This window comes from Populus nigra, chromosome 1 (assembly GCF_951802175.1).
Source record: "Populus nigra chromosome 1, ddPopNigr1.1, whole genome shotgun sequence".
Classification (NCBI taxonomy): Eukaryota; Viridiplantae; Streptophyta; class Magnoliopsida; order Malpighiales; family Salicaceae; genus Populus; species Populus nigra.
Window position 1 is genome coordinate 49,556,309 of NC_084852.1, and position 71,609 is coordinate 49,627,917.

Sequence of the window (71,609 nt, forward strand, 5' to 3'; positions counted from 1 at the left end):
TAAAGGAATTCAATATATATAAACATCTACTACTTTTTTAAACTACTCGACACATTATACTAGTATCCATATTAATATGTAAATTCAAATAACAACTTAACTAACAATTCTTTTAATTATTATAATTTACCAAAATAATTGTATTTAATTTACATGTTTTAAACACTATTCTGAATACATGCCTATTAATATATATTTACAAATTTACAATATTATAATGATTCACCATATCAAACTAGATGATCCAAATCCCACTCCTTATAACTTGTGATAACTTTGTATTTATATAATTACAATATAAAATTTAATTATTATCTCACCCATGAACTTATTATTTAATATTATTCTTAAGACTACTTTTAACACATACAATACAAATCAATTCTTTAATCAATTGCATTCCTTTATATACGTCATAACTTTAACAATTCATTTAATCACCATATTTTAGTTATCTTCTTCCGAAAACCAATTAATATGACAATCCTACTTATTGTTTATAATTTGGCAATCCCCTCACAAATACCAATAAATCCAACAATATTTCATATTATTCATAATCCAACAATCCTCTCACGGATACCAATTAATTTGATAGTTCTTCTGATTATCTACAATCTAGCAATTTCCTTACATATACCATTCAATCTGACAATCCTTTCTATTGTCCACAATCTAACAATCCCCTCACAGATGTCATTTAATACAACAATCCTTTCGATTGTTTATAATCTGACAATCTCCTGAAAGATACCAAATAATTTGGCAATCCTTCTGATTGTCTATAATTCGACAATCCCCTTATGAATGTTAATTAATCTGACAATCTTTTCAATTGTCCACAACCTGGTTATCCCTTCATGGATATGAATTAATTCGACAATCCTTATGATTGTCACCAATTTGATAATTCATCTAATTGCCAATAATTCAGTAACCATTTTTTGTTACCAATAATTCATAACATCATTTTTCCATTGATTTTAATTTCCACTACTAAATACACAACTATTAATCAAGAAATTGAAACAAAGCAATGTAATAAATTCCCAAACTTTCAAGTGAAGTGAGAGTCACTTACCTGATAAATATGCTCATGCGATTGTCCTCAACTGCTGGACAGATCCTGCAGTCTCTCCTATATCAACATATATAAAGCATCACATATTATTGCAACACCATACACCATTGAAATTCAAATTCCAACCTTCTTTACAAAATTCATCATACTTAACAACCAAATATTTCAACACATTTAATGGCTAATGTATCAATTTCTTTTTCATTAACACCAACTATACTTTTACCCTAATCATGATCATTAACATTAACAATAACAATAACTACTTCCATCACTACTAACATTAATCTTAACTCATTATCAACACTAACCTTAATAATTTTCATTTCATATTTACAACAACCCTATAATTTCAGATCCTCAATAAAATCAAATCACAATATTTCAATTATCTCGTTTCAATAAGGCATGAGGAACTCCTCCATTCCCTAATGTAAGAGTTTACTAACTTATAACATAATACAACTAATTTTCCAAATTTCTTTCAAGTATGGCCAACACTAATTCTATCAAAATAAACAATTTTGTTTTCCTCTAGTTTTCAGTCAAATTCATAACCTATATTCCATCTATACTTATCCCAAAACATAATAACTTATAACTTCCATGATATAATTTATTATACTTATAACAAGTTTACTAACAATTCCATGACAATTAAGTTTATTAAACTTGTATCTTTCCATTTATCATCAATATATCAATATCTTCCACACACACACAATTCAATCAAATATAAATACAACTTCATCATCCCTCCATTTCTTCCTAACATAGCCGACCACACATATCACAAATACATCCTAATTTGTTTTTTTATTTCTTTATAATTTTAAGTTGTTTCTACACACCTCTACACCAATTTCTTCAAATACATTCAATTTCACAAAACCCTTATTTTTTTCACAATAAACCCTTACTAAAAATACATAAACTCAATTATAACTTGTGTCACATCCGAACATCGCAGTGACTGATTAAAAAATAATTCTAAATTGAAAAAAGAACATATATTTAGCATCATGTTCTTTGGGGCAAAAGATTTAGTTCGAGGAGTCACCACCTAGTATTATGGTCACTAGGAACCCCAACTGGTCAACAGAGATTCTTATGATACGAGATTGGTTACACAAAAGAAAAATTACTATTACCCCTTGAGCATCCTACATGAAGCAGATTGCATTGCTAGTTTTGTTTAAAATTGCTAAAGGTTTGTTTCTGTTTTGTTCTTATGGTCTTCCAATAATATTCCTAACTCTGGTGTCAGTGAATATTCACCTACGAATATTTCTAACTCTAGCATTGGTAAATATTGTATAACCCAAAAGGTACGGTATTCCTCACTCTAACGCTAGTGAATAAATCTTCAAATTTTAGATTAAAAGAAAGGAAAACTATATTTTTTTTTTGGTTGGATCTAGCCCAGCCAATACAGGCTGGGCTGGACCCAGCCTAGTCACTGGCCTAAGCCAATGAATAAGAGTGTGCTTGTGATTATGGTAGTGGTAGCAGTTCAAAGTGTTTTCACTTAGAAATGCATCAAAATGAAGTTTTTTTATTTTTTAAAAATTATTTTTTATATCAGCACATCAAAACGACCTAAAATCATAATTTTTTTTCATTTTAAACAAAACAAATTTAAAATTTAAGGAAACGCGGTGTAAACCGCGTTACCAAACAGACCTTAAATCTGTTACTGCTACTGTAACGAGTGAATTATAATGCAAAGAAAATGAAGGAAATGAAGAGCTTACATATGGAGACGAAGCCGACTACGCTGGTGCACTATCTGATTGGACACTCTCTCTTCTGTGTCTTGATTTCCTCTTTGCCTTCTCTTGTTCATTGTCTCTTTGTCCTCCCTCTCTCTACTGGTTTCGGTTGGGCTTTGCTAACGCAGAAGGGGATGCTACTTTGGACGGTGGATGACTGCTGAAGGCTACTACTAATGAGAGAGTTGTTGCTCCAGCTGTGTTTGCTCATGGTGCAGTATAGAGAAGGTCGATCGCTCGTTGGAGGTACAACTTGTTGATGTTCCATGGCAGGTGCAGAACGAGTAGCTGGCGCAAGAGAAGAAGTCCCTGCTGTTTTCAACATGAACTAGCTTTGCTACCGTATTTCTCATAAAATGGAGCCAACCGTGAGGGATATGGATGTTGTTGCTGCTATGGCACAGAGAAGAAGTCCCTGCTAGACTGGAGGGAAAGAGGAGATGAAAGACTCTCCTGTAACACCAGACGAAAGCCTATATGGTGGCTTTTGAAGGTTGAAGGGGGTGGGCGGCAGAAAGTAGAAAGTGGAATACCACCCCTCTTTTCGTGTTCTTCTTCTTCTTCTTCTTCTTCTTTTCTAGGTTTTTCTTGTAATGGCCTCCTCTGGTTTCTTCCTTTGCTTTTTGGGTTTTTCTCTGTTTTTGAGTTTTTGGTTTTTCTTCCCTATTCTCTCCTGTTTGTTCTCCCCTTCCTGTTTTCTATTTTTTTTATTCTGGATTTTCCTCCCTTTGGTCTAGCCTATTGTTGGCCTTTTTATAGGGCCAGAACAAATGGTTGTTCCTCAATACGTCTCTTCTTTCCTGAGAGGAGGATAAGTCTGGAGGTGTTAGTCTTTTGCTAGGACATGGACGCGAGATTCGATCCTTATCTCCTCGGGATTGTGTTCTTGAAGATAGGGATTGATCTTTGTGTTTTGGTAGGACTAGTATGCTGGCATTTCAATTTCTCTCCATTCTTTGAGGTGGATTTGTAGCGTCAAATGAGGGAGAAGAAGAAGAACAGTGCATGTTTGAAACGACGACGTTTTGGTCCTGGAAATGCCCATTTTCAATTTGGTCCTTGAAGTTTTGAAAATTTAAATTCTAGCCCCTGATCTTTTAATTTTAAGATTTACCCTCCTTAAAATTAAATTAAAAACAAGTGGGTCAAAATTGGGTTATAACAACTTGTATAACTTCATATATAATCTTGTTGAAATGACTAGAAAACGCCTTATCAGATAATTTTGTAAGCCTTAAATGCTTTTCAAATGAATTTCCAATGGTCCCTCTTCTTCTTTCCCATTTGGCTGAACCTCCTCCTTCCTTTTCTTACTTCCTCTCACTTATTTTCCTCTTTAATTTGGTATTTAAAACACTTAATCCTCAGATACTCTCAAGATTTTCCCTTAGTTTTCTTGTTTTCCTAAGGATTCTAAGACTTTTTCTAGAATTTTCTCCAAGCTTCTCTCTTTTTTTTTTTGCTTAACGTGGGTGTTCGGGCCAGCTTGCACGCATCTCGATTAATCTCATGGTCCCTGAAGTTAACGACCATGTAAACCTTCAGATACTCTGAAATTTGTAGGACTTGAACTGGTGACCTCTAGGGAACAAACCTATAACCTTCAATTTCTCTCTTTCTTTCCTTTTCTTATTATGGCTGGCCATACCATAAATATATTCCAAGCAATTTTGTTAATTCCTTTTATGTCCCACCTTTAAACCTTTCGTATTCGTAGGTAAATGTTTGAGACTTGTTTCCGTTGAATTGAAACTAAGGCATATCTAATATAATTATAATAAATTTCACCATAATTCTTTCATTATTTATTTATTCCATCTAGTTTTAATTTGTATTTCTGTGTTTTTTATTTTTCAATTATTTTTCACAATTTATTTTTTAAAAACCTATAAATAAACATTTTATTTTAATCCCTCATTTATCATCATCCCTATGAGTTAATATTCCTTTTACATGCTTAGCATAACACTCTCTTCATTATTTTTAAGTTTTTTTCTCAAGGGGTTTACAATATTCATACACCCTTACCATCATGGTTGCAATCACCATAAATATAAAAGGTAATCTAAAAGGAAATATCAAATATTAATTCTTTAGTTTTAAGCTTTTTTAGTAGCTCTTGTGCACTTTCTATACACCACAACCTTTATTTGTTTCAACTCAGCATTCATTGGTCTCAACCTCAACAAAACAACATTAAAAGAACAAAATCAAAACTTAATACACACAAAATCAAAACCAAAAGCGAAACATTAACAACTGTTCATTCATAATGTATCCCACTTGCATGCATCATGAACAATCAAGATTTATAATAGCGACGCATAAACATTGGAAAAGGTTATGTGACAAAAACTTACATTGTACTAATTATATTGCATCGTGTTCCTAAAAATTTTAAATTTTTTTGTTTAAAATAAAAATATTTTATTTTGATATATTTTTAAGCGAAAAACACTTTAAACCGTCACTGCTATCATAATCTCAAACAGGCCTTAAGCCCAATGCACCTCCTAAAAACAAGAGAAGCATCAAGACCTAGATCTCTCCACTTGATTGAAATTGGAATCTTTACTGAAATCCCAGTTTATAAAAACCATATTTTATTTAAATTTCAGAAAATTCATTCCTGAGTTAACCTTGTCGTAAGGTATCTTTGAAGCAACCTGTAGATATATATCCAGGGGAAGTAAGTCTCTCAAATTGCTTCATAATTGGTTACAAATATAGGCTATCATCAACATGATAACCACCATCAAATTTGCAAAGCAGTAAACCATCGCATGAATGTTCTTTTTCGATCATAATCATATTGAGATAATTCAATACAAGGATTTCAATTAGAATATATTGGTTACTGTCAATTATTTCAGTTGATGAAAGTAAAGATTTAACTTTTATGGCTTTGTTGCCCATATCTAAATCAATACCAAAAATTAACTCCTCCAACACATAAAGTAATCAACTTTTCAGTGAGATTTTACCTATTTATGCTTGAAAGAGTGACAAAAACGATGCCTTTCTTTTCTTCTTCTCAAACCCATAACAAATTTATCAACTAGTTCTCATTTTTCTTGGCTATTGTTCTTTGCAGAGCCAACTTAAGGTCAATATAGGACCTAGGCAAAATTATAAATAAGATCTATTAAAATATTTAATAAATATTTTTTTATTTTTTTATTATGTATGTTTGACAAGTAAAGTCTTGACCAATCTTCATTTCATACTTGGAACCTTTTATTACTTTGATTCCTTGAAAAAGTAGTTTAGGGTTTCATTGATGTGTTTTTAAAGGTTTCTTGGAAGATGGTGTTTTTTTTTTTAGAGAAGTGAGCTCTGTATAGTTCATTGTTTTAAAAAACAAAACAAAATAAAAAAGAACTCAGACATGCGAGCTTAGTGGCCCAGTGTGTTTGAGCCTTTAAAAAAGCCTATAAGTGCAAGCCTGATGACCTAAGCTTGTTCACCTAAGTCTATTTTTTTAAAAAATAATAATTAGACAACACGCTTGTTTGCTCATATTTCAACCACCATTATGATGACTAGAAAATTAATGCAGACCTATTTTTCTCATAAAACCCATTTGTAATCCATTTTAACCAAACAACACCTCACAAACACCCTTAAAAACATCTATAAACTAATTTCTTAACCCAAGAAACCTAAAAAGTAGTCTAAAAATAAAAATTGAATTGAATTAGAGTTTTCTTCCTCAACTTTGATCTATTTTTTTGGCAATATTGAGATTTTAAACAATTAACATCGAGTGCTACTCTCTTCAAATAAAACCTATGGACACCAAGATAAACTAATTAGTATCTAGAATATCTAAAAACAATGAATTTCTCTTTCTACGTTAAAATCCAGTGAAACTTTCTCTCTTTTTCACAAATCAGAGACTTGAAAATAATAATAATAAAAAGATTTGTACCAAAATTAAACTTAGAAAAACACAAGGAACCAAAAAGTTCAAATTTTAAAATTTAGGGTACTAAGGTGTACTTTTCAAGCCAATTTTAAACACACCATTTATTTTCAGACATTTTCTATGTTGGTTCTCTTTCTTTTAATTTTATCTTTAACCAACAAATACAAATTAATTGGCTATTAACTTTGCAATTAGAAGACTTAATTGACAAAAACAAAAATTAAAAGATCAAAATGAATAATATAAAAAAGCTTCAATCCATAATGCATCGTGAGTATATGAATAGCTTTTAACATTATTCACCAAAACCATTCTGTTTTAGTACATTTGTTATATTTTTATCTCTTGAGAATGATAAGTTATTTCTTTTTTTCTTTTTTTTTTATCACGAGTTAGGTAAATTACATCTTTTTTTTTATCACAAGTTAGATAAATTAATTGTTTGACTCGAGTCAACCTCGCTTTTAGACTTGGAAAGAGCTTAAGCCATTCCATTCATCTTATTCTGTTTAATCAGTCTATGAAGGGATGGTGCCATTCTAGTCTACTAATGTAGTCCATTCAATTGGTGAAACCTGGTCCGGGTCAAGTTCTAGATCACGGGGCAGGTTTCAGGTCGGTGGGTGCCAGGTCTAGGTTTAAATATCAATGTTAGCTAGCAGCATCAGCTTGAGAGGATTGCTTGCATGGAGATTGCCAAAATAGAAGAAGAAAAGGAACAAAAAGAAAAGAAATTTGCTATCAAAAAAGATTTTCCAGTCTCCACACGGACAGCCTAAAAGAAGCTGTTACAACCTGTGCAAGCAGCAATCACTACACGAAATAAAAGTTGAACATTGCAAACATTATCTGAAACTGTTACCCCCCCTCCTAAAAACAAGGTCTCATGGAAAAATTGGGGCCGATGGCCAAGCCGTCAGAGGGCAATGCCACTAAGAAGGCAGCACTATCAGTAATCAAAGTTTCACTTGATGGATCAACCTGCACTTATCCCTGGTGCTTGTCTGTTGGAATGTTAAGGTCTTTGAATATTGGGCTGTCAACACCAACACCCATGACGTTGAGGCCATTGTCAACGTACATAACAGTACCAGTGACGGCAGAAGCTAAAGGTGATGCTAAGAAGGCAGCAGCATTACCCACCTCATCTGTTCCATCAGTTTTTTGAACTCAGTAATGACCATCATTTGAAGAAAATGAAGGAATCATAAAAATTAGAAATTGGGAACTGTTCAAATTTACCCGCAGATAGTTCTTTTTGCAAGGGTGCATTGGCTAATGAGTATTCAATCATGGTGTCAATAAATCCAATTGCTTTGGCTGCTCGGCTTCTTAGTGGACCTGTGCGGTAAAGAAAGAAAGTTGAGGCAATGACAACAAAAGGAGATACTTATAAAAGATACTAAAATCTGTTGATATCAAGGCAACCCTGACCCCAAGTGACTTAGCGACAACTTAAAATGCACTCATCCGAAAATGGGCACAGAGAAAAAAGGACAGTGCTAAAGCAAAAATGAAGTATTTGTTCTTCCAGCTATAACCATCACCCAAGCTGCTTACCCTAAAAGTGGATCTAATTCATGCAGACTTACATGCAACTTGGAAGTCGAAACCATGACCAGATGGAAACACTGATTGGATGGTTCTACCATGTCACAGTGCATTGGAGGGTACCCATCTATAATGGGGCAGAACAGATGGGTACTTTAACTTGCCAATCAATGTATCTAAAGAGATGTATACTGGTCAAAGTTCTTAAGCATCTAGTAATAGCTTTTGTGGATGGTTTCATCTCTTTAGATACATCTAGTAATAGCTTTTGTGCACTGGAGGGTACCCATCTATAATGGGGCAGAACAGATGGGTACTTTAACTTGCCAATCAATGTATCTAAAGAGATGTATACCGGTAAAAGTTCTAAAGCAGCTAGTAATAGCTTTTGTGCATGGATTAAGAGCTACCTATCTCAAGCACCAAGGGGGTGTTTAGCACAACTTTTGCTTCAGCGTTTAGGTGCTTTTTAAAAGTGCTTTTGGCTTGAAAAAACATTAAATTGACGCTTCTTCTTTTTTGTGCTTTCTGATGGTTTTGATGTGCTTATGTTAAAAATAAGATAAAAAATTATTTTGATGCATTTTCAAGCAGAAAGCTATTTTGAACAGCACCCTACACCACAATCCAAAACACCCCCTAAGTTGAGAATTAAAATAACCAATACATCAGAGAATTCATACAGTTGCATATTTAGGGGTTTTAGAGAAGAAAACCCTTAACAGAACTTTATATTCCAATCAAGTTGTGTTACTTAACAAGATGAACCCAATTATATTCTTTGGATGCTCTTACTTAGGGTCGAATGGGATTTTTATATTTCCTTGAAAAAGATAAGAAACTAATAGAAAATTGTGGGGCAAAGTTACCAGCAGATATTGTGTTGACCCTGATTCTGTTTTTCCTTCCTGCTTCAAATGCAAGCACCTGTACAAGAATAAAAAAGTCAAGACAGTCACAATTGTTTTGTATATTCATAAATCATGCACACATGTCAGAAAGGAAATGAACACTTGCACGTGTGTCGCTCTCGAGTGCAGCTTTGGCAGAACTCATGCCTCCACCGTATCTGCATACGAGAAAAAAACTATCAACTATGAGAAATGGTAATTCTGCGACTCCAGATGATGCAAAAATGTCAAGACAAACATACCCTGGTATGATCCTCTCAGAGGCAATGTATGTGAGAGAAATTGATGAACCACCTGTATCAGCAGAAATCTGTTTAAATCATGTTTGCATGTGTAAGGAAATTAGAGATATAACTGAAAATGCTGAAACATTACAGAAGAAAGAAGGCCTGCCTGGATTCATTAAAGGAAGGAAATGCTTGAGTAAAGAAACATATGAGTAACTGGATGCAGATATGGCTGCAAGATATCCTTTCCTTGATGTTTCCAAAAGCGGTTTAGTAACCTATTAAGAAGATGATTTCATTGTTATGTAGAAAAGATAACAATGCACACAAATTTCAATATGAGAATTTATTTTACCTCAGGCCCATTGGCAAGTGAGTGCACCAGAATGTCAATGCTGCCATAATCCTGTTTGACAGATTCGGCAACTTCCTGCAAAAAAATAACACATAGAAATTCAGTGGATAAGTAAATCTGCAGCCCATTATACAAGTTAAAATGTTTTTAAGGATGGCTAAACCACAAACAGAGCATGTCAATTGCTGAAATTTAAAAACAATTATGGCTTGTCTGGAAATTTTTATAAGACATCGAAACATCTGGACACCGTATATATTCTAGGGTACAAAACTAAACAACAAACTATCAAATCTTTCAGTCAGAGAACAACTGAAATCTGATCTACGAGTAAGGTTTCGGAATTTTGGGCAAAGCAATACGACATAAACAATTTATATCAAGGAATGCAAATACAATGTCAATGGGTGGCTTTTGAAAGCATTCACCATAATAACAACGGAAAAAGAAGTTTAGGAGTCCATACCTGAACGGTCCACTTGCTGGATCCAGCATAACGCTTATTTGCTTTCACCTGCAAGAACATACATAAAAGCATGTTATATCAAAAGATGTTAGACCAATATTGTGTACAGTAAATAGACTATATTCTTCTTGTCCATTACATCTTCAGGTACATCCTCAAGGTTATCAAACACCGCATCAAGGGGATATACTTTGGTGATCTCCATCAAAGAACCATCTGGCAACCTGAAGAATCAAATAATTTGTCAGTAGATTCAATCTATAACATACACATCAGAGCATAATTTTAAAGTTGCTAGCATCTTACAGGCGAGATTCATCAAACTTTCCCCTTCGCAGGCTTGTTTCAAAAATGTTCAAAGCCTGCAAAAGAAGCTTCCTAGTCACTAACAGAATACTTTTACATGGCACAGAAAATCTAAGCAAACAAAGAAAGAAATTTTGTAACGAAGAATTGATTTACTCACAGGCACCCATGTTCCAACCAGAATTTCAGCACCAGCAGCAGCAAGAGATTTTGCTATTGCCCAACCATATCCATTGTCGTCAGCCACACCAGCAATAAATGCCCGTTTACCTAAATATTACTTGTAGTTTAGTTGATCACAGATATGCAGAAGTATTAAACGTATTCAAAAGATGGCAGAATGTGGCCTTTGTAGTAGTATTCAAAATTCAGTGTCTGTAGAAATTTGGCCAAATGTTGATTGATTTAAAATAAATGCTGGTTCCGTCATTTACTGAGGCAAAAAATTGATTTATAGATGCTGCTTACATAATGCTAAGAGCATATATAGGCAAGGAGTTGAGCATTCTAGCCAACAAAAGAGAAACAAGAAAAAAACAACAGTACCTCTCAAATCAATTGGCAATCCGGACACTGGCTTGCTTTCATTAGCTTCGGACGTTGCCTTTGTCACAACCTTATTCAATTTAACTGAAGACGACATGAGTGTCCTTTTAAAAGGCTGGGTATATGATATATGAGAACCACTCGCAAGCTTAGCCCATGAAGCCCCTTTAGAATTGGCGCCAAGAATAGCAGCACCTGCCTTAACCATTCTGCGAGAAGAGGAAATGCAGGGCCTTGCAGTTGCCATTTGAAGGCCAGAAGCCGCAGTCGCCGCCATTCTCAATAAATTAAACTTCTTAGAAGAAAATAGAGACCTGCAGAATATATAAAGATCATTCTCCATGCTGCATCACATACAATCCATCTCTACAATATCATCTCAAAATCCTGCCTGGACCAAGCACGCCAAAGGTAGAAATCCATTTACGGATCACGAGTCATGAATCATAGCATATTAATTCCTAATGTTAAACATTCTGTGTTACATGCATGTGCTTGCTACGTTTCCAGGAAAATCACTATTTTCTTTTAATGCAATTTTTTTCTCTTTTTTAAAACTTCCTTTGTACTCTCCATTCTTGTGACTTCTGGTCATCAATTTAAAAAACTCTTTATTCCTATGATGAACAAGAAAAAAAAATCTATGAATCCCAAAAACAAAAATAAAATTGAATAGCAAATCAAAATACTTCACTGGAACCCTGAGCTAATGGAGCAACAAGACAAGATTGTACCAAGATAATTAACAATATGAGCTAAACAGCAGCACTACAAGCTAAACTGTGTGCTTAAAATCTAAAAAGATCCCATCTTTCATTTCTCAAGTCATGCACAAACATCAAATAACATAGAAACAAGCACTTCGACATCAGTATCCACCAAACCATTCACCCCAATCAGTTCAAATCTCACATTCTAATCACAAATCCAACCCCATTAGAGAAAAACCAAGAGGTGCGCATACAAGCAAGAAATAAAACAATAAAAGCATACACAAAGAGAGAAAGCAAGCGAGGGCCAATGCATATGCTACCTTCGGAAAATGTTGAGAGCCGATGTGAAAGATGAGCTAATAAAAAAGGGTTTTGTTCTAAAAAGCTAAAAAAGAAGAGATTTTTGCTTTTGGTCAGAGTTACAAAGGAAAGTTAAGAGTCTTTTTGAGAATGAAGAAATGGGTTTTTGTGGGGTTTTCGATGAGATCGAGGTAAGTGAACTTCGTCAGTAGCAGCAGCTAAAATTGTAATTGTCGAAAACTGACTGTTTGTTTAGTTGCTGTTTCTTTCTAGTTAGATAGCCTGGACCCTGGAGGCTGGTGCGATTAAGAGGCTAAAATAAAGCCTGGTCCCTCTATTTCTCAAATTTGATCAAATAAAACTCTATTTTGGATTAGGTTAAAATAACCCTTTAACATTTAATTTAATGTGATTTTAGTCCCTTTATCCTAATTTAATATCTGTGTACCAGTCAGGTAAATTCTATGTGGTATAGTGCAGTTGGAAAGAGGGTTTAAGATTGCATTTATATGAAACTATAGGGGTTAATTTGAGATGATTTAAAGTTTAGATCTTGATTTGATCAAGTACATGAAAAAGAGGGGTCATATGATGATTTTAGCAGTGATTCAGATGTCATAAAACGCTGTGTTGGTTTGGTGGGATTCTGGTAATCTGTAATTTGGCAGATGAGAAAGTTAGAGTGATGTGTTGGGCTTGTAAGCTTCGCCCTACATTGATAACTCTGAACTTGTGGATGCCCACAGGTTTGTCAAGCATGTCCGAAGAAAAAATATTTGAGCTGTACTAGATTGTTTTTGGTTGTTTGGGCATGACGAATTCAATGTTGAGTTAAGCCCAAACCCAATAAAAAATTTAAAAGATTAACTAAGGGGAAAGGGTTTTTTTTTTTTTAAGCTACTCATTTATTTGATTATTTCTTGTTTATTTTGTATCTTTTTTTATTAATTTTTTATTAATTTTTATATCAAATTTAATTATTATTCTTTGAATTTCTATTTATTTTTTAATCATTTTCTTATGATTTTTTTTAGTTTTATTTTTCAATATTTGATTTCAAATTATTTTTTTTATCAAATCTAGTCCCATCTTTTTATTATTATTTGTTTTATTTTTTCATCCCTCAAAGGTTGACTTTGGTGTTTTTCAAAGGTTTTTTATTAAATTTGATTTTTTTTTTATTATTCAACGTTTAATTTATTATAAATTTATTTTTATTTTTTTTTCATGCCGTTATTCCAATAATATTTTTATGATCCCGAGGTCAATAAGTTAATTTATGTCAAGTTGATTTTTTTTAAAATTAATTTTTTTAATTTTATATTATAAGATTTACTCACGCTGATGTACATGTCAATCCCACTCAAATATCAATCTAGGCCCTCAAACCAAACGGGCTGGCTATCGAGTTCAGTTTCTTCTTTGAGATTGGGAGAATGATTACAGGAAAGGAATCATAAAGCTTGTTGAGTGTCCGAGGACCACGAGAGCAAAAGCCTGCTTTCTTGCTGGAAACAAAGGATGGTGGGAGAGGGGGGTCACTTACCTAATTGAGCTGTTAGGAAAGGACAGCTTGAGCAGTGGCTTCCACCCTTGACACCGCCATTTTACCTGGATTATGATCACATGATGAACTGTTTAGCAGTCTACCTTCTGGGTTTTGAGGGTCATATCTCGTAGAGGCTAGGCTGCCTGCAAGAATCATTTTGTTTTGTTTTCTTCCATGTGTTTGTTTCCAAAATGGGAAGAGTGACCCGTAAATCATAAAGAGAAACATGGGGATGACACATGCAATATGAACAGTGCAGATTTTAGTATTAAATAATATTATATCATTCAAAAAAAACTTTTCTTAGAAATGTATTGTTTATGTTGTGATGATTTGTATTTGTATTTGTATTGAACAAGTAAAAAATAAAAAAATTAACCTCTGTGTGTGCGGACATTGATCCAAGTACATATTAATCTTTTTTTAAAAAATAATCTTGAAAAAATTAATAGAATGATTTGGAACACCTAATCTTTAGCTCGATGAGGGCTAACTTAATTGATTTATTAGTAAATTTTGAATTTTAGGGCCAACATTTAATAAAAATTATTAATTTTTTTTTAATGCCGGTTTAGGAGTATGGTTGCGGTTGCTTTTCAAACTATTTTTTATACCGAAATACATCAAAATGATTTTTTTTATTTTTAAAAATTATTTTTAAGATTAGCATATCAAAACGATGCAAAACATACTAAAAAAATTAAATTTTAGAAAAAAAATTAAATTTTAAAAGAACACGGTTTACACCACGTTTTTATACGCTCTATAAATTAATGTAAAAATATATCTTTAAAATCATTTAAAAAATATTTAATCTCGATTAATTAATAATCTCTAAAATATTTTCAACGTGTAACCAGAACAAAATCTCGCATACAAGAACCTAGTAGTGTTTAGGCAATTCAATTTTGAGAGTTAAAACAAAATCATAATTATAACTAAAATTCAGCTTGAAATTAACTTGATTAACACAAATCAGCTACCCATTATTATCAAATCCATTAATTTCAAGTCTAACATTATTATTGTATAAAATTTTCATAGTGGAAATTTCCATTCCTGATCAAGATCCACATCCACCCATGACTTTATCATATTCATTTCCAATCATCAATATGATTATTATTGTTTGTGATATCATCCCCACTACATTCAATATAAAAATATTATAAAGTATCAATTAAAATTACAAATCATGACACTCGTGATTGTGTCAACACTAACTATCTCATCCTCGTTTTTTCGCTCATAAAATATACAGTAAATTTTAAAAAAACAAATCATGAACATCACTAAAAATTTTAGATTAGTTTTCATATTGACTCTTAAAAAAAATTATAAAGATATATATAATAGTCTTATTAAATTCTATTTGGCCTCAGAGGTCAAACATGTAATCAACAATCCAAGATATAGTCTGAGTTGAGTTTTAAATAAATCAAGTGAAAATTAATATCGTCAAATTAGATTAACAAGATGAAAGTGACATAATCAAAACTCAGCTTAATTACCCGGATTAATCTATTTGACCCTGAATTTAGCTGTGATTAATGAGTTTGTAAAACACAAATCAGCTGATCTCGTTGATTTTTCAAATGCACCACTTTGTAGTTTCTTAGGTCACCAAATCTTTCTCACTGTTGTTATATGATTGTTTCGAACAAAAATCTTATGATCTGTACATAGCACAAGTTCCACTTGGTTCTGTAGCCAACAAAATCTAGAGGTCAGAAATGGACATTAGAAAATGATTATGACCTTTATGACAATATTTCAATAAAGGTAGAAAAAATGATACCAGCAAAATGCATGGATTACACGCATAAAAAAAGAGGCTATGAAATTTAATTCTTGCCTTTTTAATGTAGTTGTTTATCTCTTACCCACGCACATATTATTTTTTTTTCCAATTTCATGTCATGTGATATTTTTGGATCAACTTTTCCATATCAAAATTAAACTTTAGATTAGTGTCTAATCAAATTTAATTTATACATAGAGATAATGTTTATGTATTATTTTTTAGAAAACGGGGAGGGAGTAAGAGAACAATACAAGAAAGTGACTTAGTAAATGCCATTAAACTTAGCCTGAGAGATTAATTTATTTCCTTGCTAATTTCACTCGAGTTTTAAATTAAATTAAATAAAAATTAATTTGATAATGACATTTTACAAGATAATTCAATCAAAATTTAATTTGATTTTTTAAACAGTATCATTTTATTTTTTATTTTAAAAAAATATTTTTGAAACGATATTATTTTAATCGACCTGATTCAACTCAGATTAACTTGTCTGATTTTCCAGATTTAATATATTTAGCCTAAATCTGCTCACTATTAGGGAAGAAAAACTCGAAAAATAGGTTTCGAATTCTAATTTACAAATCATAAAAAATGGGCAATATAGGTTTTTTCTTCTTCTTAAATTAGTCTATGGTATATCCTGCTTCAATACAGTCATCATCATGTGAAGACTTGGAGCTCAAATATGCCATTGGCCACCATCGAATAACAGCAACCGCATAATAAAATTATAATTTTTTTATATATGACTTAAAGTCAAGATGATCTTGGTAAATATTAATTTAATTTCTATAACGAGTTACATAACAAAAAAGTTTTACATAATTTCTTCAAGGAGTCACCAAGCAAATCTTTTGTAAGATTAACACTAATCTCATTGTAAAACTCTGTCAAATTATGTGTAATTGTGGTTAAGAGCTTCGTTAAGCCAATATAATAATATGTCGGCCTTCTTGCACTATATATCGATAATATTTCAGCTAAACATGGTTTCAACCGCTTAATCAAACACTAATCCTGGTTTACTCTTACTAAATTTTTTTGTTTAAGAAAGATCCCACAATTCTCAAGATTCCAACCTCAAATTTTGCGAAAGATATTCCAAGTTTAATCACAAGATTACTATCCTCTGCGTCTGATAGAAACAAGGTTGACGAAGATACGAGCTACACATTGCCAGAAAAAGACTAGCCAAATTGCTAAGATTTTGAAGAGGAAATGAGTCATAATTAACAAGTGAGAGACAGTTTTTTATACTGCAACAAACAGTGAGAAAATTAAGAGACGCATGAGAATCAAGATCGGGTCTGAGTGGGAGACAGCTTGTCTAATGATAAGACGAATTGAAATGAACACTCCCCTAGAAATTGTTTGATTTGATAAGTCATGGCTGCACAGTGTAATGTATATATGGCCCGGTCCTTATCACCTTTTCATCTTTGATTCAAGTTCCTCCTCCTTCCATAAATTCTTTTTCATATTTTTCTTTGAAAATTCATCTCGAGTAGCATTATCAAGTAAATCGGAGCCCATTTTGTTAAATATGGGCTTAATACTGCCTAATATCTCTTTCATTACCAGCTTATCTACATGGCTTGGCGAGTCCCTGTTGAAAATTGTTCATCGAGCACCCTCCTAGTCGAATAACAAATCACTTGCTGCAAGGAACAGGACACAGCAGCAACGTGATGAATTTTGTTCTTCTTAAAATTATATATAGCACACTCCCATCCTATTTGAATACATGGTTTAATAGTGAGTTTTTCCCATTATTGAATTAAATCAAAAGTTAATTTAGTCAAATTTAATCAAAATCCTCTTAAATTTTGGTTTAACTTTTTTATTTTTACAAAATGACATCATTTAAATTTTTTAAAAAAACTATTGAAGGGACGCTTTTTGGGACCAACCTATTTAATTTATGACATTGAATGAGTTTATTAACTTTGGTTTTCTTCTTCTTGTGTGTTGAGTAATGTGGTGTTATTTTTTAAAAGTATTTTTTTAATTAAAAACACATCAAAATATTATTTTATTTATTGATTGATTTTTAATATTAACACATTAAAATTATTAAAAAATATTTTAAAAAAATCAATTTAATATTTTTTTAAATTAAAAAATATTTTAAAAATAAAAAAATATCGCAATATCAAAAGGGGGATTAAAACCAAACCGACTCCGCTAATGAGTTTATAACTTAATCCACGTTTACATCTTTTTTCTTAAGAAACTTCGAATTCCAACCTTTTCTATTAATTTTTTTTTTGATATGGGTCCACCACTTTCCTAATTCCAAAAGGTTTGATTTTAATTAATAATAATCTCTTGACCGTTCATGATGATAAAGAAAATGACCGTTGGAGTTTTTTAAACAATTCTCTAACAAACAAAGAATAATTAATTTGCCTTCTTCCTTATCAATGTATATCTCTTGGATTATCATAATACTAGCTAATTTAATTTTAATTTTAGGTTATTGCTAGTTTGAGTATCATAAATTTTAAGATTATTAAAACTTATTTGATCATTAATTTTAGGATTCTAAAAAATTAATTAAAATACATGTAAATTAACTTGAACATCCATGGTTATTAAAAAAAAAATATAACTAATTTTTCTTTTCTTATCAAAACACATCTCTCCACTTACTAAAAAATTATCAACCATTATAAGATCTGTATTTAATGTATTTAATGGACGGAAAAAAACTTGTATCTTAAGGCATGTATCGATCACCCAAGACAAATCCTAAATCCAAAATAAAATAAAATGTAAAAGAGAGTAATTATTTATGTTTTTATTATTTTTCGTGGATTCCAGATTTGATTTTCTCTTTTATTATTTATCTATCTCTTTTTTTAAATGGATATATAAATAAGACAGCTAGAATTAATGTTATGGTCACATCTAAACGAAAAGATCCGTTATTTTTGTGTGATCAAAGAAGTTGAAAAAGAGTACGTAGGAGGAGGAGTTTTATTAGGAATTAGTTATCAATATAGAAGACTAATTATCCTTGACTTGATGAAACAAACTTAGCATTATTTAAGGATTAATTACTCGTTAAGATAATCCCATTACTATATAAACACTCCTTGTCTCTCCCATACTCTCTACCGTTAATGAGTACAGCAATAGTTTTATTGGCTATCAACACTTGCTAGCTAGGGTTTGGTTTGTGCGTCTGTGTGTGTGATATGAAAGAAAATAGTTTATCAAAGCTAACATTGCATTGACACATTGAATATTGAGAGTGTTTGAGGCCATTGGCCAGCTTTGCTCATCTTTTAAACATAAATGACAATAGGGTTTCTCGGATTTTCTAGCTTACCGGCAGCAAGTCTTATCGACACACGTTCTTCACCGTCGCCGGAGTCCGGCATAATCATTGGTACCGCACGCTCTTCACCATCCCAAGAACCAGTCACAGTCCCGGAAAAATTTAAGTTGTCTGTGATCAAGTTTCGTAAAAGGTTTGTTCTTGCATTATTACGTGATAATACATTAATATTCTCCTTAGACTCAAATTTTAGCTTGGTCCCATGTTGCCTATCAAATACTTCAAGCTGATCTATTTACTCAGAGAGTTGTCAAAGATCCTGCCCTAGCTGCTAGGTTATAGAATGCAATAGAGTCTTTAAATAGATAGATAGATGTGACTATATATATCCACTTGGAATATGTTACTTTTGTTATTAATTAGGCGTTTTCTTTCCTAGATAAATCATAGAATATTATGGTGATCAGTCAAATTATATATGTAGGTGTTAATTACATATCTAATCAAAGAAAAATAGATAATCTAATTGCATCAAGAATCATGGACGTGGATAAGTAAAATTGACGTGAAAATCTAAAATCACAAGAAAGGTAATTAAGAAACTAGTAGAACCTTTCATGGACATTATATTAAAAATCTGATGAGATATTCAAAACGAATTATATGGCATCAAAATAGTAGACTTGCAGATGATTTACGCGTCAATATTACTTCAATTGCATATGTTTTGTGTTTATAATTTATATTGATAAGAACAGTACTTAGCAACAAGGCTAAAAAATAGAATTGCTTATAAAGCTTATTTCTTCGAATCCTTGATTATACGCTATACCTTTGCTGGATAACTGTTCTACTTTTACTGCACAGTCCTATTTTCTCAAAATGTGGCAGAAAAGAAATTTTGTCTTCTTTCTAGACCATACACAACTATACATGTACAGGTTGACTTTTGGATTATTTTTTTTGACAAGAAGAGAATATTTTAAGGAAACTCGTGTATCCCACTTCAAACAAATGTAAATGAATTGAATGTTATAACTATATTGTATGAATCTATTTTAATTAATAATTGTTTGGCAGATGATAACTTTGATCTATTTTTAAATGTGGGTGTATTTATTTCATAATTATTAAATCTAATTTGAAAATAAACCAAATACATGGTTGGATCATATATAGATCTAGATGAGTGTGATATTGTTTAAATTGTTTTTTAGAAAACTCAATTTGATGAGAGTATGATCTGATCAAGTCAATTTATTTTTTTACATCTAACCCAGGTTAGACAATGTTATTCTAAATAAATGATTTAACTAGCTAGACCGAGTTTAATATGAATGGTTTCATTTCCGTGTTCTTGTAATTCAATAAAAGTAACATATGAAAAATATTTTTTGTGTTTTACTTGATGTTTACAATTGACACGAGAAAGTTTTGAAAAATTCTTAGATATGATTTTTTCTTCGTATAAATAACGAAGTTGAGAAAGTTTTGCACCATATGGCCTCACTGGAAGTGGTTTTTCAATCTAAGGCAGAAAGTATAGTGTTCATGACTGTTAATCATGCATGGTGATGAATTATTTGGAATTTATAAATGGATAACATTGAGAAGAAATTAAGTGAAATTAAGGAAAGACTATCAAATTTCAGAGAAAAGTAAAGATTTTCTAAGGAAGGAGAAGGCATCTTTAATTTTCCCATGAAAGTAATATCCCACTGGCTATGATCTGATCATGGAAGAAATGACCAAATTTGTGGCACACACTCTTTCTAAGTTGACCTCTCTTCCCTATTCCATTTTCCACCCATATATTTTCTTCTTCAATAGCAATAATAAAGGATTCTGAAAATGACTTGCAACCTCCACTCTATTCCTCTCCTCTCATTTTTTTTCCCTATAAATCGAACTCTCTTGCACCACACTCTTATCCATCTTCCTCATCTGCATTAAACTTCTTCTAGTACTTCTCCTTTTGTTTTTGAATGTTTGTGAGTTTCTTTTGAGGAGTTTAAAACCCTGTGTTCAGCCTCTGGGCCAAGATCAACAGTCCTAACAAGTTATCGTGCACTGGTAATGTATTCTTGCACAGTCTCGAGTCTTACCTTTTCTATTTTAAGGATTGAGTTTTTTTCTTTCCCCCTTTCCTTTTAGTTTATTTCTTATTTTCTCTTTTTGTTAAACGTGGCCATGCATGTATAGTCTTGACGTCCTACGTTGCTTGCCATTACATTATTATTATCTATGTCTCTTTTCTATCTCCTTCAAATTTTGATGATCATCAATTCTCATATCTTCGTTCCATATCTGATCGATTTCTGATCTTATTTTGCAGAACAAACATTCAGTTGCTGCTATGGATTCGTTCTCTTCCACCAACGTTGTGCTAAAGGTTCGTAAATACTAAAATTATGTTAATAAAAATATTTTCAAGAATTTGTAATTAAATACCCTGATCCTACCGTGTTTCATTTAGTACAGGAATTTAATTTCATGTTTTTGAATTTTAATTTCCGCTTTTCGGTATTGGCCAGTTATGTGCAACTGAGTTATAATTAATAACAATATTATTTGTTTTTTTTTTAATAAATAAATAGAAGCAGGTGACAGGAGAAAGTAGTGTCATCTCTAGGGAAAATGTAGCTGTGAAGAGAATCAGAACTGAGGAAGAACAGGAGATTGCTAACAGAAAGCCTTCCCTTATTTGGAAGAGAACTGGAGGATGGACAGCTGCAAGCATCTTGCTAGGTATTCATAACCAAAAGAGAAAAAAAAAAAACTTTCAACTTCTTATTACGTAACTAATTATGGCTTGTAAGAGAATGTAAGCGATCGACTAATCTTGTTGTTTTGTTTCCACTCCATTCCGCTGCAGCAAATCAATGCCTGGCTACACTAGCTTTCTTTGGAGTTGGTGTGAATTTGGTTCTATTCTTAACAAGAGTTCTTGGTCAAAGTAATGCTGATGCTGCCAATAATGTCAGCAAGTGGACTGGCACAGTTTATCTGTGCTCACTCGTAGGAGCTTTCCTCAGTGATTCATACTGGGGTAGATACTTGACCTGTGCAATCTTTCAGCTAATATTCGTCTCGGTGCGTAATATATGTAATCCGTTTTAGAAGTTGAAATCTGCATTTGTTTTGTAACTTTGATGTGATATGCTAACCATTGTGTGTGTTTATTAGGGGTTGGTGCTCGTATCGGTATCATCTTGGTTTTTCTTGATCAAACCAGATGGATGTGGTGATGGAAAATTAACCTGTGTGCCGGCAACATCGATGGGACAAGTTGTTTTCTACTTGGCTATATACTTAGTAGCCTTTGGATATGGTGGACATCAACCTTCCATAGCGACATTTGGAGCAGATCAATTTGACGAGTCGAAACCGAAAGAAAGAAATTCCAAGGCAGCTTTCTTTTGCTATTTCTATTTTGCACTCAACTTTGGATCTTTATTCTCAAACACCCTTTTGGTGTACTTTGAGGATCATGGCAGATGGACACTAGGCTTCCTGCTATCATTAGGTTCTGCAGTCATAGCCTTGGTATCATTCTTGTTTGGGGCACCTGGTTACAAGTACGTAAAACCTTGCGGCAACCCTTTGCCTCGAGTTGCTCAGGTGTTTGTGGCTGCAGCTAGGAAATGGGATGTTATCCCGGTGAAAGCTGATGAACTGTATGAACTAGAAGGACCAGAATCTGCTATCAAAGGGAGCAGGAAGATTTTTCACAGTGAAGAATTTGAGTAAGTACTGAAATCCTTCTTATAACTTAATGATTCTTTAAAGTGTGTTAGTAGCTCAATAAAGCCTCAATCATCCATATTTTCCTCCTATGAGACTAACCCATATAGATCAACTACTGAAGTGGTCGTTTTGTCAAAGGCAAAACCACATGGAAATAAGGTTTGTTCCAAGGTCGATAGCCATAAATTTTAGTTTTGAGCATGCCATGAAAGGGACTGGTAAGTGATTTATGATTACTGATTTTGTTTCTTTTTTAATGTTGTTAGGTTTTTGGACAAGGCAGCAACAATGACAGAGGATGATTTGAGTCACCAAAAGAATCCATGGAGGCTTTGCACAATAACTCAAGTAGAGGAAGCCAAATGTGTTCTTAAAATGTTACCTATTTGGTTATGCACTATAATTTACTCTGTTGTCTTCACTCAGATGGCATCCCTCTTTGTTGAGCAAGGAGATGTCATGAATTCCTATATTGGAAAGTTTCACCTCCCAGCTGCTAGCATGTCTGCCTTCGATATCTGCAGTGTCCTTGTTTGCACTGGAATTTATCGTCAAATCCTCGTGCCATTAGCTGGAAGGTTAAGTGGTAATCCTAAGGGGTTAACAGAGCTTCAGAGGATGGGAATTGGACTCGTCATTGGAATGCTAGCAATGCTTGCAGCGGGTGCTACTGAGATTGAAAGGCTCAAGAATGTTATTGAAGGGCACAAAGTCAGCTCTTTAAGCATATTTTGGCAAATTCCACAATATGTTCTTGTTGGTGCATCTGAGGTTTTCATGTATATAGGTCAATTGGAGTTCTTTAATGGCCAAGCACCAGATGGGATCAAGAGTTTTGGAAGCTCACTTTGCATGGCTTCAATCTCTCTTGGCAACTATGCCAGTAGCATGCTAGTTAATATGGTGATGAAGATTACAACTAAAGGTGACAAGCCTGGATGGATCCCAGATGACTTGAACACAGGACATATGGACAGGTTTTACTTCCTGATTGCAGTGTTAACAGCCTTTGATTTCGTGATTTACTTGTTCTGTGCCAAGTGGTACAAGCCTATCAACATTGATGACAGTCAGGGAATTGAGATGGAAAAGCAAGAAGATGATGTGCTTGCAAAAGTTTAATTAGCTCCACTTTAATTTGAACCAAATTTGGAGGCCAAGATCTCTTTCCCCGTGTTCTCAAACCATCATATGCTTGTTGGTTATTCCTAGTTCTCATTATCCTTTCTAACATTTGAATGAGTACTTTCGGAAGGCTCGTTTCGACAAGAACAAAGCTTGACCTTTGCTTGTTGAAGGAATGATTGCTTTTTTCTCCTGGTTGTAAGATTTGGTTATATTTATTATAAATAAGTTTTGCAGATCTTGATCAGATCTTGTCATGTTTGGTTATGTTTATCAAAGTTTGATTGGAATGTAATATTTCTATGTTCCTTGTGGGGCATGCTTGCTCATCAGATTCTCTTCACTTCACACTGCTTTTGGCTGTCTGCCCTTTTCTTTAAAATTGGTCATATTCCATATTTAGAACCGGTTTGGTTACACGGCGCACCTTTAGTGCAGCCTGCGTTTCGCCACCAGGTGCACTGCGTAGCCTAACGGAGCCTTTGTAGGCTTAATCCAAACAAGTTTAAAGAACAAGTGCACTATAATATATATGACCCGCCCTTAATTAGATCACCAACATCTTGACATAAGATGAGGTGGTGTTTTTCGGCCAGTCTGCACCTACCCCAGATGCAATATGTTGAATTCTAGGAAGCAGATCAGCATCAAGAAACAATCCACTCTAAGCCTTAGGATCAGGACTCACTCAGCCTGCAACAAGTGGAACTAAATTGACACAGAACACAGGATTTGAGCGTCATGCTCCATTCTGCAATAGCTTCCATGTCTTTTTAGTGGATTTCACATCATGTTTTGTAAGGAGACATAAGTTGTGGAGAGGAAATTGACAAGTTTCTCATAGAACTACAAGAGATTGATCCAGATGGCCTATGCTGCTATGCAGTAGTGCTGCCTTGCCCTTATCTTTACATCAAATTATTTCTATCCATGTTGCTTTATCTTTGGTATCAGCTCACCAGAATAATTGCAATCAACAGTTATGAAACTCCACATAAGTCTAATACTTGTCGAATTATGACAGCATTTTACCAACAGATTGATCAGGGCAGATCGATGAATTTAGTGTTCTAGATCAACCACACATTGCGCGCTCTCCCCGTTCCACTAGGCTAAACCCGTGAAACTGACAAGCACGCACGCGTGCGCGAACATACAAACACACAAGAAACTGTCATAAATTCAACATATTTTGTGTCTGCCTCTGATGTGAACTAACAAGTTTGTTTCTTGTGGCAGCAGAAAGATATGACATGGAGCATTAGGGCTAGTTCCTACCTTCCCTGAAGCCAATTATGCAGATTCCTGAAAGCATACAGCCTTTAAGGAACAACAGAGAAATTCAAAGCAGAAGATAAGAGGGACTTCCTTTCTAGAATGACTTGTACATAACCTAAAAGAATAACATTTTCTTTGACAACCCCATGTTGTGATTTGTGAACAGATCAGAAACGTATCTCTTTAAGGAATGGACAGCAACTGGTCATGGAAGTGCTAGAAAAATAACCTAACCTAGGGACTAGGGCAAGTTCACCTTGCTCACTGATAACTGATGGATCCAAGAACCTACTAAGATCCACATGCATGCATGTACTTATTTCATGATTGACTATTCTCTTACTTGGTCTGATGGGCTCTTGTTGACACCATGAGTGAAAGGGCCTCTTTATGGCTGTACCATTCTGCAATTTGGTGCACTCAATTTCTCTCTAAGCTAAAAGAATTTCAGTGGGAATTTTCTCAATGGAAGAATTTTCAAAATCTCACTCATTGTTCTGAGAAATTCTCCATAAAACTAGAAATATATTCATGAATGAGTTATCCATATCGAAGCTATTGCAGTCTTGGACAAAAAAAATTTTAAAAAAAAATTGATAACCAAAAAGCAAAATCTGTTATAGCATTTCCCATTTCATAATCATAGCAGTAGCATTTATCATTAATAATAGCAGTAGCATTGATCATGATTGCTACATCCTCATCCCATTATTCATAAAAGACAAAAAAAAAATTTAAAAATTCACTTAAGACGTAGAAAAAACATTGTGTATTTACTATTGCCTTGTATTTATTATACTATGGATTACATAGTAGATATAAAGTGTTTAACTGTAGCATCATGAAAGCATTATTTTTGTTGTATTTTTAGTAAAAAATAATTATTAGGAGCATTGTCTTTGTTGTTTTTTGTGCCAAAAACAATTGGATTTGACTTGACACTTAGACCCAATACTATTAGGTCTGCCTATCAAGCGAGACCCAAATCCCTTCCAACAGGTGTTGGGTTTGGTTTGACAACCACACCCAATGTTATTGGTTCTTGCTCGTAGCCAGATCCGGGATTATTGATTTCAGCTTTTAACCAGATCTAGATAAGTTTAATTTTTTTTCCTCTCTATATTTATTTTTTTTTCTCTTATGTAATTTTTGTTTCATAAAAAGAAAATAAATTGATGAAACTTTTTTTATACTATACTTTAAAAGGCATGAGAAAAGCATTGTACATTTACTATAGACATAGATTCATTATACTGTGGACCACAATATATACATAGGGTGTTTCCATTGTGGACAACACTGTAACGCCATAAAGGCGCTGTCTTTGTCGTTCTTTAGTCAAAAAGTGCAGTTGGAAGGCATTGCCTTTTCTGTTTTTTGTGTTTAAAGCTGTTAGGTCTGGCTTGGCGGCAGGACCCAATGTTGTTGGGTCCTTCTGCCCAGCTAGCATGATCCAATAACGTTGAGCCCTGCTGCCCAGCAGGACCCACTTAGCACTGGGCTCTGATGCCCACCTGAACCCAATAACGTTTGTCGGGTTTATTTCATTCAAAATTCAGGCTTGCAATTGGCCAAGAGTAAACTGGTCAACCCGCCGAGTCAACCCGAAACTCAGGTGACCCTCCAAAAACCCAAAAGAGACCTGTTTGTTTTTTAAATGTGTTTTTTATTCTACCTAGAGACCTTAATATGTGTAGCCTTACATGTTATTTTTTTTTTTTATTATTCAATCAATTTAATGTTCTATTTTTCAAGATTCAATATCTTGATCCATATTTGTCTCTTGGTTTTTCAAGTTTTGTTTTTAAGTATTATTAATTATTTTTTATTGATTTATTAACACACATAATTCTTGGTTTATTTAATTATATGTGTGCATAAACTTTTTGATTTATTATATTTTTTGAACTACTAAAATGTGTTGAAAAAACTTGCATAGATATTTTTTAATAAAAAATAAAAATATTTGACTTGTGGTGGAGCACAAGTTACATAGCTATTGGCTCCGGCTTTCGGTCAAATCTAGATATGTCTAAATTTATGTTTTTGTTCTTTTAGATTTTGTTTCTTATTTAATTTTTTCATATGATAAAAAATAAATAAATTAATGAAACTTTTTTTATATTATACAAAACTTGGATGATAAATTTTTTTTTATTTGAAATTATATTAATTTTTTTTTTCTTAGTCTTGGATCCTGTTATCATTACGATCCAATATAGTTGGGTCTTGTTATCCAAAAAAAACCCAGTAATATTCGGTTTTGCTGGTGATAAGACCAAATAAAGTTGGATTGCAGTTAGACCTAAAATACTTAATCTGTTATTTATATATATATATATATATATATAGAATGATGACTTTAAAGTTCAATCTCAATTATCATAGCAGCAGCATTTATCATGACTGCGACATCCTAACCCTATTATTCATATATGACAAAAAAAAAAAAAAAACTCTTACGTTTTCTCTTTGATAATCTTAATGATGTACCTCTACGTTAACCTCTCTGTATAATAATACATGGCTTTATAGTTCAACCCAATAAATCAAATGAGGAAAATAAGTTTTTTTAACCATTGAATTATAGGGTTTAGACTTCAAAAATGACACGAGTCACTGATTTTTTATCAGCGCACAGATATTAAGTTAATTTAAGTATTTTGTTTTTCTCTAAAATGATGTCGTATCATTTTTTAAGAAAACAATCTTGATTTTGAACTAATTATATTTGAACTGCATTTAACTAGGTTAATTAAATTATAAGTTATTCAGGTGTATTACTTAAATTTAGCTATGCCACCATTAAAATCAATTAAAATTATAATTTGATTTAAATAAATTTTTAATTCATTAATTTATCAAATCAACTCATCATATTAGACCGTGTTTATACCAATGTATCGGATCATCCTTTTTTTTTTTTGGGTAACTCGGGGTGTCCGGGCCAGCTTACGCGCACCACAACTAATCCCCGGATTCACTGAACACCTTGCAAGCCTAATAAACATGTAAGACACCGCGAAGGTGACAGACATGTACGCTAGGGCTCGAACCTAAATAACAGAGGCAAGGAAACCTTACCTCTGCCGCTGGGCTACAAGCCCTGGTGCTGTTTCGGATCATCCTTGCAAGCTTGACTCGTAACTTTGTACAACAAAGCAAGGATTGATTGGGCCTAAAGCCCATCAACGAAAAACTATCTAGTAATTGAGGCCTAGCTTCAACAAAACGCAACCCAAAATAAAAAGCCCTCCTTTAAGGCCCCTTTCCTTGTTCCACTCGAGCTGACATTCCCGCTTCTTCCACTCTTCTCTAGACTAGCCCCCTCCCCCTCCCTTTTCTTCTCCTCCAATCCATCAAAAAGCAAGAAAAAATGTCTCCGCCGCCAGAACTGGTGTCGAAAAACAGATTCTTAGGGTTTCTAATTTGGCAAACCTTCACTTCCACCACCATTTACTTCCTCACAAAACTCTTCCTCCTCGCCTTTTTTACCACTCCCAAATTTTCACCATCCCAACTATGTTTTTCACTTCTCAAGTTTTTTACTTTTACCTTCTCTAACCTCCTCTTCTCTTCCTCTCTCTCTATCCTCTCCTCTCCACAATCTCTTCCCTACGCCTCTCCTCTCCAGCTCGCCGCCGGTCTAGTCCGCTTTGCTTTTGTGTCGTCACCGGCGGAGCCTGAGTTTCGCCGTCGTGCGTTGGTTTCGGCGAGATTTGTGGTGTTTGTGGTGGTTGCTGGGATATCTGGGGCTTTTTCAGTGGTGTGTTTGTGTGGTTTTGATGGGTTTGAGTTGATTGCGAGGTTAGGATTTAGGGGTTTTGTGTTTGGGGTTTTGTATGGGTTGTTTGATGTTTATAAAAAAAGATGGGTTTTGGAGTTTCCGATCATTCAGGTCAGTGACTGTAGCTATTTTTTTTTTGCTGTGTTTGTTTTGCTGATAAAGTTTTGATCTTAGTATTTGAATTGGATTGTTATTGAAAATGAGATACGGGTTCTTGATAATGTGGAAGATCAATGCAAGTGAGTGTGACATTTTGTTAATATCTGTAGTTTTTTTTGAAGATTTTTATGCTGGGTTTGTTGTTAATGTGATGTTTTGTTTACAAAATTTTATTCTTGATGCTTTTATTGGATTGTTATTGAAAGTGGATTGTGGGGTTTTGATGATGCGAAAGACCTATGTAAGAATATGGGCTCTTGAGCATGTGGAAGATCAATGCAAGTGAGTGTGGCATTTTGTTAATTTCTGTAGTTTGTTTTGACGATTCTTATGGTGGGTTGGTTGTTAATGTGATGTTTTGCTTATAAAGTTGTGTTCTTGATTTTTGTTTTGGATTGTTATTGAAAATGGATTGTGGGTTTTTGACGCGAAAGACCTATGTAAGAATAGTGACTGTAATTATAAGGTTGAAGTATGTTATTGAGACTGAGATTTGGGCTTTCGATATTTGATTGAGTACTTGTATAGGATTGATGAATGTAAAGGGTAAGATTTTGTTAGCTGTCTTCGGAAACTTATTTTGTGTCACTTAAGGAAGCAAGTTACAATTTTCACTTTGAGAGTGCTTACAAGTGTGTTTTCATAAAAATGATGAGTTCTGGATTTTCTAATTATTCAAGTGAGATTTGGTTGTTGTTTAATTGGTTGTTTTTTGTGTGATAATCTATTGGTGGCATTTGCTCTTTTAGTTATGGGATTTGTGATTGCTAATTTATTATTGGCATTGTGGACAGCGTCCTCTTTTCTACAGCTTCAAGATGGGACTTCCTTTGGCTATTAAACGAGCTTTAAAGCTTTCAAATGTGGCTTACCTATTCTTATCTGTGCTGCAAGTGTTTCTTCCACAGCAATTTAAGAGTGGAGGGACCATGGGGCAGTTCATCACTGAGCAGATCATTCTGTATATTGGGAGCTTTTCTGTGGTTTTCTGTTGGGAATTGAGTCACCATTTACATCAGGTTAGTATAAATGTCCTTATTGTTTTTATGTCATCTGTTTTAAAAAAACCATTACAGATAACTTGACTTGAACTAGTCCATGAATCAAAAAGCCACATGACTTTGGCTTTCAAGCTTTATAGTTATACTCTGAGCTATCTGATGTCTATTTGTATATCTTTCTTTACTGGTAAAAAACTGTTTATTTTTTTATATGTGTGTGTGTGTGTGTGTGTGTAGAGAAACTCCAGCACTTCGATGCATTGGAGAAAATTTAACTGAATGTCCAACCATATTTTTCTTGCCTGGACAGTTAAAGGTATTCACATAATTTAGTTTCTTAAGGAAGCTAAAAGAACAAAATAATGATAATTTTTTTTTCTTGAGGAAGCTAAAAGAACACAATAAATGATAGACATCTTGGATTTCCGATGACACTAGTACAGGTTTGAGTTTTGAGAGCAGCCATTGAAGCATTCATCTGTCTTCAAATGCGTCCTCTGAATATCCTACTTCAATGAGAGAATAACTCTTTAATGGTCCTATCAATCTAAACAGAACATAAAATAGCAAACCTTTGTATCAGTAGTGATTGCCACTCATTGATCGTTCTTCAAGCTGCCTGGATTTTTATCCTTTTGTTTTTTAATCTTTATGGATCAGGTTAGAAATATTCTTGCAATAGGGCACCATATGGAATGACTTTTTCATCTTATTATTTATTTCAGTCTGCTGCATGTGTAGTATGCACGACTTCCTTTTCTGGTTACTGCTTCCTAACATTTCTTACTTCAATAGTAAGAATCCTCTCACTGTTTCATACCTGCAATGAAAATAACTTTGCAGATGGCAATGTGTTTGTGTTATGGTGTGTTGCTTGGTCTGAATCATGGTGCAGTAGGTTTTGTGTAGATAATTAGCCACAATTGTCTTCTCTTCTCCCAAACCCTACTTCTTTTGACACCCTGCTGTTACTGTGAAGGTGCTACACACAAAAAGGTTCTTATTTGCACCGCCAAAAGGTTCTGCTGCAGCAGAGACAAATCCCAGCGAGCCTCTCCTTGCAGCCCTTGAGGAGAGCATTCCAGATTCCCTTCCACAGTATCTTGCATATCTTGATCTGTGTATGGTTTGTGAGAATAATGTAGATACTTGGCGCCGAGCTGCATTTTTTGAAGAAACTGGTGAAACTTACAAAAGAGTTGTTGCTGCATGCTTGAGGCCTTTGGAACAGCTTGCATCTAACTTGAGTGAAGGCTTGGAAGGTTGTTTTGTTGACAAGGCACACCAACTATCCAATCAATTGCAGTCGCCGACCGACTCTCAACGGGATTCAAGGCACTGTGAACCACTAAACAACTTCCAGGTATGGAACATTGTTGCGCTGATGACATTGAAATATTCTGCTTTTTGAATGTTGTTGTGGTTATTTTACAGTTATTATATCCTAAACAAATCACTGTTACAGATGACATTGTCAACGTTTTAGTATATCAATATTCTTGTTGGTAAGCTAATATCTCTGTTTTTTAACTTTCATTTATAACGGTGTTAGCAAGCTTCTTGCCTGATGCAGCAAAACCTGTTGCAATGCATCTGATACATTCAAATAGAGTTCAAAATTGATTTCAAAATCAGACTGTAGATTTTGTTTTTGAGTATCTTATTGATGGAAGAAATCTCTTCTACTGCAGGTGGCCTGTGACTGAAAATTTTGCCACCTTATGTAAAAATTATTTTACCAGTGTGAATTCGTAGACAATTTAATAATGGTTTTCAATTCCTGCAGAAGTATGCATGGTGCGCCAGGGCAGTTGCCTCCTTGACTGCATGGTCGCACGAGGAGGACAGATTTGGGGTTGCGCAACTCACTGGTAGCAATGCTGCTGTTACCTCAACACTTATCTCTAGCCTGCTCGCTGTTGAAGCTTTCATGGGGAAGAAGACAAGCTTGCAACCCCAACACTTGATGGGGCCAGCTGCTATTAAATGGAATACTCCAAACTCAGGAAGAAGAGATGTTGTGACAACGAAAAAACAAGGTGGTCCTCTACATGCAAAAGCTTATGCCATGGCAGATGTGCTAAGGACCTCAGTCTACAGCATTGTGTCTACTTTCCACGATGAGATGTTCACAAGTAACAAAGCAGGTCTTCTTGAGAAGGATTGGGTCATTAAAAGCAAGCCCCTTTTCGGAACCTATGAGCTGCTTGTTCAGAAATTGCATCATTTCCTGGATTTTCGAGCGAACTAGCTACTCGTTTTCTTGTAATCGGCATTATCCTCGTAATCCCCATTCCTCTAGTCATTAGAGGAAGCAGCGTCAAGGAGACAAGCTTGTTTGTTCACCTGGTTCTATTCACAAAGCTTTAACAGGTAATTTCAATTTTGCTTTGGAGGATAACTGAAAGTGTAACTATAAAATCATGCTGTATTGTTGGAAAACCTCTCAAGAATGAATCGTATTTTACTGAGTTGAGTTGCAAAATGATTTGAATCAAATGGTAGGGATATAATGGCTACTGAGTTTTGATACAAATAGGGCACAAGGATAAATGTGACCTCTGAAGGACAACTGTTAGAACAAATTTTCAGAAAATGCTTTGAACCTCTCTATCGACTTGAGATATCTGTAGTTAACATGGAGAGCCTTCGCAAACAACACGAGCTAGAGGTCTGAGATTTTATTTTCACGATTTCTTCGATATTATTGAGGTCTCTCCATATCAAAATTCGACCTGAGCTTTCTCCCCATTTGATAATGCTTAATCATCTATATCATGGTTTTTATTTTCGGTTTGAGATTGATCTGGTTCAGGATACAGGTTATTGGGTTGCTGGATCTAAAACACGAAGACTGAGTTTGACTTGTGAAGTATCTTAAATTTAATCAGGTTAACTCACTGGATTATTTGAGTTTGGTTCAGGATACAGGCTATGGTTTTTAAATTTAAGCCCAATATCAAATACAATCCAATTAATTCTCTTTATGTGAAACAGTAACACTTGACTCCTTTTTTTGATAGACAGGGATGACCGGATGAATAATTTATAAATATCTGAATATTTTACTTAATAAATAAATAATAGGGTATAAATATCAATAACTCGACGCATATTTACCTGTTTCCATCCATAATTATTGCAATGGACACTTATGCACATATAATACATAGATTTTTTTACACATCAATCATAACCTTTTATTATGATTTGATTGCATGAGACCAGTTCTTGTAGCCTTAAAATAAAAAATAATATATTTATTCCTTATGTTTTTCAATTTATTTATAAGTTAGCACTTCTATTCATGTTCTAATCTAATTTATTTACAGGTCATTTAATACAAGCTATGTTTATTTTTTCTATCTATTTAAAAACAAAAAACTCCAAACAACCCTTCATTTCTTTTTAAATTGTGAAAAACAGAGTAAAGAAAAAACAATAGTTAAGGTGAAAACCTGATTAAAAAATAAGGCATTTAAAAAAATTTACTAAACAGAGAAAGTTTAAACTATTAAATTATTTTTAATATATAAGGACTAAAAAAATATTTTTAACAGGCTCCAGGGATCAAGTTTTTAATAAACTCTTGGTTGTATTTTGTCATGACGATAGAAAAGTAGTACACGTGAGCAGGTCATCACAAATTTCTAACATCACCTCACGCACGCGCGCATCACGTGCGCCTCTCCTCTCTTCCCAGTTCTCATTCAAATTTCTAAAAAAATAAATAAACCCCATTTAAACCTAATTTTCGATTCCGCTTTTTTTTGTTTTTTTAATTTTCTCATTTATTTCCCTTTGAAGTCCCCCCCACCCCCGCTCTTTCCTTCTCTTCTTCGAAACCCTAGATTTCGCAATTTCCCTCTCTCTCTAGGGTTTCTCTCTCATTCCTATCCTCTTCTCACTTTTTCTCTCAAATTTCTCTTTCCTTCGTAGCTTACCGAGCGAGTTGGATTAGTGGTAGTTTAGTTAGTGAATTGCTGGATCTGAAAATTACTTAAGAGAATGGAATTTGGCGGCGGTCACCGGAAGAGAACCAGAAACGACGCTGCTTTTAATGGCAATGGTGGCCACAAAAAGAACAGACAAGGTAAGGTTTCACTTTCAATCCTATATTTGGTAGAGTTTATGCTTAGTTAGTTAGGGTACTAAGGAACTGCGCAGAGTTTACTAAACAGTCAATGACTCTGAATTAAATGAAAAATAAAAAAGTAGGCTGCTAAAATGAACAAAATTTGTAGTTAAATTGAGTGTGCTAATACTGTTTTTGGGCTACTTTCCGAGGGGAATTAAGAGTTCAATTCTGAAAAAAGCTTTTTTTTTTGTGTTTTTAGGTTAATTGTATATAGTTTTAAATTTCTAGTGGAGTTTTTAATGTGGTTAGTGGTTTTTTTTGGGAATTTAATAGGTGGGTGCTTATGTTGATGTTATTATTATTGCTTTTTGATTGCTCTGATTGTTGTTTCTGTACTTTGATATGTGAATTTGCTCGGCATTTTTTTTTCCATGAAATTGCTCAAAAGAAGAAAAGTAAAATGTGGGGTTGAAATCTTTCTGCAACTGAAGATTTAATTAATTAATTTATTTATTCTGGTTTTTTCAATGGGTAATTAAAAGCTTAAAAAGATAAGATTTTAGACTGTCTTCTCGCTTTATTGACTTCCTAGGGTGGGAAATTGAAAAAAGAAAAGAAAAGAGTGATAGAAATTTTTTGGGTGCCTTTTGGTTTTGAAAACTGCTATTGGATTGTTTTTTGTACTTGAATATTTAATGGGGCCAAAGAGCTTATCCATTTTGATAATATTTCAATAAAATTTCACTTGTTTGCATTGTTTGTATCATATAAAATCGTCATGTTATTGATGGCAATCAGAAAGAGTAACATGTTGAGAGAGTTTCATAAAGTTTGAAGGTTAATAAATAACTGAAATCTTAACTGAGAGAAATTAATTAATTTTGGTGCAACAGAAATGGAGTCCTTTTCAACTGGTATAGGAAGCAAATCGAAGCCATGCACAAAGTTTTTCAGGTTCAAATCTTAACCTATCTAAAATAAATAGTCGAAATGCTGCTACATCTATTTGTAATCTGTATAAATTGTAAAATAAGCTCTCTTACACACTTTTTTTTTTTTTAATTTCAGTTTGAAATTAGTGTGATTTGGACTAATGAATTGGAAAGTTAAAGTTGTGGTACAGGTTTTCCTCTAATCATGATAACCAAGACAATTGAACAGAAACGGTTGATTACAGAGAGTACTTTTGGATAACTACTTGCTCCGACATATGTAAACTGAAAGAAGTTTTACAGGATGCAAAACTTGCCCACCTTATAATGGCCACTTATAATTTGCTCTAATCTTTGCAAGTAAAAGGCATCATACATTGATGAGTAGTTTGCAACTGGCTCATATAACCTGAAACAGGCTCCACATGACAGTTGAACATGAGCGTAATTCCATGTGTTATACACTCGATCATTGTTTTGTGGCTTCTTTGATTTTTGTTTGTTGTGTCAATTTTCTTTCAAAGTTCTGTATGCTCATTACATTACTGATGAATGCAACAATCACGGTACGAGGATTATTTTGCCCTTTACATGCCTCGTTATCAAAATAAAAAATTTCTTGGGATGAAATAATCTTTTAATCTTAGCTCTGTTTTGTGTTCTTTAAAATGTTTTCATTGCATTTCAATTGTTTTCTGTAAGAAAATAGCAACCTGATTTTTTTATTTCATTTGCTACATGTTGAAAGATTTTTTTTTTGTTTTTTGACAACAGCTGATCCATTGATTTCAGTATGTTATTCTGATGAACTTGATTAAATGAATTTGGGAAAGGATAAATTTGGAAAGATTGGTGGTGGTGAAAATATTTCAACATTTTTTTTTAATTTCGCAGATATTTTAGTTGGGAGGGGGAGGAAGGGTTGGGGGGGGTGTGTTAAGGGGGATGGTATGGCATTGAGATAAGTGGGAGCACACATGAGAGTTGATTTACAATTAGCATGATGTGGTTCTAGTTGCAATGAGTAGGAAATTCTAGATTTGGTGTATTCAAGTTATGGTGCTTTTAGTTTTAGGAGTTGATGCAATATTGATCTCTGTTACTGTAAATGCATCTGATAGAGCCACAGATTTGTGATTTTTTAGTTTTAATGCTGCTAGGCACAATGATTTGTTCTTTTAATTTGAGATATTTGTTCATTGCGTGATAGGTCTTTTGTTTTTTCAACTCTTTAATTTGGCTGCAACTGTTCTTTCTCATATTCTCAAGCTGTTGATGTGTCCTATCATTCCCTGAGATGTTGTGTTTTCTCATGATAACAAATATTGCACTTTGTTTTAACTAGCTGTTTTTTTCCTGTGATAAGGGTAATCTTATTGACAATTGATGTTAACTTCTGTGTTTGTGTTAGATAAATTCTTCTACTCACTTCTTTTGAGGTCTTCCCTAACTATCTGTGTTTTGAATTAGATTTGTAATTTTGCTTTCCAAATTTGCAAACACGTTGTCATTTGTTTTTATTTTTTTATAGAGATTGGTTAATCTGCCTCACCTACCTGGCTGCAATTCTCTTGGTGCTTCTTGGTGCTTTGTTTGTTTTTATTTTTATTTTTTTATGCTTCACTGCTTGATTTGGTTGCCTGAGATTATTTTTTATTAAGGTTTAATGATTGGATTGGTGAAATATATTATCTTTTAAGGTGGTGATTTATTTATTCAATTTTAACAGTGTTTCTAAAAAAAATATATAGGATGGATATATTTTCATTATGCAAGTGTTGGTTAATTCATTTTTTTCTGTGTTAATGAAATTGGAATATGTTCTAGATTTTAGTGGCATCAATGGAATGTCAATGAGCCAATGGATTTGGCTTCCTTTTTCCTAACGCAAGGCAACTTTTTCCCTGGTGCATCAGAACAGTCTTTGTTGAATGAAAAGCTGGTTGCTCACTTTTATGCATGTTTCATTGACTGGTGGTGGCACTCTGCCATGACATTCATTACCTCTTGCTGTACTTCTGCGTGGTTATTGTGCTTTAGAGATCTTTGAACAAGCTAATCATTATGTCAGTTCTCATTGTTGATTTGTTCTATGCCGCCCCCGCCCCCGCCCTCTTAAAAATAATTGTGCGCCTGTTTTGAATTTGAGTCTTGACATCTAATTTAATTCTCTTACAACATTTAATTTGGTAATTGTAGCATTGTAATTAAATACACTTGGTCTGCAGAAAAAGTTCTCATTGTCTGGTCGTTTTTCTATGCTTCTGTTGTGCAGTACTTCTGGATGTCCATTTGGTGAGGGATGCCATTTCTTGCATTATGTTCCTGGTGGCTTCAAAGCTGTGTCTCAGATACTTAATGTTGGTGGCAGCCCAGCTCTTCCACCGGCATCCAGAAATCAAGGTGTCCCAACCCTTTCTTATCAAGATCGCTCTTCTCCTCCATCTGTGAAGTCCCGTTTGTGCAATAAATACAACACAGTTGAAGGTTGCAAGTTTGGTGATAAATGCCACTTTGCCCATGGTGAGTGGGAGCTTGGGAAGGCTTCTGCTGCTCCATCATATGAGGATCCTCGTGCCATGGGGCCAATTCCAGGCAGGATGAGTAGACACATGGAGCATCCACACCAAGGTCATGGTGCTGCAGCCAGCTTTGGGTCCTCTGCAACTACTAAGATCAGTATTGATGCATCACTTGCTGGAGCCATCATTGGAAAAAACGGTGTTAACTCGAAGCATATATGTCGTGTTACTGGAGCCAAGCTTTCCATAAGGGATCATGAGGCAGACCCTAAAAAGAGGAGCATAGAGCTCGAGGGTTCATTTGATCAGATCAGTCAAGCAAGTGACATGGTTCGCCAGCTTATTTCAAATGTCGGTCAAGCCTCTGGGCCTCCCATAAAAAACCAAGCAATGCACTCTTCTGGTGGATCAAACAACTTCAAGACCAAGATCTGTGAGAACTTCAACAAAGGATCTTGCACTTTTGGGGATAGGTGTCATTTTGCACATGGTGCTGAGGAATTGCGCAAGTCGGGAATGTGACCTCCCTTTTGCCACCTTGTCTCTTTCTACTTCTTCTTCTTCCTGTGTTAGGACATACTCTTGTTATAGCCTTTGCTTATTTGGCGTGGTTATTGAGTATTTTGGGATTCAAAGATTGACAAATGCCATCTCTAGGTTTTTCTGTCCGCAATTTTATTTATCTTTTCGTTCCATGTTTGTTGGCTGGTCTGCTATTGTTACAGAAGTCTGGGGACACTGCTTGCCAGGTTGAACTTAGGTTTTCTTTGTGGGACACATAGTTTACCTGTCTTTTTGCTGGCTCAATCGCTTAAGCTTGGTCTTGCTAGGCTAATAAATGTTTGCTTAAATTAAATTGATTTTGGGATGAAATTAAGGTTAAAAGGAAGATGGAGGATGAGGACACCCATCGTCTATTATTTCCGGCAAGTGTAGGAATGAATACCAGCTTCTCGGCTCGTCACATTCTGGTTTGAACATCACCCTATGATAATAGCTGTCAGATCTGGTCTTGCTACTGATTCAAGTTATAGGGTTGATTACAGATCTCATTTCTCATATTATATTAAGAATTTTAATATAAAGAAGCAATGACTCTGTAACTTTTAATCTTAAATGGTTTTTCTTCAAGGTTGTTACCTGAAGAGTACGTTAATGAATTAATATAAAACTTTTGTTTGAATTTAGTCTTGTTAGGCAAAAACTGGCATGGAACATCTCTCAAGGAAAATTTCTTATGCGTTGCTGCTCATGCAGTTGTTTTTTTAAAAAGAAAATGTTAGCTAGTAATGGAAAATCATCATAAAGAAACACAACAAAAGCAGCAAAAGCAGGCAGATATTGAGAAAAGACTGGAAAATTGTCCAAGAAATTTAAGAGAATTTGTTGTAACTCAATTTTTTACCTTTCATTTTGTACATGTTTCAGAAATTAAAAAGAATCCCAAAAATATGTTTTTTTTTTATAGTAATCTTAGTTAATTTCATTAATTTCTTTATTTTTATTTTAATATCCTTTCAAAAAATTGGGTTATTTACAAATAATCTAGAAAAAAATGTTTATACATGGAATTGGAAACTTAGATTTTTTTTTTCCTTCTATGGATTTGTTTCAAATTGTTTTTCCTTCTCTCGATTTTTTTTTATCTTAAAGTTAGAAGTGTATATAAAAGGTCAGTGTTCATACAAAAAAAAAATCTTGATTTATTGTTTAATTAAGTGCGTGTTTGATATTAAGATAATTTTTGTGATAGTAATTAAAAAAAGATATAAATTATAATATTTTCTTAACCAAGATCCAAGAGAAAGTTTTTAGTGGGATTAAAAAGAAATTATACAATTGTTTTATTAACCAAACATAATTAAACTTGGTTCTGGCAAAACTCAATTGTAAAAACAAAAATAAACAGATAAGTAAATATTAACTAATAAAATTTTAATAATTTATTTATTATTGTTTATATATATATAAACAATAATATATTAATAAAACACTTTAAAATATAATATTATTAGAAAATAATAAATTACTAATATATTTATATAGGAAATAATATATTAGGATATATTAAATATAAAATATATTAATTTGATATGTTAGTGCATATAATACTTTAATTTAGATAATATTGTTAGAAAATACATTTGACCACAAAACAAAACATGTTATATTATACAATAATCATACATAAATTATGTTTTAAAATTAGAATACTAAATAATCTTCAATGTTCTCCAAAGTCCAAACACCAAAAAAATATATAAATATATGATAAAATAATTTCTTTTTCCTTCCATTACGCTTTATATCTCATTATTTTCTTGTAGGTGGTTAACATTTAATTTTTCATATATATTAAATAAACTTTTTTAAAAATTAAAATATTAATAAGTAATTTTGTAATTAATTTTGTGGACGTGTTTTGACATGGGGTGGTAAAGGAGGCCATTTTGTGGGTGTTTTGATGCCAGCCAGGACTGCAATGGCTCACAAATTTTGGAGCAATAGTTTTTTTATTTTATTTTATTTTGTTACAATGAGAAATCTCTATCTGCTGGGTCCACCCTCAAGCTTATGATGAGAGGCAGAGCCACTCTCAAATTTGACAAGATTTGAGGCTGCATTGCCTCTCATGCATGCATGATATTCATTTGCTCAATGAAATCTGGGCATTTCTTCTGACCTTGGTGGTACTGTTGATTTAACAATAGAAAATCGATATTTACCTTGTAATATCTCAAAGAAATTTATAGTTTGATATATATATATATATATATATATATATATATATATACTTGTCAGGATCAGAGCTTTTTCCACCTGGTTTCTATTCCATATATACTTCTGAAACTATACAGCTACGATTATATGTGTATTATATATATTAAAAAATGAATTTAATTTTTTTTTATATCAAAGATAATATAAAATTATATTTTTATAACTAAGCATCAGTACTTAACGGCTTAATTTCTTTTTAAGATAATTCATTTACACTATGGAAGATAAAACTTGAACCATTATCTCGTAGATCTTCGTTAAATATGCTATATCTATCCTCGTCTTGCTTTGGAAAATCGTGCTGTTTCTTAAACATATGAGGTAATCTAACCTAATTAGAGAGTATGAATTAATACTTAAGGCGTAATTATCAATAATTACCTTATATATAAAAAAAAGACATAGATATAAAGATAAGAGGGCAATAAGAGAGAGAAAGAATTAGTATTTTTTTTTTTGGGATTTAGATGAAAATATCTTAGGATTAATGGATATAATTAATTCCTTTTCATCTATATATCTCTCAAAATAAATTTCTCAAGTAATATTGTAAAATTTCTTGAAATTGTGACCTCATTTTGGGGTCTTAACTATAAATTGGAAATTTAATTATTTTTGCCCATAGCTTGCAAAATTGAACAATTTAAAGCCTCTATCTCTCTCTATTTGCCGATTGGTCATAGCTAGCTCAATAAAGATGGAATACACCATCCTCTCTAACAACGAAAACATTGACAAATAATACTTTGGTTGATAATTTTCAATGTAAATGATAGATAAAATGATGTTTATTTACCTACGGAATATTGGAATATTTTAATTTTTCGATGGTATAAAAAAATGTTTACAAATTTAAGTTACTAAGAACCATGGTTTTCAATGAAATTACGCCCTTAATATCACAAAGTTTATTAATTCGATTTATGTTATTATTGATTCAATCATGGGATTAATGATGTTGTAAGCATGATAAAATTATATTTTTCCTATTTTAGGTCTTTAGATTATGCGCTGAATAAATTAAAGGAGAATCTCGATTATTTCTTTACTCGAAATTAATAAAAATGAGTACTGTTATATAATATTTTTTAATGAATATGAAAGCAATATATATTTTTATTTTTATTTTTTTGATAAGTGTTTTTTTCTTATCTTTTCATTTTTCTAAACCTCGAGATTATTTTACTTGAATTCAGGAATATTTAATAATAACCGCTTAATGTTAATAATTTTAGCATTCCATTCTCATGAGAAAAATACCCGCCCTCAATCATCTAATAGGTAATCTAGTAGTAAGAATTTGGGATTAAGAAGTCTGCTTTCCTTATAATTTTATGTTCGAGTAATGTGATTGCTAATATGATAACCACTAAAAACTTATATAATCGTTAACTTCAGGGTCCGTAAAATTAATCACGTAATAACTGCCACATACACTCTCTTTAATAAATAATTAAAAAAAAAAAACCTGGCCTGTCATCATCTCTACCACTCACATTCTTGTGTCTCCTCGAGCAAATAATAATGGTAGCCAAGTTTACTATATTTTTCTTTGTCTTGTTGAGGAAAGTTTTCTACTAGTTAAACATCTGGGGTGCTCCTACCTTACGAATTTAAATTATAAACGTTCATTAATTAATTAATGGTCCAAATCCAGGTCTTGTTAAATAAAATAAATTAATAAACCATAAATAGTCATAGATATTGGATCCTCACAAGATTTTTAGACCATCATAGGATTCATCCCCAGTGGACGTACGAGCTTGTACATATTTATTTTTACATGTCATCTTTTGTTTTTATTTTTTTATTTTGGGATTGAGAGGTACGTAGCCGAGGCCCCAACCATACAATTTCCATATATTCCATTTAAAGATATATATTATTATTAAAAAAAAATAAGAGTTAATCTTGATGGACGCGTAAATGGACCACGCCTCTTTTTTATTTTTATTCTTTCTCTAACATAGAATGTTATATATATATATATATATATATATATATATATATATATATATATATATATATATATATGAATCAAATAGATAAAGTAAGGTTCGAGAATAAATTTGAACACTTTAAATATTTAATGAAAATAATTATAATCTTCAATTTAACTGATGAATCGTGGTTAAATTTTCGATTCAAGTTCTATGAAGGGTGATGAAGAATTTTAAATTGGGCTTAAAAGAAGTTGATTTTAAATTTTAATTATTTGTAGTGTTATTTATATATATATTTTAATTATCTTTCCTAGGTAGTTTTTGTTTTTAATTTTTTTTTCCATATGGGTTAGGTTGATTTTCATGTTATATAAACAATTGTTGAATTATTTTTCACGTCATTTTTATAAATTATTGAATTTCATAATAAATTGAACAATTTTTCTCTGTATCTAAAACTTGAGAACCCTTATTTTTATATCTTTCACTATATCCTGCATCATATTTTATTGTTTTTCCTTTAATTTCCAACCTTCCATATATATATATATATATATTGATGTCCCTAATTAGCCCTATAAATATGGCCCTATAGAATGCTGTTCACCTCACACCACTAGCTAGTAAGCTAATAATAATCTTGCTTCCACAATAGTTTGATACTTTTGCTAATTGTAAGTCTCCCTCTCCCTCTCCCTCTTACCATACTTTCTCTCAGTGCTCTTTCTAGGAGTGCCTTTGTGTGATTGATCTTGTAGTAATCTCCACTCCGCCTCTCCAAACATATAATATAAGATCGAATTGCTAATTTCTGTATGTAGAAATGATCTTTTTATATGTATGTATGTATGCATATATGTATGTGTAGGGTATTTATTTTGTTCACAGCTCATGTTTTTTTTTGCTGTCACCGTTGGAAAAAGAGAGTTTTTTTTCTCTAATTATGAATTGTCGCATTTGGAGATTGGCTTTTGATCTTTTTCAAGATTAGATCAAATTTAATTATATGTTTAAATGAATAAATTCAAATAATTTATTTTTGGTTGATAATTTTGCATGGACGTGATTGTTTTTATTTACAGACAAAAAGACTTAATTGGAACACTCATGGATTCTCTGCGATTCCATCAAGCAACTGCCTCAAACATTGGTGGCTTCAATGACAAGAACAATGCAGGAAACATGGTGGATCTGAACCTGAAACTAGGTTTAGCAAATCATTATGAATTAAATCATCAAATAAAACTAAGTGATTTATTCAATATTCCAGTAGTCCCCGTGGCGACTCCTAGCCTTGCCAACTTCAACTTCAATGGCCCCAGCACCAGTGATGAGGTATATATTTATCTCTAGTTAAATTTCTCATAAAAAAAATATTGGGAAAAAAAAATCATATTCTCCCTTAATTAGTTAAACTAAAAAAAGAAAAATCAGTTGACAAACAATATGATTAACTGTGTGATTATATATATAGTTAAAATGATGATCGATGTTTGATCTTAATTTTCGATTATTAATTGATTTTTACATCAAAAGAAATATAATTTTCTTTCATGATAATTTATTTATGAAAATCATCGTCAAATCACATCAATTATCTGTTTTTTTTAATGATATTTAAGAATCGTCATTTGTTTAAGCATAACTTGCAAGTTTCATATCAATTTTATTTCTACAAATATAAAAACTAAAAATATATTAGTAATGTCCTAAAAAACCATAAATGAATATGGAGAAAGATTACATAATCCTTAAAAATGATGTTGCGGGTTAATTATACTATTTTTCAATATAGTTAATTTGTGCCAGAAAACCTGTAGTTGTCCTCCTTTAAAATATGAATTTATAAATAATCATTAATGGAAGCTTAGTAATTATCTATAGCTTGAACGACAAATTTCTCATCATCTTGTGTTTTTTTACTATAAATCACTACCGAAATGCTCGGAATATAAATTCTTGAAAATATAAATTAAAGCCTTTAATTAATTATGAAAATCTAAAACATAGATTGTTTTACTACAGTACTCTATTGAACTGGGGCTGATTTTTAGGAAATCCTGACATAAAATTGTATTTTCTTGAATCACTCTCATTTTCATTTTGCGTTCACAAGTTTAATTATGTTGTAAAAATCTTCAAAAGACCAACAACAAAAATAATAAAAATAATTGCCTTTACAGGAGATTAACCATGGACATGTTGATATATATCATTCTGGAACAATTTGTGATGAGGATAGCACGATGGTCGGAGGACCCCCTTCCTCCTCCCATGGATTGGGCAATTGGAGGACCACCGTCCCATCCACACAGGAGACGGGGAGCCAACCCCATGCAATCAACTTGAATAATAATGTGTTGAACCCTGCTGCTGCTGATCAAAATACTAGCTCCATGCTAGAAGTCGGTGGCTACTTCAACACCGATTTGCTTCCACCAGCTACCTTGAACAATTACATCCTCTTGGATTCCTCATCCAGGGACGCTGGGAGTGGAAAGTCTCCGGGAACACACAGGTGCCGATGTGAAATATGTCACATCCATCCTCGCAAAACATGCCTCAATCCTCTCTGCGGAACAAAGAACACTCCTATGTGGCGCGGAGGTCCCCTCGGACCCAGGGTGACTCCTTTAACTTCCAAAATTTACATTGCAAGCAATACTTTTTTTTTTTTTTTTAATTATCTGGTTATGTGTGTGTGTGTGTGTGTGTTCGAGTGGCAGCGCTGATGTTTTTTTTTTTTTTTCCATTATTTAAGACTTTATGTAATGCTTGCGGCATAAGGTATAAGAGAGAAAAGGTTCGAAGGAGGGCTTGAGAAGAAGCTGGTAAAGGGTCGAAGAAGCGGAGTAGCTGTTCTATAATTAAAAAGGCCTTTAATTTGTTTTCGTATTTTCTATGTAATAAAAGCCTAACGGCTCTTTTTATTAATTTTCCAAAGCAAGCGCATGGTAGAATTAATATTAATAAATATATGAGTGATTTTTACCTTTTTCTTGTCTTAATAACATAAGAAATTAGTCGGAACATAGATAATATTCAAAAAGTACAATATCATGACAATATAGCAGCATCAATTTTCTCATTAGAATAAATATAATTTCTTCCACATTGTTTTAACCAAAATCAATTTCATCAAATAACAAATATCATCCCCTGTTTATTTTTCGCACATTCTTTTATGAATATATATTATTGGTACGTAGAGAATTACACGTTAACTATCCTCAAGTTTCATTTTCACAAATTTAAAAGATTATATATATATATATATATAATTTGTCTAAAAAAATTAAAACTAAAATATATTTATGAAATGAAGAAGATGAAGAAATTGAGAATTTATTCACTAGATTCATTTTAATTTTTGTCAAAAAATCATCTTAATTTAAAAAATTTAAATTATTTAATATTAATTTAAGGTTGAGGATTTAGAAAATTTCTATTTTAACAAGGGATTTTGATAGGTGATGTTATAAGAAATTTCATAATATTCAAATAAAAATATTTAATGATATCTTTTATTAGTTATTCAATTAAATTCATCTTAAATACAAAATAGGCACAAGAAAAAGAAAGACAGCCCACGCGGACATCTTAACACTTTTTATAGGTCATGTATAATTTGATTTTCTCCTCTTCATTTGTTTATTTTTTTTTATTTTAAAATAGATTTAGAAGAGTAATTATTAGAATACTATTAATTATTACTCTGTCTGTGTGTACTATAAATTTTTTTACAATGATAAAAACTACAAGGATAGATTTATTTTTTCAGGATTATTATTTCCATAAACAACTAATTAAAAACTGATATTATTAAGAAAAATTACTGCAACTTTATCTGGCAAAAACTATTTTAAACAATACCAATAATTTTGTTATATCCAGGTAACTTATTATTTCCATAAAAAACTAATTAGAAAAATGTGTATTTTTTTAAAGAAAAATGGGTGCAACAAAACAGCTAAGTTGCTTTTGGCTTTAGAAATTAATTCTAAAACACCACTTATATATTTATTAAAATTAATTCAACCATGCAATTCGGAAAACAAAAAACAGCTGTGATACTCTTATCACATAGAATATATATAAATTACTTTCAAAACCTAAAGCCATTCTTAGCTAGCTATATATATATAGTATAAAGAAACGCACTAGTACTTTGCTCAAAATAAAATAAAAATCATTTGTTAAATTTTCAATTCGATAAGTTCCATGATTTACATTTTAATATAAAAAAATGGTTTATAATTATGAGAAAGTTAATTAGGATAATTAAATAAGTTTAATTATATGTACGTAAAAGCTGATTAACTCAAAAGTAATGTATTAACTGACCAAAATTCCCTCCCGTACAATTTTTTTGCGAATCCACAAAATTGGCTAGTGAGGAAAGAAAAATGAGAAAACATGTTTTGTAAAACTGCCTTGAATACAACAAATCAAACCATATCATTTCCTATGTTTCATCAATTACTTATCTTCCTCTTCTTGGACTTCTTTGCATGGGATGGTAAATCCATTTTTGATAGGTTCGCGGGTGCGTTTTGCTTCTTTCTATGCTGTTTAGAAGGCGTGGGTTTTGCACTGTCAACATTACCTTTGGAAGCGGAGTCACTTGCTGAAGATTTCGTCTTCGACTTCTTCAGAAGAGACTTCTTCTTGGACAAGTTTGTAGGACGTTTCTGCTTATTACTCTGAGGTTTACTAGGCAGTGGTTTCGGGCTCTCATCTTCATCAGAAGAAGAGTCATCCAATGATTCATCTTCGTCAGAACTGAGTATGAGGTCCTCCACAACATCTTCATCTGAAGCTAGCTCTTCTTGGTGCTCTGCCTTTCTCTTCTTTTTCTTCTTCTCCTTCTTGGAAGGTTTAGCCCTGTAAACCAAGGTCGAGTGGGTCAGGGTCAGATTGATAAGTTAGATTGCCAGGGGTGTAAATAAAGGCATCAGACTGTTAAAATTGATTGACGTCAATCACTGTAGATGATGATTTTGTTGAGAATTTCAGTAACTGTTGATGATCTTCAAAACAACAAATATGGAACAATAACTCAAAATTGAGGGAGAGGCAGATGGGATCACTTACTCGGGTGTACCTCCTGGTAACCAGGAGGAACTAAAGACAACAGCTCCTTTCTCATTAGCAGCATCATCATCATCATCTTCGTCACTTTCTGGTATCTTGTTTCGGAAGACAGATGAATGCTCACCCACAAGAACACTGAAAATTTTGGCACATAAGTTGCACAAATCAGCTGTCTAAAACAATTGAAGATTTGTTTCATAAAGCATGAGAACACTAATTGGTAACCTGGATTCTGTCAATGAATCAATTCTCTGTCGTGCTACTTCACGCATGGTTGCCACATACTGTGACAAAGGACTGGCCCCTGACTTCTTTTCATCCTGTAACGAATTAATTTAAGCACATCAGAAATCCTGATTTAACAATACGGAGACAGCAATCTGAAAAAAGGCCAAAACAAATCCTTGATGAACAAAGCATGGCTCTGTGTACAAAAGCAACGGCTATTTGTTTATGGAAAAACTTCAACACAGTGAAAAGGAAGCAACAATGATATGAAATAGCAATACCTCAAGAAAGGATGCTGCAGCAGGATCGTTTGGCAGAAAAGTGACTGACATGCGCTTTTCATTTGTAAACTTGGAATTAGCCTCAATCTGGGACATGTATGGGCTAAAAAATCAGTACTGCTCAAGACCTTTTTGTTACATGTGATGTATTTATTTGTACACATAACAGTCATAAAAATGAATGATACAACAATCTTCCAACCCTAATACAGACAATTCTATCTAAAGAAGACCACATATGAATTATGCATAATACATACCCAACGAATAAGCTCCCTCATTTGTTTCCGGAACCTTTCAACTTTGGTAGTCTTGCAAAAACTCCTCAATCGTGCAGCTGGAATGAAAGACAACTCAAAGAAAGCAACAGAATAGCTCCATTGAGCTAGATGTTCAGCAAGTTCCTCTACCACGGAAAACACACATGCCTCCTGAAATGCTCGTGTCTTCAGGGTAGACTTGTTCACCTAACAGAAAAATTCACAAAAGTCAATATATTGAAAAGGCATACTTTAGGGGATTTTTGCCCAACATGAGAACAAAAACAATGTAAATTAACATTAAAAAAAAGAAAATGTCAAACATACCTTTAGTTCAGCACGCAAATCAATAGCTTTGCCAACACCTCCAGTGGGTGGCCTATCCAGTTCTTTCATCTCCAACATGTCTAAAAGCAGCATGGAAACTGGTATAAAAGTACCAGTAGAAGCAGCAATCCGATTAAGCATTCTAACACACCTCAATCTAAGGGGAATGTATCGAGCAGTAGGAACTAGACGGGCAACCCCTGAAATTATTTGGGTGAGTGGATAAGCAAGAGGCCTGAGATCAGCTTCTGAGCTATAGGTACAGATAGCTCCAGTCCAAAGTTCAAGGCAATTCATGAACTTCCATTCATAAACCTTGCGAAATGAATCCTATAGAAACAGTGAGCGGCAAGGAGAAGAATAAGTTAGTGAAATTTTAGCATCACTTCCAAGATAATTGAGAACTGCATAAATAATAATTTAAATCAATACAAAGAAAAGAAGAAAGACTAGCATATTTCAAATTGCTTGATAGTACAGATGCATAGAATACAGGAAGATTGAATTCACACTTCAATACAACAGCCAAGCCTCAACCCCAAACTAGTTGGGGTCAGCTACATTGATCCTTTAATGCCATTCAGCTAGATGAATTCACACATCAATATTAAGAGAAAATCTACTACCACATCAAATTGAATATACTGTAACTTTATTGACAGGCACCTAATCCACTACCACATCAAATCAATTAGATGAACTAAATTCACCAATAGATTGAATAATTAGACAAGTACTCTTTATTTGAAAAGGAAAATTTTCATAATACCTTTGTTTTCATAGTAATTGCATCTCGTAAAATCATTGCCAACTGGCGGATGAAAACAAAGGCATGTTGATATGCAGTTGGCAGGTCCACCCCAAGAAGTTCTATGACACAATTTGCACGAAATTGAATATATTGTAACTTTACTGCATTTACAAAGTGACAGTTCAAAACATAGGCTTTGTATATCCCTTTGAAGCAATCATCCAAACAATCAGATCCAATCCGAATGCATATGTCCCTTAAAAAGAAAAAGGCCACCAAAGGGAGGACACCTTCTCCAGTACTCCAAAAATGAAGAGCAACCTGAAACAAATCAAGGGGAAAAAATTATCACCTGCTCCAAAATGATGCCCATAAGACTTTGGTATTAAACTGATTGACGGTAACTCAAACCAATCCAACATCAACAAAGAATCAAAAGAACTCATGCCTCTTAAACACCAAAAGTCACAGTCTAGTGTCTCAGGTACCATCATCTAAAGTAAAAGAGTTAAGAAGCATTCCATTACTAGATATACACAACGAAAAGAGCGAGCATTGAAGATGGTCAAAATCTAATGATCTCAGCTGACTAGGGGAATTAAAGTGCACCAACTCCAAGACCACTCATCAGAACTGACACACTCCAGTGCAACTGATCGAGTGGTAATCAGAATAATCACATAGAAAAATCTGAAAAATAAGAAAATGATGAGACAAATTGTTCGTACCTTAATGTACTTCCTTAAGAGAGCTGGAAAGGCAACTAAAAGCACAGATGAAAATTTGAGACGGCGTAAAGTAAATGATATCATCTGTGTATCAGTCATTTGGTTCAAAACATATAGGGCATTCCCAAGATAAGACTTCGCCAGGTGGTGATAGTTCATCCATTTTTTTGTGTGCAGAAGATCATTTACAGTCTCTTTCTTCCCACCATAAGCAGGGAGGCCCAGCACATTACGAAGAATTCCATCCATTTCACTTAATACAAATAACATCACTTTATTGAATACACTGCTAGACATAATAGTATACTTTGCTGAAGCATCACCACCTCCATCATCACCATAGTGGCATGCAATTCTGAAAGCTTTCAAAAGAGAACGAACAGCACTTATTTTTCCATTTTCTCGAACTGAATTACACCAGGACTCAACCAATGCAGTAGTAATAACATTGTCAGATGGTTTCTCGTTTTTCTTTGTAATATCACGGTCCCTAACTTCCTCATCAACCAGCATATCCGCATCCTCCACATCTGTATCACCATCTTCCTGCACAAATTTTAACAGCATGATTGCGCCAGTTGATAGTGATTATCACATAAAAAATCTACGTAAGAGAATATTATGCATACTTACCTCAAAATCCTCATCATCAAATTCTAGAAGCTCCTTATCATGCTCTTCCAGGTACTTGAAAAAATCAGGATCCTGTTAAGAATTAATTTGTTAGCAAATTGTTCACAATCAACAAGGCATTAAGAAAAACAGAAGGTTCATTTCATTTTTTCCACTCGCTAAGCATTAACAATCTCCCAAATCCTTCAAATGCCAACATTCCACGTGGAATTGAGAACCTCAAGTACTCGAACATGAAGCATTGCAACCTAATCTGCAATCAAGAGAATCTACTTGTCTCGATATTCAGCTCCTAAAAACCCCCATGCAAAAAGTCATCCAAGAACCCAGTATGACATCTCAGCTCAGCTATCCATTTATTTAACAAAACATATCATCCTTGGAGAATAAAGCATATCTAACCTTTTCCTTAAGCCTTTGCAACTGGTCTTTATGCTCTCTAGCTACCACTTTACCTGACTTCTTCGACTTCCTTCGACTTCTTTTCTCTTCTTCATCCACATCCTCTTCATCACTGGCCACATGCTCTAAATCCCTAACTGAAATCATCAATCACCAATAAAGAATAGGAAAAAACCCATCAGCAAATACTCAAAAACCCTTCAACCGAATTGAAAAAACAAACAGAATAGCACCATCAGCCCATCCAAAAAATGAAAAAAAAAAAAGCACAGAAAGCTTCAATCTTTTTTAATAATTCTATATATAATCAAGAAAAAAACATGGGTTTTTAACTTAGTAAATAATTCGATAATCTTAACCATGAAAAACCCGTATCAAATTAAGATTAAAAGCAATAAATTTAACCATTAAAAAAAAACAAAAAAAAATACATTGAGAGAAAGCAAACCTGGGTATTCAACTTCCATGTTGAAACTGAATATAGAAAGCTGCTCCTGTTGTTATGAGAAGAGAAAATGTTTATAAAAAGGTCAATAATTTGAAGAAAAACAGGATTTTTCAAGTTGTCTTCACTGAGCTGCTAAAACCCTAATTTTTCTTTTTGGAGGGGTTTATTCTTTTTTACCTTTCTTTATTTGGGCCCACAACTGTTATATATATAATCAAGAAAGCCCATCAAGAGAAAGTGGGCTTTGAAATGTATGTGTTTTTATGGGTTATTTTAAAATAAAGGATAAACTTGATTAATAAAGATCGCAAACTGATGTGGTAAAAGATAGTTGTTGATATTAATAATTAATTAAGATCAGATTTCATATGAAAATTGGGAATTTTTTTTTTGTGAGGTTTATGAGGTTTGGTTTGTATTAATCAACTCTTTTAATTTTCATTATAATTTTATTTTTTTCTCATTATCAATTTTTGTTTGAATCTTTTGGGTAACAATAACAAAAAAAAAAGGTGTAAATTTCAATTTTAATATCAAAATTTATGAAATCTAAACTTTGATATGAGCCATTTTTTCCTTTTTATAATGGCCAAACCAAATCTTTAGCTGCCCATGTTCGTTTAAAGCCATTATTTGTGAAGAAAACAATATTATAATTTTGCAAATATATTGCGGGAAAAATAAGTGTCATATTTCCATAAATGATTCCAAAAAAATGTTCGAAAGTCGATCGAAATTTAGATATCGATTTAAAATTCAGATCTTTTATAAATCAAATATTGTTTCAAAAATTCTAAAAAAATCATAGTTAAAATTAACCTGTTGGTTTGTAATTAATTCATTCAATTCATTGTTGTATCAAGTCAATTTCAGATTAATTCTCGTAACCATGCAATTTTGCCTAACTCATGCACCCTTAATTCAAGGGAAAATAACTTATTTAGAGAGACGCCTTAGGATGTTAATGAATGAGTAATTAATTAATAAAACCCATCCAACTCTCTCAAATTCTAATATATATTAAACAAAACTCTAACATACATGGTGAATTCACCGTAATAAATATAATTTATTGTGGATTGTTATAGTAAATTTATCTTTATACTACTCGATGGAAAAGTTAAAAGACTGGGATATAAGAGTATTTTGATCTTTTTATGCTGACACATTGATCTTTATCTTTGTAGATTTTTTTGTATAGTAAAAATATTCTTCTATGGAAAATTTAAACCTGCTGATCAATGTTTTTTTTTTACTTTGTACAAACTTTAAAATAAATAACATAATTATTTGCCCTTAGATAAGACAAAATAGCTTCTATGCATTCAAGGGTGTTTTAGTTCTTTCACATTGGTTTATTTGTTATTTCTAGGGTTATGAGGGGTTTTTTTAATAATTTAACATTTATTTTTAATATTAAATTCTGAAAAGTTGTTAGCGCGTATTTTTCACGTCCCAACATGTTGGTGGCGTCTGCGCTCTTTCAACTGCACATGTGATGCCACTGATTGTCCGAGAATATCATTTTGCCATGTCACGTGCACTTCCTTCTAGCGAGGAGCATGTCGGTGGTGGTCTAGCAGTTTGTCTTTTTTTCTTTTGGTTTTTCAATTTTAATCCTTATATTTTTATTATTTATTTTTGTTCTTGATCCTTTTAAAAAAGTTTTTTTATATTTTCAATTCAGTCCTTAAATTATAATTTCTTATATATTATTTTCACCACCTCATTCTTTTGATTTGTCATTAACCCTTTGATTTGTTTTTAAAGTTTTAATAGTATTCAATTTTATTCTTCGATCAAAGTTTATGTTGGTTTTTTTTTTCAATTTAAACTTCATTCTTTTGATCTCTCTTTTCTTTTTGTTAATTTTTTTCCTTTTTAATTTAACCCTGTAATTTAATTTTTAAATGCTCTCAAAATAATTTTTTATTTTGGTTTTCACCTTTAATTTTTAATTAAATTTTTTATATGCTTGATTATTTTCTCAGATACATCCTTCGGTGTTTGATTTATTTGGGATTGGGTTTCATGATTTTTTCATTTGTAATGCTTTCAATTTAATGACATGGGTCACAAGTTTTAAGTGTTAATATGGTTAGGAATTCTTTTTTTCCTCATTATATTTTATAATTTTATCATTCTACATTGTTTGAAAAAATTATTTTGTGCTTACCTTCGTATTCTTTTCTATTAGTTTGTCTCCGTCTTATTACTTAAACCGTGGGTTTTGTAAGTTGTTTTTGGATAAAGGTTTTTTTTTTTTAAAAAAAAGCTATTTTGTTTGTGTTTAATTTTTGCTGATTTTTTATTTTACTTTATACAAATAGGTTTTGTTTTGTACAAAAAAAATACTTTTTTTAAAATAATATTTCTTATATGTTCGGCCATGCATAATTTTTTTCCTTTTATTTTATTCACTCTGTTTTATATGTGTTTTTATTTTTATTATCTTTTATTGAGTTTAATGAACAAAATTAGTGGACACAAACATGTAAATGTCTTATTTTACTATATCAAATATCTTGAACTATGTCCATCTCTTATTTTTTTCAGTGTCTTTTTCAGTTATTATTAACAATTTTTATTTATTTATTTATATAGATGATTATTATATGTTTGGATAAAAAATTTTATTTACACTTATAATTTATATTATTTTAAAAAAATCATATCAAAATAGTCTGTATACTTAATGTTTTTTTAGAAAAATAAATTACGACCCGTTACAAAACACATATCAAATGAAATTTTTAGTTGCCCTCTAATTAGTGTTTTTTTTATCCTTATTTTTAGATCATTTTGTGTAATTAATTGTGTTTTCCTTAATTTCATCTTTTGACATTTGATTTGTAAGATATTCGACTTCATACAATCTTATAGCTCTGCATTTGTTTTTTTAATATTATATTTTTTAATTAGTTTATTTATTTATTTTTCAAGATGTTAAGCTAATTCATTTAGAATTTTTTTGGGTTTTTTTACAAATAAATTTTATTTTTAAAAATAAAAAAAATATTTTTAAAAAATATTACTAATGTGTTTGACCTTGCATAATATATTTTTTGGGCATAAGTTTATTTAGTCAGTTTCACTTGTTTATTTTTTTAAGTTATGAGTTTTTTAGATTGTAGATTTATCTTTTATTGATTTTAATAAATAAGTTCAGTAAATACAATCAGTTGAATGTCTTATTTTGCGTGGTTTAATATCTTGATTTACATTCATCTTTTAATTTTATTAATTTTTCTTTTAGTTTTTGTTAATGATTTTTTTTATCAATTTATATAAATGATCATTAATTTATTTAATAAGATATTTGAATAGATTTTTTAATTTATATTTTTAATTTTTTTATATTAAAAAATAGATTAAAGTAATCTAAATAATATGTGGTGAAGCACTGTTCAAACTACTGGGAAATTATATAACTTGAAGTCCTTATCCTTGACAGTGAAATGATGCTTTAATGCATGATTTGACTTTAAGGGCAGGATTAGATTCTTGTTAAAGAATGGTGGAGGCCTTTCACGATGTGCTTTAAATAATTATATATAGTCACACACGCCCCACTTGGATACCATAAAGATATTTAAATTTTATAATGATATGGAAATAAATGAGGATATTTTATTAGTTATTTTTTTATTTATTAAATAATATAAATATAATTTTTTTAAGTGAATATATTTTTATTATTTTTAATGGCTTATAAGTTTCATTTATTTTTTTTCTTTAAAATAAACACATGAAATAACTGAATAATTAATAGAAAATTACTAATTACTCTCGAAAACCATAAAAAGCCCTCACATTCTAATAAGTTTTTTTTTTAATTTTCATTTTAAAGTAGCATGTATTTGAGGTATTATTGTCTTACAATGAAAAATCCCAAGTAGTGTTTGGTTACTGTATCAATAAAAAAAAGAAATTAGATATCACTTTATAAAAATTTACTTTAAAATTATTCTAAAAACATATATATTTTTATTTTTTTTATCTTTAACTAAATACATTTCTCTCCTTCACACACGTGTGTAAAAGTTGCCAATCTTTTGTCTCATATTGTTAAAAAACAAAAGGGGGCAGTTTGATATGTTGTTGTTATTACTGATTCATATTCAAAGTCTAGATAATGGCTTTACCCTCATCTAATCCACTAAATAAAACATAAAATAAAAATGCTTTTTTAGAATTTCATTATGTTAAATTTCTACAATTTGTGTATCTTTTTTACTATTTCAAGTTAATAAACAAGTTTAGTATATAAAATTAGATGAATGTTTTATTTTGTATTATTTAATATCTTGATTTATATTTATTTTTTAATTTTATTAATTTTTTTTGTTATTGTTAATGATTTTTTTATATAAATGATTATTAATTTATTTAATAAGATATTTGAACAGGTTTTTTAATTTATATTTTAAAATATTTTATATTAAAAAAATTTAAATAATCTGCGGTAAAGCAACAGTCAAACAAATGGTAGATTATATAACTTGAAATCCCTGTGCTTGACAGTGAAATGATGCTTCAATGCATGGTGTGACTAAAAGCACAGGATTAGATTCTGGTTAAAGAATGGTGGAGGCCTTTCACGGCATATATAGTCGCACCCACCCCACGTGGATACCATAAAGCTTGATTTTTGACGAGTTAATATTTTAATATATTCTGGAATCTGCTTTTGCATGCCAATCTCTCACTTTTTGTATCATATTTAAATTTTATAATGATATGGAGATAAATAGTAATATTTTATTTATTTTCATCTTCTTGGTTTTTTACTGTGAACTTAAAAATAATTAAATAACTAATAAGAAATCACTCATACTTTCCAGTACCATAAAAATCCCTCACATTCTAAGAAGATTTTTTTTAAGTAGCATGTATCAGGGGTATTATTGTCTCAGAATAAAAAATTACAAGTAGTGTTTGGTTACCATTAAAAAAAAAGATAAAAATGAGATATCTCTTTATAAAAAATTACTTTAAAATTATCCTAAAACGTATTTATTTTATCTTTAACTAAATACATTTCTCTATCACACACGAGTGAAAAAATTGCCAATCTTTTGTCTCATATTGTAAAAAAAGAAAAGAAAAAGGGCAGTTTGATATTTTGCTGTTATTACTAGCTAATTCATATTCAAAGTCTAATTAAATAATGATTTTACCCTCTTCTAATCCACTAAATCATAATAGTAAAAAATAAAATAAAAAACTTTTTTAGAATTCCATTATGTTAATTTTCTACAATTCGTGTATTTTTTTTATTATTTCAAGTTAATATTCAGTGTCGAAAACTAAGTTTGATATTATTTATAATTAAATAGTATCCAAATATTTTAAATTTAAATTTATCAAAGTTCAATATTAGTGTTGCTGTTTGGTAACGTTTCACTAGATCGGCCTTAATCTCCCACAAATCAAAAATGGATGGAGAGTAGATATTGAAATTGTCATAGGAAAACTAACAATATTCTCTGTTTTAAGTTTTTGCCATGAATTTCTTTCCATTTAAATGAAAAATAAATAAATGAATAAATAAAATAAAATAATTGATTGCTAAGCTGAGCTTCTATAAAAGTTGAAGTTATAATAATCTCACGGGTTCTTATTCTTTTTCTTTTTTCTTTTATTCTTATTCTTATTCTGTTTATCAAAAATCCATTTATTAATTTTCTCATTCATCTGCTAGCTAGTATATATTCCAGTACTATATATGTATTCTTTATGACAGAAGCTTACTTATGTGGTTACGTACAACGTCAGCAACTTTTGAGCTTGCATCTACGTACGTAGTTATATAGAATTAGATTCAGATCAGAATGCTAAAGCTAGACCAAAAAATTTACATCTCAATTGATCATGTTTTCAGGATTTGCAAGGAAGCTTAAGTTTAACAGAACTATGGGAGCCAAGGGAGTGTTTAACCCTAATATCAAGGGTGAAGAAAAAGAAAGCTTCAGCCATATCAAGAAAGTTCCAGGCACGAAGCCTCCATTCACACTTAGCCAAATCAAGAAGGCCATCCCACCCCATTGCTTTGAAAGATCCCTTCTCCGTTCATTCTCCTATGTGGTTTATGACCTGTTGATAAGCTCTCTTTTGGGCTATATTGCCATCACTTACTTCCACCTCCTACCATCTCATCTTGCCTATATTGCATGGCCAATCTACTGGATTCTCCAAGGCTGCATTCTCACTGGTCTGTGGGTCATTGCTCATGAATGTGGTCACCATGCCTTCAGTGACTACCAGTGGGTCGATGACACAGTTGGCTTAATCCTCCACTCTGCACTTTTTGTCCCATACTTTTCATGGAAATACAGCCACCGCCGCCATCACTCAAATATAGGGTGCCTCGACCTCGACGAAGTGTTCGTCCCGAAGCCCAAGTCCCAAATCCCATGGTATTCCATGTACCTAAACAATCCACCAGGCCGAGCTTTAGGTCTTGCTGTCAAACTTCTGCTTGGCTGGCCCTTATACCTAACCTTCAACGCCTCCGGGCGACCTTACGATCGCTTTGCTTGTCACTACGATCCCTACAGCCCCATATATTCTGATCGTGAAAGGCTTCATATTTACATATCTGATCTAGGCATCTTTGCTACAACATTTGTGCTCTACCGCATTGCTATAACACAAGGACTAGCATTTGTGATGAGCATTTATGGGGTACCATTAATTTTTGTTAATGGATTCCTTGTCACCATCACATACTTGCAGCACACTCATCCTTCATTGCCACATTATGATTCCACTGAATGGGAATGGCTTAGAGGAGCTTTGGTAACTGTGGACAGGGACTATGGGATTCTGAACAAGGTCTTCCATAACATTGCAGACACACATGTAGCTCACCATCTTGTAGCTACAATACCTCATTATCATGCAATGGAGGCTACTATAGCAATCAAGCCAATACTGGGTGAGTACTACCAGTTTGATTCTACTCCATTTTACAAGGCTTTATGGAGGGAGGCAGGAGAGTGTTTGTATGTTGAGCCAGATGAAAAGGGTGTTTTCTGGTTCAGGAACAAGTTCTAATGTTTCTGCCATTAATATCAAGATAGCTAGGCTAGGTAAGCCTGAAAAAGGACGAATATGCCGTGTTTTGTTTAATGTTTATCCATGATGAAGGGAAAACGGGTAGCCTTCTTAAGGTGTTGTTTGGGCTATAAATTAATGAAGAAAAAAATTTCAACTTTTCAGCGTTTCTTGTCTTCTTACTTGAGTGGATAAAGCTTTGTCTTTAGAGTTTAGACTAGACAGAAGCAATTTAGATTATAAAATCAAGGTTGACATGTCACGGAATATATAATATAAAATTGGATTATAAACTTGAATTATAAAATTATAAGATAAATATTTTAACTAATCACATATTGATAATTTTAGTTAAATAGTAAATAATAATATAATACAATTAAAATAAAAATGAAATAAACAATACAAATGTCCAAACACCTTAAAATACATAATTTATATAAAAATTCATACATGATTTAAATAACTTAAAATACAATATAATACAATTATATCCATAGAATTTCAGTAACTAAAAATTAATAAATCTAAAACAAACAATCTATTTAATAATTAATATATGCATTAACAAGGATGTATAATGTAGAGAGTTGGATAAAAAAAAAGAAGAGAGCATATATATAGTTAAATTCCTAATTGAATCAAGTTGAGTGGAGTTAAATAAGCTACTAAAACTCTAATTGAATCGACCTGATTTTATTGTGTTAATATTTTATATGGTTAAATTAGAAATTTAATTTTAAATTAAACTTTAAAGTCATCACATAATAAAATGTAAAATTAAACTTTCAATCACAGATGAAAAGAAAAAAAAAATAAGATTGAGCAACTATGTTTTATTGATAAAGTTTAAGAACATTTTCTAGATGGCAGGTCTTGAAACACACTGCAGGCAATCAGTGAGATGATACAACCTTCTAAAATATATCACAAACTTTTTTTAAAAAAAAGACCAATACAGTGAACCCATGATAACGAGAAGAAAAACCTACCAAAATGACATCAATTTTGTCTCATGCCACCTCGTCTTCCACCTTTTTTATGTTAGTGACAAGTCCTAGAAATAATGTCCAAATATCCCACCAAGCAAGACATGTATTTCGAGTTCTCTCTGAGTCTCTGTCGTCTCTCTTTATAGTTAACAATGGTTAGTTTAATACACAATATTCCTCTCTCTCTCTCTCTCTCTCTCTAAATATTCATATCTCTTATTTTACTCCTTTGACTCCTCACCATCTACCTCTGTCTTCCCATGGTTTAGATCATCCGATCATGCCTTCCCAGCCTAAAATACAGTATAAGGTTTCCCCATACCCAAGATCCTCCGATGTTAGTGTTAATTTGCTAAGGTTGAAAATTTAAGATTTGAGCAACGGGGAAATGGGAGACTAGGGAGTGGGGACTGTAGAGTGGAGTGGAGTGTCGGGGGACTCGGATAGGAAGACAATAAATTTTTTAACTTTTGTCAAACTCGTAAAATCGGTCCGATTTTACCGAGTTTGACTGATTTTAATCGATTTTGACCGAGTTTGACCGATTTCGAGTTTTTAACCCGATTTTAAACATTTTATATATACATGTTGACTCGTAAATTCGTACGATTTTACGAGTCAACTCGCGATTTTAACAACAATATACAAAATATTAACTCTTAATTATAATAAAGTAGTTAAACCTAGAAACTTAGAGAGTATAATTTAGTGGGGAAAAAATAGGACAAAATACTAAAATCTTAACGGTGGCAAGAATATTGCCCCTACTTAAATTTTATTAGTAACAAATAATATCAAGATTTAGATTTTATTTTTTTATTTTATATCTTAAAAAACAAATAGCTAAGAAGAATGTTGTTCATAACCATTCCATTTTTTTATTTTTTATTTTTTAAAATGTGTTTTTTTTAATTCAAATATAGCCTATAATTATTCCTAATAGAGGACAAATAACTTAATCATTTTGATTTATCAATAAATAGTATTATAGTATATTAAATAGTATAGGCTTGTACATATTTAGAAATGGTTTATTATTCATGTGTTGTAATCTTTACATTAATTATTGTATATTATCCTGCATATATAAATAGAAAAGGGTGACTAACTAATAGGTTAAGCCTTCTATTATTCTCAATTTGGTATCAGAGTCACTGACACTTTAAACTCTCTTTCTTTTTCTCCAATAAACTCTTCTTCTCAACCATTGATGCAGACCTCTTCTACCCCCTCTATTTTGGAGGCTTCTTTTACTACTGCCATGAATCCTGTTATGTATTTGCAGACCCTGTCTTCTCCCTCTATTCTGTCAGTGATTCCTATTAATGCTGGCGTGAATTTGCACTCTTTCCTTGTTGATGTTGCCATGTATTTGTTCACTATAGATACTTCAATTGTTCACTTCTTCGATACTCATCAAGTTATTTCCTTGAAACTTACAAACACAAATTACTTTTATTAACAGATGCAGATGAAGCCATATTTTCTTAGAGAAGGAATTTTCCACTTTGTTGATGGCTCATTGACATGTCCCTCCCCTCATGTGGTTGCTACTGATGATGTTTCTCTTTGGGTTAATAATTCTTTTGTTCATTGAAAACAGCAGGACCAACTTATTCTAAGTGCACTACTTTTTTCTCTTTCAATGGATGTCCTACATGTTGTTATCAATTGTCAAACCTTACACTCTGTTTGGCATACTTTTAAACAAGCTCTCGCTTCTCCATCTAATTCTTATATTATGCAATTGCATAGTTCTTTTCAAGATCTTCAACAAGGTTGTTGTAACCCAATTTTGGATCCACCAAGATTTTCTTGAATGTTATTTTATTTCTATTATTATTTATAAAAATCCAAAAAAATTAAGAAAAAAGTTTAAAAATTCAAAATATACTTTTCTCGAGTCAACCGCATCTTTCCATCAAAACCGAGTCCACCAGGTCAATACGGGTCAAACCATGTCGACCAGGGTAAAAAATGAGTTTCGGACCGTTTCGGGTCAAAACCGTCATTTTTGGTCAAAACCGAGTCCACCGGGTCAATACGGGTCAAACCATGTCGACCAGGGTAAAAAATGAGTTTCGGACCGTTTCGGGTCAAAACCGTCATTTTTGGTCAAAACCGAGTCCACCGGGTCAAACCATGTCGATCAGGGTAAAAAATGAGTTTCGGGCCGTTTCGGGTCAAAACCGTCATTTTTGACCAAAACCGAGTCCGTCGGGTCAATACGGGTCAAACCATGTCGACCAGAGTAAAAAATGAGTTTCGAGTCAAAACCGTCATTTTTTACCAAAACCGAGTCCACCTGGTCAATACGGGTCAAACCATGTCGACCAGAGTAAAAAATGAGTTTCGAGCTGTTTCGGGTTAAAAACCATCATTTTCGACTAAAACCCGGTTCACGGGGTTGATACCCATCAAAAGTTTTTTCCCGGTGTTTAAAATAATTTTCGGTCATTAAAATGGATTTTTAGTGGTTGAATCAGGTTTTTTCTAATACTAAATAGAGTTTTTTAATTTTACCTATATAAATATATAGTATTATACATAATAAAAAAAATAAATAATAATAATAATAATAATAAAATAAATTATCAAACGGCGCAACGCGGTGCGCCGAAAGCAAACGGCGATTAAACAAATGATAAAAGCAAACGGTGATTTAAAAAATAATATTTGAAGATTTGCATGTCTCCTGTGGCTATAAATAGCCAGCGGTAGTTCGAGAGAGAGAGAGAGAGGAAAAAAAAAGAAAGGAGGAAAAAAAAAGAAAAGAATCTTACTATTCACGTTTTTTTCACTATTTCTTCGTGCGAGTAGGATATTGATTTTCAAAAAAAACAATTTGAAAAATACCAAATATATCCTAACCGTTAGATCTATAGTGTTTAGATTTGAACCGTTGATTTAATAGGGTACAATAGAGCTTACCACACCAAATTAAAACCCGAATCAATCTCAGCCCTTAAAACAATTCTCCTTTAGATCCGGTGGCGCCACGTCACACGGTGTACCGAGCTTTCGGTGCACCGCGCCACACCAGATCAAGGCTCCTCTCATCCGGACCGTCCGATCAACTTGTAGATCCATCCAATCGCAGCCGCAGGATCAGTTCAACGACGATCCAACGGTTCGCAGCCTTCAGATGCACCGGTGAACCATGCGCGCGTTCACACCATAGGACAGCTCAGAGTCTCTCTCTCCTCTCGCCGGCGACTCTCTCTCTCTCCCCCGATCTCCCATCTCCGGCCGTCTCCAGCCTCCGCACCACCACAGAAAGGTTTCGCCCCTGATGTAAAGAAAAACCCCGGTGGTTTTCATTGATTTCGCCGCCTCATTTTGCCGGAAAAGGGCCGCGATTGTCGGCGGCCACCGAAGCTTCAAGTCGTCGATTCTCCTTCGTCAGCCATCAACGGCCGACGATACCACTTCCATCAGAATCCTCGTCCTCAGATCTACCAAGATCGACCGTCGGTTGGACAGAAATCTCGCCGCCGCCCACAGTAACCGCGCGTGTGCCACACGCGCCGCCAGTGGCATTTTCGTAATTTTTTGAGAAATCCGAGGGTATTTCAGTCTTTTACCTATACATCGACACTCAGGTAATTTTTTGGGTTTCAACTGGTATTTTTGATATTTTTTTATATATAAATGCTTGTAAATTTTCTTGCATGTTGTAAAAAAATACAAAAACCAAAGTCGACAAGTCTCCTAATTTTTAGGGACTGATGTCATTTTTAACGCATCTCCTATTTTTAGGGACCGACGTTAACCATTTTAAAAAAAAACAAGTTACCAATAAACCCAAAATATAATGGATTATATCCATTATTTCTTTTGGTAACCCAGACGTAATTCTCCTTTTTAGGGACAAACGTCAATATTTTAGACGAGTCTCCTAATTTTTAGGGACTGATGTCATTTTTAATGTGTCTCCTATTTTTAGGGACAAACTTTAATCATTAAAATTTTTTACAAATAAGCCCAAAATATAATCGCATGAATCAAATAGAAAACACACAAGTAAGGGTAACCTTTCTATTGAAAGGATGTTTTAAGGGTGGTGTCTACCTTCCCTTAATCATAACTAATCCCGTACCCGAATCTCTGGGACCAGTGTCTAATTTAGGATTTCTAGTTCCCTCAAATTACTAGATGGCGACTCCAATAAAATCTTTGTTTCCCCAATCGAGAAAAAAAACCCTTTTTGTTAAAATAAACAAAAAGCGGGAGCCGTCGCCTGACGTCGTGTATCGACAGAATGGCGACTCCACTGGGGACTTAGGGTTGAGCCAACTGCTTGTGTTTGCTTTTCATTTACTTTTTATTGCTATTTATTTTTGGGCATTTATTTTATTTGCATTATTTATTTTATGCAATATCTACTGTGATTCTTGTCCATTTTCCATATTGCCACATGCATGCATGTTTATTTATTTGTCTTCACACACTTCACTGTGAACCCATAAAAGCTCTGGACCCGAGCTCGCCCTTTTTAAGATTAGAAAAGAAAGATTCAGGTGGCAAGTGTGACTTATGTCCACTGATGCTCATTTGGACTTTCGCTTGGATTGTAACTCACCCTATGCAAGTAGTATTGTGGAGTTTTTCTCCCCTACTCATGTTGTATAAGGTTAAGAGGCCGATTACTTCACGAGTAATTCGGGCAATCTAAGAACCAAAAAATATCTTTAAGGATAGACTAAACTGAGCCAAACCTTATGAGCTAGATCCTATCAAGTAGGATATACCCATTAGGACACGAACAAATGTCAATGCATGAACATACATGTTCATATACATTTCATATGCTCATTAAATCTCCACCGATCCTTACATGAAGTGTGAGATGGAAAAACCCATTACTATTGAGGAATTTTTGACTAGATCAGAATTGAGCCAACATGATGAAGGGGATTGTTTGCCATCAGAATTTGAGTCTCAATTACCAGCACATGTTAAATTAGATGACAAACCACTTGGTACAGGACAACTGCTAGACTGCTGGGAAAAGTTATCCTCTCATGATCAAATCACTTTCCAGAAACAATATGGGGATCTGTCACAATTACTGAAAATTAGGGTCCAACATGCTTGTTTTGAGGCCATGATAGGGTTTTGGGATCCAGAATATCGGTGCTTCACATTTGATACTGTGGATATGACTCCTACTATCGAGGAGTATGAATCCCTGCTAAATTGTCCCAAGTCAGAAAAGGTGTACTTTTACACACCTATAGAGCATGCACTTTCTAACTTTGCTTGGATTACCCAGACAGACTGTCAACTAGCAAAATCACATGCAACTAAACGAGGAAATAGCCAGGGTTGGTTTTGGAATGAACTAGAAGCCATATTCAAGAGGAGATTACATGATGAAAGCAATGAAATCCGATTGAGAATTTTGGCCTTAGGCATATATGGTTTGGTTCTTTTCCCATCTGCCGAAGGAATGATCGATTTTGAGGCTGTCAATGTATTTAAAAATGTGGTGACCCTTAAAATTAACCCGGCTACAGCAATATTGGCAGAAACTTTCTCATCCTTGAATTATTGTAGAAAAGTCGGAAGGGGTCATTTAAGATGTTGCTTGCAGTTGTTGTTTGTCTGGACTGTGAGTCATATGATTGAGGGGAAGATTTCAGGTTTGGTTGGTACCCCATGGCATCTTTATTCTCAGCTGGAGAATTTTGCTGAAAAACACTTGCATGAAGTAGGAAGAACCACATGGGAATCAATGTTCTTGAGTCTAAGTAAATCTCCATTTCATTGGAGAAGTCGATACTCTTATTTCAAATCTTATCTGGCATACTGTGGTGAGTACCCATGGGTCCCGTTGATAGGAGCCCGCTGCTGTATTAGTTACTGTCCCAACATGGTCTTACGACAGTTTGGATTTGAGCAGTTTATTCCAAGGACTACCAAACTGGGAACATTTTATGAAGATTTCAAGACCTTAAAGAAATTATTGGAGTCAGTGAAGAAGGCATGGAAACATCCTGGTAGGGTTACTTTTGCCAAGAGAGTAGAAGGAAAAACAACTGAAGGATATCCAATATGGCAAAAGAAGAGAGGGAAAGGGTACAAAGTTCCTCCTTTTGAAGGGCCACCCAGGTCTTTGATTCAGTCTGCTGAAGACATACACGAAGAAGTCCGCGCCCAGTAAGAATCTTATAACCTAAGTTTGAATGCTGAAGTGGAAGAGTTATGGGCTAAAAAAAGAAAGTTAGAATCTAATCTAGCCACTCGAGAGACAACTTTGGCTATCATAAAACAAGAAAAGGATGACTTGTCAGCTCAGCTACAACATCAACAGCTTCAGTTCCAGCAATTACAAGAAAAATATGTACTTTTGTCAGAAGATAAGAGGAAGCAAGATGTCAACTTGAAGAGATGGGTTAGAAGAGCATCAAAAGCTGAGAAAATGGTATTAAAATTGGAAGAGAAAAATGAATCACTTCAAGAGCAACATCAAAATCAAGATTTAGTCATTGCCAATTTAGATGAGCATGCCGACCATTTGCTTTCTGTTGAGCAAACCTTATCATCAGAAAAAGAAAATGCAGAAAGAGAAGCAGAACGTTGGGCTTCTGAAGCTATGCGCTATCATATACAAGCAGATGATGCCAAGAATTATGCTTTAGGATTACGAGGCCTAGCCCAACAAGTAGCAGATGGTGAACCAATGACCAGAAATGAATTCCATCAGTTTTTTGGGTTGATCAGAGATGGAATTAATGAGATCTCAGCATATGACGGTCCAAGGCTTTGGAAAGATTGACTTATTGTACTTTTAATATTATCAATTAATAAAAGGCAATTTCATCATCTTTTTGTTATGAGAAATGTTTATTTTGATTCTGATTTATGGCATCAAATTTCTCCCCCAAATCGGTTCAAGTTCCTGTAGGTTTGGAGTCCTCAGTGAGAACTTTCTTAAGAGAATCTGATCTGGTCTATTCCTCGTCATGAGGAAACCTTGAAACAAATGGCATTTTACATCCATTTGTGCATTTCATTCATTTATCAAGCATGCACACGGTTGAAACATACGTTCCCCTACCTGAGGTCTAATGGACTGATAAAGACGGAGGTTAGACAGAGGTTTGATAAAGAAAGTTGAGAGCAGTAAAGGTGAGGTAGCTCGACTCATAAATCTGTTTGAATAAGTGTTGAGCTTCAAGAATGGAAAGGGAACGTTTGCACAGTCTCTTGCTGGAACATTACTTGCCCACGTTCCATTGAAGTTGCACCTCTCCTTTTTTGTCATGAACAATGACAGCAATGCCTTCAGTCATCAATTAATGACGACAACCTTTGTTCTCGTTCAACTGCATTGATAGTCGCTCAAAGCCTTCACATATTCCAAGAGCACATAATAGCTGCTAGCTTTCTGTTCCTGGTGCATTGGCCTTCTTTCCAGACATCTCTATTGTAAACACCATTCCGGTCCAGGAGCATCGGATGCTGATCTAAGAAAAACAAGAGCAAACATTGCAACTTTAACAAAGCAGAATTCCTACTAAAGGTGTTTGTTTGATGTACTGCCAGTGAGGAATCGAAGAGGAGACAAAAGGGTTTCAGATTCATCATTTTCTCTTCCAGTTGAGACAACGCGTGATTCCACACGTCGGTAGTGGTGGTGCTGCATGTTTTTGTGCGTTACCAAGATTGCCTGGTTGTTGGAAAGTTTCTACCAATCCATAAATAACCACAACAACATTGGAAGATTTACATGAGGTTGTGAGGATTGTCGAAAGAATTGAACAAGCTATGAAGAGAGGAATGATTGAAGATTCTACCAAGAATTCTAGAACAATAATGAGAGATGAATCAAAGGATGACCCTGATGATGGGAAGCCTTAATTATGTGGTCCAACCAGGTCTCACTGTAGCATCAATTGCTCAAATGTCTTTGCTAAGATTGACATACCTCGACCACTCGAGTTTGTCTACCAGTATCTGTTAGACTCTGGACTTATTGCCCTGACTCCACCAATTTACCTCATTTTGAGTGCGCCTTGGAGCCCTCAACTCCTTTTGAGTGCGCCTTTGAGCCTTCATCCCTTAGGTAGTGCGTTTTCTAACCCTACCTCCTTTTGAGTGCGCCTTTGAGCCCTCAACTCCTTTTGAGTGCGCCTTTGAGCCCTCATCCCTTAGGTAGTGCGTTTTCTAACCCTACCTCCTTTTGAGTGCGCCTTTGAGCCCTCAACTCCCTTTGAGTACGCATTTGAGCCCTCACCTCCATTTTGAGTGCGCCTTTGAGCCCTCATCCCTTAGGTAGTGCGTTTTCTAACCCTACCTCCTTTTGAGTGCGCCTTTGAGCCCTCATCCCTTTGGTAGTGCGTTTTCTAACCCTACCTCCTTTTTAGTGCGCCTTTGAGCCCTCAACTCATTTTAAGTACGCCTTTGAGCCCTCATCCCTTAGGTAGTGTGTTTTCTAACCTTACCTCCATTTTGAGTGTGCCTTTGAGCCCTCATCCCTTAGTAAAAGATACATGAATATCATTGAGGGATTTTGTGCCATTCAGTTGAACAATTGCAAGAATTTCAAGAATCGATTTGAGTTTGTGAAAAATGACATCATCGGCCATATTGTCACCTCAACATTCTCAGAATGACAAGTGATCGAAATGCTTGGCAAAACACAGATATCGCCAGAAAAGCTTATCCAAGAAGAGTGTTAAACTGTCGATTCTTTTTGTTATGAGTTTTGTCATTCTGCATTTTATTTTGGGATCACATCTCATCTTTTAATGAAACATGTCTTTTCTTTGTCCCTTTGTTGTTCTGAACGCATGAGATGTTTCTTTCAAAGGTTATTTACAAAATATTTTGATCAAGCTCCAACACGCGTTTAAGATTAGTCAATCTTGAAGATTAAAATTATTTTGCTTGAATGACTCGATGCTTGTTGAAATGACATGAGGTGACCAAGAAACTTTTGAGCTCACACAAGAAATTGAACCATACACCATGTAGCTAAGTTTTAGCAGTATGCATAATGACACGTAGTGGATTCAGTAGTTATGGACTCGTGAATTATGATTCTTACAAGTCTAAATCATTACATTGGATGAGGTCAAAATTTATCGGTTCTAACCGACCTTGCTTGAAATGAGAAAAGGTCATTTTTGTTTCATCCTTTCACAATTCTTGAAATATATATCCCTTGCAGTCCCATTTTGAGCTGATAGAATATTTCTTTCATAAAAAACCCTGACTAGGATCACACCCCACGCTGGGGGCAATGAGAGTCTTTTCCTAGAAAAGACGAAGACAATGTTAGAGTCGGTGGATAAAGGGAAGGCTTAGAACAAAAGTCCAATGATTGAGAAAGGGCTAGAAGAAGAAAGCCAAAGATTGATAAAGACACAACAAATACCAAAAGTTAACACGAAAAATCAAGCGTTATGTCTTTCGGTGTGTCTATGGTAAAGCCTCTATAATCCTCAAAAGTTTAGATTGGCGTGTGATCAAAGAAAAGTTGGATTTGTGTTATGACCTATGTTAAACAAATGTTGATTTTTGAGATTAACAAGGTTATATGTCACTATTTCTACAAAGACAACGTGAGGAAAAGAGATTGATGAGTAATTGATGGTGATCCTAGGTTCTTGAAACCCTCAAACACCTTTTGAGATTGTGAAATTCCTTCCTTTCATAGCCATGAACCATAGCCTACATTACGTGCTTTAGAAAGTCCTTTTTAATCAAGTAAGCAATCTGAACCGATAAATGGCGATCTCAAAACTTGAAGAGTTGTTTCATACAGGTCGTGACTTCATTAATCAAGCTACTGATTATTATGCATGCTGATAAAATTATTGCTAAGAAAAAGAAACAATTTTTCTTGATAAAGCCTCACGTTTTGACTCGGGTACCTTGTTTTTCTTGAAATTCATAAAAGGTCACCTCATCACAAATAATCAAAAGGTATACCCAAAATTAGAGTTTAAAATGGATACAAAGAACCATGGAAAAAGCCATTTTAATCTTACAACGAGTCAATTTTTTTTTCTCTCTCTCTCTCAAAATACAAGACAATCAAAGGACTACATTGAATAACGTGTGTTGGATCTTTGACCAACAAAGCTTGATTTCCAAAAATACTTTCAAAAATTGACATCTCTCTGATTTCATTTCAACAATCAGACTTGAATTGACATGATCTTTGAAATGGGAGATTTGATTCCAAAATAAGAAAGATTTTCAAATAGGAGAAACATCGACCGAGTTCTTAGATTCCTGACAGAAATGACATCAATTCTCCTCGACACTCCTGGGGGCAATACAATGGACCTTCGAGAAGGAAAACAAACAGTATTTAAATCAGCTGGGGGGTAAAGATTGATCAAATGATGAATCAATGAACTGAGGACAATATGGTTCAAAGAAAGATAATCAGTGAATGAGCACATTCAGATCAATTACGGGCAATGATGTTCAAGAACAGTTTATGATCCAGTAAACCCCGACAACAATTGAGAACAAGGATGTACCTGAAAGACATCTTCATATCTTCATCTTGGTTTATCGTCTCCAATATGGCTATGACTTTGGAAGATATTATCACATGATTGCCTTTGAATGAATGTTGGGAGAATGCACCGCACCCACCTAGACTGGTCGTGGGACCATCTGATTTGAAGCTCAAATGCGCATTGCACCATATGAGTATGGGTGATAAAAACAACATCATTGATAATGTCGAGACACTTCTTTTCACAATCTGGTTAGATCAGTTGAGAAGAACTTATTATTTTTCAACTGGAGGTGAGTTCATAGCTGATTGACAATCTTGATGGGTGTTGGCACGATGCGCACAATCAATCAGAGAACAATTCTTGAAAGAATCCAGGAGATGAACGATTTGTTAAGCTTCTTAATGATAAATCAAGCAACACCACACTTGGGGGCATTGTCAAGCTTGATAAACAGCGAGAGCAGTAATCATCACGGACAGCCCAAGATGGGCACTGCATTTACAACTGAGCGGATGGCTAGCACATGAATGAGCCAATGCATCGAAAAACAAATAAGGTTTTGGAATGCAAACAAAGCCACCCTATGACGATGAAGCATCAAAGAGGGGGAACCTATATTTCAAAAACAGGTAAGATGCATTGCATATCATCTAACTTCACAAGCATTGCATATTTGTTTTGCAGATATTTCACGAAACAATATTCCCACTGGGATCCAACGAGACTCACATGAATTGAAGTTCTTGTAAATCACATCAAATATGGCAATTCCACAAAAGAAAAATTCATAAATGAAGACAAGAAAGATGGATTTTTATTCATGGGAAAAGGGGTTTACAAGTACAAATGTTAAACAGTGCGAGAACGATTAGGGATATTTTCATCTTGATGGTTAATCATGCCTCGAAATTCCTCAAATTGTTTATGCATACGCTCCATCTCTTCCTCAAACTCAAGGTGTCGTGTGTTAACATAGTCCCGCCAAAAGTCAACACGTGTATTCAGCTCTTGGTTTCTCCTCTCCAAGTTGTTTCTGTGACGTCTCTCATCACGGAGTCTATCCCTTAAATTCTCGATCTGATGTTGGAGATCAGGAACCTGAGTATTCAACTCAAGTCTTCTGGCATGAAGACGCTCTGCAACGTTCACCAAAGATGAAGTAGCTCTGCAACGTTCACCAAAGATGAAGTAGCTCTGATACTGAGAGCAAGTGACTGATTCACTGCTTCAATATCGGTCCTGGCTGCCAACATTATTTCATCACGAGGAAGGATCATATCTCTAGCCACGGTTATAGCAATATCTTCGTTGTCCATTACAGTATCCTCTATGTAACTGGACGACCATTCACTTCAAAGCTAGTACGCCAAACTGCAGGCTCTACTGCAGGAACAGGGTTTGGGTTAGCATTGGAAGAAGAGGAAGACATGGTTAAAGCTTCAAAAGATAAGAACTTTGAGAGTATTGAAAATGCAAGAAGTTGATGCTGTCTTTTGCCAAATACTGCGTGATTTATAAGGATTTTACTCTTACCATTTGTTTCGAACAGAAGATCAGATCTTAGCCGTGGATACAAGACTTGCTTAGGAAGCTTTCCTCATTTTTGGGATCCACAAATTGAATCTCAACCATACATAGATGACTTCCTTGAGAAGCTTTCCTCATTTTTGGGATCCACAAATCAGATCTCAACCGTACATACAAGACTTTCTTGAGAAGCTTTCCTCATTTTTGGGATCCACGAATCAAATCCCAACCATACATACATGAC

General features: G+C 33.4%; 6 protein-coding genes across 8 annotated transcripts; 4 read left to right on the forward strand and 2 right to left on the reverse strand.

Moving 5' to 3' along the window:
* Nucleotides 1–7,497: 7,497 nt before the first annotated feature.
* LOC133692413 (enoyl-[acyl-carrier-protein] reductase [NADH], chloroplastic-like) lies at nt 7,498–12,429 on the reverse strand. Of its 2 annotated transcripts, XM_062113454.1 has the most exons (13): nt 12,177–12,429; nt 11,144–11,457; nt 10,758–10,867; nt 10,598–10,653; nt 10,431–10,515; nt 10,292–10,339; nt 9,826–9,900; nt 9,637–9,748; nt 9,486–9,537; nt 9,350–9,401; nt 9,202–9,259; nt 8,024–8,122; nt 7,498–7,929 (listed from the first exon to the last, which is right to left on the reverse strand). In XM_062113454.1, the coding sequence occupies exons 2-13, from the start codon at nt 11,418–11,420 to the stop codon at nt 7,769–7,771; spliced, it is 1,185 nt and encodes a 394-aa protein (XP_061969438.1). In that variant the 5' UTR covers nt 11,421–11,457; nt 12,177–12,429; the 3' UTR covers nt 7,498–7,768. The 2 variants fall into 2 exon arrangements, with proteins under 2 accessions (XP_061969438.1, XP_061969354.1); XM_062113370.1 differs by lacking the exon at nt 12,177–12,429 and having other exon boundaries at nt 11,144–11,474.
* Nucleotides 12,430–20,711: 8,282 nt separating this feature from the next.
* On the forward strand, nt 20,712–23,999 carry LOC133693747 (protein NRT1/ PTR FAMILY 7.1-like). Its single transcript, XM_062115038.1, has 6 exons — nt 20,712–20,868; nt 21,131–21,187; nt 21,393–21,543; nt 21,671–21,888; nt 21,982–22,541; nt 22,809–23,999. The coding sequence occupies exons 2-6, from the start codon at nt 21,152–21,154 to the stop codon at nt 23,662–23,664; spliced, it is 1,821 nt and encodes a 606-aa protein (XP_061971022.1). The 5' UTR covers nt 20,712–20,868; nt 21,131–21,151; the 3' UTR covers nt 23,665–23,999.
* A 4,233-nt stretch (nt 24,000–28,232) lies between these two features.
* LOC133689438 (uncharacterized) lies at nt 28,233–32,377 on the forward strand. Its single transcript, XM_062109319.1, has 4 exons — nt 28,233–28,843; nt 29,686–29,910; nt 30,872–31,255; nt 31,679–32,377. Exons 1-4 carry the CDS (start codon nt 28,322–28,324, stop codon nt 32,141–32,143), a joined length of 1,596 nt encoding a protein of 531 aa, XP_061965303.1. The 5' UTR covers nt 28,233–28,321; the 3' UTR covers nt 32,144–32,377.
* A 1,265-nt stretch (nt 32,378–33,642) lies between these two features.
* Nucleotides 33,643–38,097, forward strand: LOC133689521 (zinc finger CCCH domain-containing protein 14-like). The gene is made up of 3 exons (XM_062109415.1): nt 33,643–33,985; nt 34,864–34,924; nt 37,178–38,097. The coding sequence occupies exons 1-3, from the start codon at nt 33,901–33,903 to the stop codon at nt 37,944–37,946; spliced, it is 915 nt and encodes a 304-aa protein (XP_061965399.1). The 5' UTR covers nt 33,643–33,900; the 3' UTR covers nt 37,947–38,097.
* Nucleotides 38,098–46,464: 8,367 nt separating this feature from the next.
* On the reverse strand, nt 46,465–51,464 carry LOC133689634 (nucleolar complex-associated protein 2-like). 2 transcript variants are annotated; one of them, XM_062109622.1, is made up of 11 exons: nt 51,301–51,464; nt 50,853–50,989; nt 50,451–50,522; nt 49,818–50,363; nt 49,108–49,410; nt 48,339–48,668; nt 48,012–48,218; nt 47,752–47,838; nt 47,468–47,562; nt 47,243–47,377; nt 46,465–47,032 (listed from the first exon to the last, which is right to left on the reverse strand). In XM_062109622.1, the coding sequence occupies exons 1-11, from the start codon at nt 51,317–51,319 to the stop codon at nt 46,624–46,626; spliced, it is 2,340 nt and encodes a 779-aa protein (XP_061965606.1). In that variant the 5' UTR covers nt 51,320–51,464; the 3' UTR covers nt 46,465–46,623. The 2 variants fall into 2 exon arrangements, with proteins under 2 accessions (XP_061965606.1, XP_061965689.1); XM_062109705.1 differs by having other exon boundaries at nt 50,906–50,989; nt 51,301–51,442.
* Nucleotides 51,465–57,069: 5,605 nt separating this feature from the next.
* LOC133692412 (delta(12)-fatty-acid desaturase FAD2-like) lies at nt 57,070–58,513 on the forward strand. Its single transcript, XM_062113724.1, has one exon. The coding sequence runs from the start codon at nt 57,175–57,177 to the stop codon at nt 58,357–58,359; it is 1,185 nt and encodes a 394-aa protein (XP_061969708.1). The 5' UTR covers nt 57,070–57,174; the 3' UTR covers nt 58,360–58,513.
* Nucleotides 58,514–71,609: the final 13,096 nt, after the last annotated feature.

Excerpts from the sequence above, each read along its gene's own strand:
- LOC133692413 (XM_062113454.1), bottom strand. The coding sequence starts at position 11,420 with ATGGCGGCGACTGCGGCTTCTGGCCTTCAAATGGCAACTGCAAGGCCC. Across the intron at positions 10,516-10,597 it reads AAGTTTGATGAATCTCGCCT|GTTGCCAGATGGTTCTTTGA; the intron begins GTAAGATGCTAG and ends TTGATTCTTCAG. Across the intron at positions 9,538-9,636 it reads CCTTCCTTTAATGAATCCAG|GTGGTTCATCAATTTCTCTC; the intron begins GCAGGCCTTCTT and ends CTGCTGATACAG.
- LOC133689521 (XM_062109415.1), top strand. The coding sequence starts at position 33,901 with ATGGAATTTGGCGGCGGTCACCGGAAGAGAACCAGAAACGACGCTGCT. Across the intron at positions 33,986-34,863 it reads CCACAAAAAGAACAGACAAG|AAATGGAGTCCTTTTCAACT; the intron begins GTAAGGTTTCAC and ends TTGGTGCAACAG. Across the intron at positions 34,925-37,177 it reads CCATGCACAAAGTTTTTCAG|TACTTCTGGATGTCCATTTG; the intron begins GTTCAAATCTTA and ends TCTGTTGTGCAG.
- LOC133689438 (XM_062109319.1), top strand. The coding sequence starts at position 28,322 with ATGTCTCCGCCGCCAGAACTGGTGTCGAAAAACAGATTCTTAGGGTTT. Across the intron at positions 28,844-29,685 it reads TGGAGTTTCCGATCATTCAG|CGTCCTCTTTTCTACAGCTT; the intron begins GTCAGTGACTGT and ends CATTGTGGACAG. Across the intron at positions 31,256-31,678 it reads AACCACTAAACAACTTCCAG|AAGTATGCATGGTGCGCCAG; the intron begins GTATGGAACATT and ends CAATTCCTGCAG.
- LOC133693747 (XM_062115038.1), top strand. The coding sequence starts at position 21,152 with ATGGATTCGTTCTCTTCCACCAACGTTGTGCTAAAG. Across the intron at positions 21,889-21,981 it reads TTCAGCTAATATTCGTCTCG|GGGTTGGTGCTCGTATCGGT; the intron begins GTGCGTAATATA and ends TGTGTTTATTAG. Across the intron at positions 22,542-22,808 it reads TTTCACAGTGAAGAATTTGA|GTTTTTGGACAAGGCAGCAA; the intron begins GTAAGTACTGAA and ends TAATGTTGTTAG.
- LOC133689634 (XM_062109622.1), bottom strand. Across the intron at positions 50,364-50,450 it reads TTGATGATGAGGATTTTGAG|GAAGATGGTGATACAGATGT; the intron begins GTAAGTATGCAT and ends AAATTTGTGCAG. Across the intron at positions 47,563-47,751 it reads CTGCAGCATCCTTTCTTGAG|GATGAAAAGAAGTCAGGGGC; the intron begins GTATTGCTATTT and ends AATTCGTTACAG.
- LOC133692412 (XM_062113724.1), top strand. The coding sequence starts at position 57,175 with ATGTTTTCAGGATTTGCAAGGAAGCTTAAGTTTAACAGAACTATGGGA.